The following is a 72,089-nucleotide window of genomic DNA, read 5'->3' on the forward strand; positions in this document are numbered from 1 at the left end:
AACTCACCAATATTAAATTTTATGACAATAGCTCAGAAAATAACGAAGTTATTAAGAAAAGTCACTGTTCGTGACTTTGTCATTTGTATGGGAGATATATGATATAGTGATCCGATCCGGCTGAATCCGAGATATACAACGCCTGCAGTATATACAAGCCTACATGCAAAATTTCAGCTCTGTAGCTCTTACGGTCTAGGAGGAGTTTGCGTTGATCCAGACGGACGGACAGACGGACGGACGGACGGACGGACGGACGGACAGGGCTATTTGAACTCGTCTCGTCGTGCTGATCAAGAATATATATACTTTATATGGTCAGAAATGCTTCCTTCTATGCGTTGCACACTTCTGACCAAAATTAATATACCCTTTTTGCAAGGGTATAAAAATAAAAAATTAAATAAATATCCAAGCAGTTAAGCGGGATTGAATTCAAATCACTTATTATGGCACAATTTAAATTGAAAACTTTACCAAAATAGGCAAAAATAGGAAAACATTTTAAAAATGCCGCAAAAAAAATTTAAATTTATTCCTGTATACAGGTCCTGTATATAATGCGTTAACTCTATATACATATGCTACATAAATAAAAAATTCGGAGTTCACAAGAATAATATATTCAAGAATGGTGCGAATCGTATCAAAATTAGTTTGTTGCATAATGGTTTTGGCATAAGAAAGGTTTCTAAAAGAATAAGAGCGATAAAAAAGAGCGGTTACTAAAAGTACAAGATATTCAACGTATGAATCAAAGGAAAAGTTAATAGCACTAACCATAGAACACATAGATGGGACAAACTCATGATTTTTTGATTGCAAACGCTAGCCTAGTCATGGAACCCCAGAGAACTTCGGGAAAACCCGAACGCTCGTACTCTCAATGAGAGCGTAAAGTGGGGAGAGGGCCAAGCAGCTACGAAAATAATTCAGTCTAGCACAGACTACCGAACGACGAAGGCAGGCCTATGTCGCTTGTGATTTCGTTCTGTCTATGTATGTGTACACTCGTCGGTACATGCTCAGGCTTCGTAGTGTGTGTGTGATGTGAAGTTGTACAACATCGCATTTCAATAGCTCGCTCGACCAAAATTTTTAATTTTCGACAAAACAGCGACAATGCGAATAGGATATGCCCCTGTGGAAAGAATATCAAGAAATATTGGCATCATCTTCGTATGTATCTCGGTGGCTGTACCGATAGAGTGCTCGTTTGGTGATGCGTTTTGGGGAATATCCCCTGGTTCGATTCCCAATTCGAAATCGTCGGCTTAAATAAGGTTTTTTTCTATTTTATAATTTTGTTTTTTTTTGTGGATTTTTTGTTTCTTTAGTTTTTGTTTATTTTTCTTTTTTATTCATTTATTATTTATTTATTTTTTATTTATTTATTAAAAAATAGAAGAAAAAAAAACCTTATTCGTCGGGTTTCGAAGTGGGGGAATCGAACCAGGGATATTCCGATCGCCAAGCGAACACTCTATCGGCACAGCCACCGAGATACATACGAAGATGATGCCAATATTTCTTGATATTCTTTCCACAGGGGCATATCCTATTCGCATTGTCGCTGTTTTGTCGAAAATTAAAAATTTTGGTCGAGCGAGCTATTGAAATGCGATGTTGTACAACTTCACATCACACACACACTACGAAGCCTGAGCATGTACCGACGAGTGTACACATACATAGACAGAACGAAATCACAAGCGACATAGGCCTGCCTTCGTCGTTCGGTAGTCTGTGCTAGACTGAATTATTTTCGTAGCTGCTTGGCCCTCTCCCCACTTTACGCTCTCATTGAGAGTACGAGCGTTCGGGTTTTCCCGAAGTTCTCTGGGGTTCCATGACTAGGCTAGCGTTTGCAATCAAAAAATCATGAGTTTGTCCCATCTATGTGTTCTATGGTTAGTGTTAATAGCCTTTAAATCTGTATTTAATGCAATAGATTACAGGAAAAGCAGCTATGTGGATTAAACCATACGAAAAGAATTTCTATAAGACAGTTTAAAAAGTTTTTGGCTTCTCAAAATTAAATCAAGCAGGGCCAAAGGCAAGGAAAACGAATTATAAAAAGAAGGAGCAAAAGAGAGGGAGGTAAAATAAATTAATAAAAGTAGAGCATTTTTTGTGTTGTTTTTTAAATGAATAAAAACTCTGCCTGCTGATCTGCCATGAAATTAATAAAAATGAAGCTGCTGCAATTGCTGTTGTTGTAGCTATCGCTGCAGGAGTCGCTGGCAGGATCTACATCAGGACAATAGAAGCTGTCAACCACAATGAGGAGTTCCTTGAATAGGCGTGTAGTCAGTCGAGTGGAGTGGCTGCCGGTGGAGACGTTTGTATGTATGTACGTATGGATGTATGTAGGTGGAGTCAGTCTGGCTCGCTTAGTGACATGTGCAGCCTGCATGGCATAACAGAGCCAAGGCAAACAATAAAGGATAACATTTACACAAGCCAACCATTCAAGCCACCCACCGCCCATACATGTACACTCACATATGCATACAGATACTCATGCAGCCAGAGAAGGGTCATAAAATCCCTTAGCCAAGTTTGCTTTTGTCCTCGTCATCGTTGCAGTCTGTACTTTGCATCCTCGTACCACTCTTGCATTGTCTTTATGCCGGTTTAATCTGTGTCAAAAGGCGTGAGTTATTACAAACCAGCCTCGCCCACCAAGCAGCACCAGTAGCAGCTCAGTTCAGTTCAGTTCAGCTTAGCTCAGTCAGTCCCTCCTCCCAATCCACCAACATACATGAGCAAGATAGAAGGTCTGGCCAAGTCAAAGGTTTATCTTTAGTCAACGGCTTTTGTGTTTCTGGCATAATCAGCTCTCGTTGATCGGTTGTCCATTTCGAGGACCTAACTAAATGTCACGAGCTGCCCCTGATAATCTTTTCATCAGCAGCTTTCATCTCTGTTTTCCACTCCATTCAGACTGCAGGCCAACTTAATTAATGCGAGGGTTATTCAAAGATTATTGTAATAAAAAAAAAAGAAGTCATAAAAAATAATGGAATAATAAAATAACAAACACAAAATTAAAGAAACCATTAAACAAAAAACTTATAAAATAATAATTCAAAACTATTGCCAATTACAATGAATTAATCAACTTTTCCTTTTTTACTACTTCTTTTCTCAAAATTTACTTTGATACCAAGCCAAGCCAGCTATTTGTATGATAAAATAAACTTGATTATAGTAAAGTGGAGTTTGAATTTAAATGAAGAAAACAAATATTTTTAGGTCCTTTGGAGCCGTTTTGTTTATATGAACAAGCTCTATTAGCTTATTTCACAGAGTGTATTCTAAAATAGATGAATCTTTCCAACTGGAATTCGGTTCTAAATTTGTGCAATTGAAAAATTCAGAAAATATCAGAGAATATCTAATAATTATTTATAATTAATTATCAATGCCTAAGTGAAAACTAACATTTGGGTTTGAGAACTTTATTTGGACTTGATTCATATCATAAAAATTGTTTGTTTATTTCTTTCTTTGGGGTTATATGAAAAGTGATTATATTTCCGATATAATTACTTGTCTTCGTCTCAAGAGTATAAAATTGAACCATATAACAAACTTTAGTTAAAAGGAACTCCCTGAGTTATAGGCTACTCTGAGATTTTTATAAACTACCGTTTTGTTGACTTGAGTAAAAATGATATGTAGTTATTGCATATTTACCATTACTTTGAGCTTACCTTTAAAAAAAAATGAACATATACGAAATGATTTTGTCCCTTCATTTCGCTTTCCACTCACTGTCTCTCTTACTTTATTCCATTTTCTCTCAGACAAGCATCATGCATAACATAAATTTTCTTGTAAACGAGTCGACTGAAAGGAATATTCTATGCATTTTATATTATGCTCACAGCTAAAGGCTATATACCACATACAGATACACACATACATACATATACATATAGTCCCGTATATGGAGATCTGGGCACCAATTTGATGCATCTTTCTCCATGTAATATATTCATATGGAATTCTACTCTGACATTTTCTCTGCGTGGCAAAGCATTCCCCATGTAAATAAGCTAAAACCAAAAAAGGAAGAACATAAAAATCAAAAATAAACAAAAAGAGTAAGTTTTATAGTTGATATGCTAATTTGAAAACAGTCTAGACTTATTAGCTATGTGATGTGTGGAGTATGAAAGAGATGCAAAAACATTCGATTAAAATATCTAATTTGTAGACCAATTCAAAACATTTGAAACAAAATCAATCAAATAAAGCTAAAACCAAATTGGGATAGTTATTTTAAATAAATACTTAAAAGACATTTTGTCACAGTTATCTGCCATGCAAATTTATTCTCATATGTTGGCAAAATTCTTTTTATATAGATACCAACTTTTCCCGTTGGTTTCCCGTTAGTGTCGTTGGACAAAAGAAAAAAACTGCCTAACCGCACTATGTTTCAACTTTTTTGTCAATCTCTTATTCTTTCCCCCCCCTCTATTTTATATATTGTTTCGTTTGGAGGAAGGGAGAAGACATTGTTGCTGCAATTCCTGCTTCGAAATTGGCCTATTTGGTATTTTTTATGTAGCCCCCTCGAACCGTCGCTATCCTTGGGCTCTCATGGCCTTTGTTGTGTAATTGTTTTTGAAAGGGGACACAGTAGGCGGCAAAAGTTAACGTCACATTGTACGTAGTTGTGTTTGCTGCTGGCTGGCCACCAACTCTCAACTTTCAACTTTCGACTGATAGAACGAACGAAGGACAACGCCAGCGACTACGACTACGATGAGGACGAGGACATTAGCGGCAGCAACTGTTTTGAGTGCTCCATCCTGTGTCTGTCCTTTCAAGTGGCATTCGAGTGGCAGCCATTGTGCACCATTATGATGGAACTTTGTGTTGCAAAATGCAAATATTTGAAAGGTAATTGAATTTGAACTTTCCCGTCTCAATATGACTGGCATCGGTTTGCTTAAAGTGCCACGATATACACATTAAAGTTAACACCGCCCATTTTCCGAACCAAAAACCAAAAATATCAAATATTTACCAAACGGCTTACATGTTTTGTATTTACACGAGCCCAATTGGTCAACACAGACACACACACACACATATGTTTCTAAATTCACCACCCACAAGCCAAAAACAAAACTGAATTTCTCTACTGAATTGTTTGCCCTACAAATTACAATATAGTATGAATATACAAAATTTGCACTCACATAAAACTAAAAACTTGCAGTGTTAGTATTAGGATGGATTGTTTTTTAAACTAATAAGTTTGTTTGATTTGGTTTTCTTTCTAATATGAAACGCTTTAAATAAAATAAAAGTCATCAAAAAACCTTTTAAGGAATTCATAAATATAACATAAATATATTTATATATTAATTATTTATATTTAATAATTAAATCAGGAAAACTGTTAAAATAATTTGTGTACTACAGTAAAACTACTTACGGGGAAAGTTTTAGGCGATTCTTTAAACAAATCCTTTTTGAACTACTGCTTAGTATATCAATTAATAAATACAACATTTTGAGAAAAAAATATTTTAATATATTTTATTTGGCTATAAAAACACCTTGACCCATAAAATGAAACCTACAATAAATTAAAGTGTATATTCTGATTATAAAATAATAAATGCAATATTGTTTTAATTAATTTTTGAAGAGGGATATGGAAAAGTGATGTTTATTAATACTAAAGAGTTGATTTACGAAAACTTTTAAATATGATATATTTAGTAATTGATTTTATCAAATTCAGTTAGTTACCAGAATTTATATTCGAAAAAACTTTTGGAAAACACATTATAAATATTTCACGATTACCATATATAGAATTTAATATATTTCAAAATTATAATTAAAAATGGCAAAATGAATAGTCGCAACTGATGTTGTGTTATAAGTTGATAACATTTTCGTTAGTTCCAAGTTTTATTTTTATCTTTCCAGATTGAGAAAGAAACCAGTCTAAATTACTTATATATTTATATGTGTTTTACATATATTTACCAACTAGTCTCTGTATGTTCTGATATCCCTTTCACTCTTTCACTCCAACAGTCACTCAGAGATGCCGCAGGTGCAGTGAACAATAAATTTTGTTGAAAATAAACAATTATTTAGACATGATTGGATTTGTGCCAATCTTAATGGAAAGATTACTTTTATTTTCATTAAATTCTGATGTTTTGTGTTTTTATTAAAAAGGTCAAGGTTTTGTTTATTTTTTCATGGCCAATGGAAATTTAAATAATAGTTTTGATTTTGTGATGTCTTCATCTAACACTTTTGCCATCTTCCAAAGATCGATGGCAAATAATTTTGTAAATTTGCTATTAGATTATTCATTTGATAGTTGAAATGTGTAGGAAGAATCAACTCGTAATAGGATCCCCGACTAACTGCAATAAGTAAACCAAAAAAATCAGTTCTTTTGCGGCAATTGAAAAGTGTAGACGTATATCACAAATGTTTTTTGAAATGTAAATGTTTTCCCATTCAAAATACTAAAATTTTAAATACCGAAATTTTATTATATCATAATAATTTAGTATATATTATTATTAAACGCCCCTTTAGGGCAAATTATATTTTCCCTCAGAACAAAGTAAATTTAACATTAATATATTTCCCAAACATTGTTAAAAGTTAAGTTAACTTGTTCTCCAAACTGTTGATAAAGTTCAAGTTAACTATAGATACTTAGAGCCTAGAAGGAATGACTTGGACGTTTCCGTTTTTTTTTTTTTTCATTTAGTGAGACAAATGGAAATTATAATTGCAAAAAATTAAAAAGGTCAAAGTCTTTTAAAGCACAATAGAAAATGTGGTCCAACCACTAGTAGTTGACTCTTCTGTTATGCCAATTCATGGTTATATCTGAAGAGTGAAAAGTCAAAGCATAAACTTGACTATGAACTAGAAATGCAAAAGAAAGATGCAACAAGAAGCCATCTAAACAGAAACCAGAATAAACTGCCATTAAGCACAAAAACCAAACTTAATTAGCTCAACAACAATAAATTACTTCATCTTTCTTTATCCATTTCTTCCACTTGTTTTCCCTCTTTTTTCTCTCTATCTATCTCTATTTTCAACTTCCCTTTGAAGGTGCCACATTGCGTGTGGCTCTTTGTCGCTTTCGTTGCTAACCAACGACTTTTATCTTCGACCACGTCAAAAGGCAGCTCATTTCAAGGTGCAAAAAGCATTTGCTTCTGGTTGTTTCCTGCGGCAAAAAAAGAAGAGCAAAAACAACGGCAAAAAAATGCTTGAAAGAAATAGAAATTCAATTGAATTGACACATTAATAAATGTTACCGCTGCTCAATTACGCACAAAATAAGACAACAATATAAAAATAAAAAAAATGACCGTGCATATCAAATATAATTTTTAAAAGGTCTTTTCATTAAAAGGACTTGAACCCAATTGACATATGTAGAACTCGAGGGCTGTTTGATGAAGCATGTGGAAATAGTGCATATAGCGAAACGTCTATCAAAACTATTTAAATTTTGTTGATATAAAACAATTGAAATCTTTATGAATTTATCTATTATTATATCTGAATGGAAATTTTAAACAAAGTTTATTTAATACTTTCAATTGGAATACATAATTCAGCCATAGATCAACGTGTACATATTTACATATGAAGTCATAAATAAGTGTCTTTTAGTGAACAAAATACACTAAAAAAATCTAGTTGTCTAATGAAAAATAAAATTATCACTTTGTTAAGATAATAAAAAAATAAAAACAAAATTATAACTATTTAAATCACCAACACTATATTTCCTATTAACTATTAATGTATTATTAATTTAAGTCTATCTATTAATTATGATATTAACAACCCTTGACTTTTTTACTGACTAGAAGTCGGATAAATTTCTCTATATGTGAATTTTAATGTATCCCAAAGCACGTGCCTGCACACTTTGGAAACCGAATGCTCAATGGATTTTCTTCTTATTTTTCTCTTTTTACATAGGTATAGAAATTGTTTATTTTTAGTTGGTCCCTCAATGCTCCAAAGCATAAACAAAAACATGCTTTATTTTGTTTTCTAATATTTCTTTATAAATATTTAATAGGCTTATTTACGTGGCCAGAGTAAAAACATCAAAAATTATTTGAAAGTGTGTTAGGGAGATACGTTTTTTTTTTTTGGTTTTTGAAGAAATATAAGATTTAGTATAAGCAATTTACTCATCTTGAAATAAAGGAAATTAAACTCGAATTTTTACAAAAATGAAACTTATGATTGATTATAATAAAGAAATATTATAAAACTGTATTTTCTAGTTATATTCAAATCCAACCTACCGGAAGTTAGGCCATTGCACAATCGATGAGGTTATCTCTGTAGAAGATTTTAAATTTACCCTCGTTGATTTCTAGACCCAAAGTCGAGCTTTCCAGCTAATACAGGTAAGAAAATGATGCCAGTCGTCTATTAAAAAGCTGTATCATCATTAAGTGTCCTTTTGCGGGTATTTTTATACCCTTGCAAAAAGGGTATATTAATTTTGGTCAGAAGTGTGCAACGCATAGAAGGAAGCATCTCCGACCATATAAAGTATATATATTCTTGATCAGCTCGACGAGACGAGTTCAAATAGCCATGTCCGTCCGTCCGTCCGTCCGTCCGTCCGTCCGTCTGGATCAACGCAAACTCCTCCTAGACCGTAAGACGTAAGAGCTACAGAGCTGAAATTTTGCATGTAGGCTTGTATATACTGCAGGCGTTGTATATCTCGGATTCAGCCGGATCGGATCACTAGATCATATAGCTCCCATACAAATGGCAAAGTCACGAATAGTGACTTTTCTTAATAACTTCGTTATTTTTTGAGCTATTGTGAAATTTAATATTGGTAAGTTAATTTCACATATAAACGACTACGCCAAATTTGATCAAGATCGAATGACTATATCATATAGCTCCCATAGGAACGATCTTTCGAAAACAGTGACTTTTGTCAATAACTTCGTTAATTTTGCCGCGATTGCTTACAAATTAAACATTTGTTAGTTTAATATATCTGTTAATGACTGTGCCAAATTTAATAAGGATCGGGTAACTATATCATATAGCTCCCATAGGAACAATCGGTGGAAAACAGTGACTTTGGTCAATATCTTCGTTATTTCCTATGTAGGCCGTTCTTTCGGAAACATTAGCCTTTTTAGCTTAAACGTTTTTCCACTTTGATGGCTATAGGTAAGGAAAGAGTTACCAAAATAATTGCAAGGGTATACAAACTTTGACGCGGTCGAAGTTAGCCCCGGCCCTCTGGTTTTATCTTAAAATAAATCTGTTGAATACCTGCCTTCTTGATCAATGAATGACATTGTTCTCTTTATTTCATTTATTATACTAGAGTCTGAAGCTTTTTCCCGAATCTGTAAGCTACCTGGAGAAACGCAGTGAAATATCCTATTTCATTTCCTCCCTCGTGGGCGTTATTATTGTGTCTGTGTGTGTGTGTCATCTTTTTGTCGGCGCAATTTCAATGCGCATTTTGTGCCTTATCTTTAAGCTCGTTAGTGCCGTAGTATATGGAACAGGAGAACTGGTAGTAACTGCAGCACCAGCTACATAGAGCTACTTTTCAAGAGTTCATAAAAATCACTTCAACTGTGCAATATTTCATGATTTTCCTTCAATCTTTTGAGCGGAGCGCATCTCATGGAATGTTGCGAACAAGACGACAGGAGCAAGGAAGAGCAGAAGGTTTATTGAATAGAAGGCAAGTCCCTGCTTTTCGTCTGTCCTCCTTTTGTGAGCATCCAAGTTCGTTCGTTCGTTCTACTGAGCACACGAAAATTTAATTATGTTGTTTGCTGCTGTTGTTGTTGTTGTTGTTGTTGTGACGTTGTGCAACTGAAGCCGCTTTCACTTGCCAACTTTTGTCACAGTTAGGAAATAATAATAAAGCGAACGCCACTGAAAATCAAGTAAAAGAACTTTTTTTTGATACCCTATATAGTGGGTTGTTTCCGAGGTCTCTTTTCTAAGTTTTTTTATATGTTTGAAATCTGAAACAAGTTATACACAACGTCTTCAAATGAACTCTAAAAATTGGCTCTAATTTTAAGAGAGATCAACACAGATCTGAAGAATTTATTGGTTTTTTTTTTAAACAGTTAAATCTAATTTTTACATAATGTGTCCTTTATTCTTTATACCCTCGAGTTACTCTTATTAAAGTAAGAGTAGCTCAACTTCAAAATCACATGGTTTTTTCATAAAAATATTTTCGTGACCTGCACATCAAAGGGCAAAGTCTTTTCTTAAGCTCTTTAACCACTTTTTCATAGTTATTATCTAGCCTACTTTTACGTTTTTTTTTAACAAACAGATAAAGAGTCAAAGTCAAACGAAAACTTTGATACAAAGATAAATTTATTATTCTATTTTGACCAAAATTAGATGCATTTTGTTGCCAACATTTCGTACTCCTATTTGCTCAAAGCTTAAACTAGATTTTTGTAAGTTTCAAGGATCGCCTCTCCTTGATTCTGACTGAGATCATGGAGTAAAGTGTATCGACATGTGGAGCCAGATAAACATCCAGTCTGACATAATTCTCGATTTCATGGAGAAGCATCAAACAATAATCAAAGTTTCCCTCATAGAATTTAGCCAAAATGGACCACATTTTGGGTGCCAAGTCAAAGAAGGGCTTAAAAGGCTCCGCATTGATGGCACCCAATTGCAGCATATCCAGTTCCAAAGTGGCCAAGGCACATAGACCAGCATAGTAGGCCAAATCCTCGGGAGCTACTATTTTGTCATAATCATAACGACCGAAGGGTGTCAATAGAAAACAATGAGCTGCAGTTTTATAGATTTTCAAGCCCATGTTTGCCAATCCGGCGGCACAATTCAAGCGATTTGGCACTTCTTGTGAGAGATTCTCATATCCAAAGGCATATTGTTTGGCCTCATCTATGTAGGTAAGGACATGCCACCAATTTGCCATATAAATGGAGACTCTGATCAGATTCCGAAACATATTGATGACATTGTCAGAACTAGTGCAATATGGACGGGCGCGAGCATAAAACTTTACGGCCATTTGCAGGTTGCCACTTTTCACATGATAGTCACCAATTTCCTCAAGAATGCGGCGCACATAAGTACTACCTGAATTCGATTTCTTGAAATTTAACTCAGCATCGAGTTCCTGTAGTAATAAAGTAGCCTCCATTGTATTATCCTCCACCCAATAGGCATCATATGTGAGGCTAATATTGCTGGAGTTCGCAGAAGTAGCCAAACGGTGTTTTGTATGCGAACAGCCCGCAGCTTCTTCAAATTCCTCTTCTCTGGCCAGTTCTTCATCATGTTGTTTATCTTCTGCCTGATTTGGCTGAACGCTTCTACCCACCTCAAGACTCAGCGTGTTGTAGAGTTCTTCATAGAGTTTAACATTATATGTGGTCTTCACATGGTCTATGGCCAATTCCAGGGCTGACACTCGTAATTTGGGGCACACTTGTGCTATAAACTTCAATCGTATTAGCCGTGGAATATCCGTATATCGTTGCGCATAGCTGTGTAAATGTATGCCAGGCTCTCGTACTAATCGACAATGAGTACAGACATTGGGCCTCACATCATCATCGTCTTCAGTTTGCACTCTGGTTATGGAACTCGATAACATTTCAGCGAGACGAGAAGATGATTGAGTGAAGATTTAAATGTAAATTGATTTCCATGAATTTGGTTTGTTTCATGTAAGTAGATATGTATTTAAATTAACGAAATAGAGTACTAAGTGAAGGCTCACCGAGTTCTTAACGAATTCTTCAACTCATGTAGCAGTCGGGCAGTCGGAGTTTGAGTTCGCTTTACAAGATATGGCACAGTTCATAATAGTTAAATTTTCCATTCTAAATGAAATGGTTTGTTTTAGTCAGAAAGAATGCTTAACTTCTTTACGAAAGTATAGAACATCGAACGGATTTGTTTGTTTTCAAAGTTTTCGAGTGAAGTTTCCTAAAGTAATAACAAATTTTTGGGTAGTTTTACCATTTCAGAAAAGCACTTAGTTGTATACCAACTTTAGGAGTTTATATGTCGGGAAAAAGATTACAAGACCACTTTGTAAATGTTGTGAATTTCTTTTGGCTTTGCTCAAACTTTTTAGCCATGAAGGTGTTTAATTATCGATCTCTTTTTAAAAGAATAACATACAAACACTTCATTTTTTGATTAAAAAAACAGAGCTGAGCTCTTTCCTTCATTTCATGACTATGAACTTTTCAGTTGTTGATTCGTTATGTTATTATTTACAAAAACACCGATAAGAATGTATAATTGAAAGTAGTCTAGAATCAAACTTAATTGAGTCGGAAAGTAAACAAAGCATGTATCATATATTTATTCAGAAACTTAGACCACTATTATAATTTACTATTGTTAACTCTTGAGAACCATATCACAGATAAAGTTTGACGTTCAAAGTTTTTGAGATATAAATATGAAACTTAAAATTTTTCTTCTTTCACATATTGCAGTGTATATAACAATCAATAGTATGCCAAATGTCGATTCAACCATAAACTAAAAAATATACTTATACATACCTGGGTCCTTTTTTTGTCCATTTCTATCTATTCATTGGATGAAAACTGAATGATTCTCGTGGTATTTCTCTCCTTTCAATGGGTATTATATTATCAGCTTTTTGGTTTGATGCCTCCTTGATGTTGTTGTCCTTCGTTTTGTCCCTGTTCTATTCAGTTTCGTAGCCTGAGTAATGTCTGGCCGGGTAAAGGTAAAAGTTGGAGGTAGTTTCGCTAACGAAAATGGCAAATCAATTTTCAGCTTTTATACATTTTCCACTTTTTGCCATTTTGCTTTTTTATTTTTTGGCCAACGACCAGGTACGACCAGCAAAGAGCATCAATAAATTTGGCTAAAGCAACGCATCAATAAACCGTTAAATAGCGGTAACAATTTCCTTGGCTTGCGCCCCTTTGGTTTCCATCCCCTTTTTTAGCCATCTCCGCCTGATTTATGTGTCTCTGATGTCTGCGATTTTTCAAGTTCTGGTAATTTGATTTTTGCATATTTCGTATTCCGTTTCTAACGCTTTTCTTTTTTCTGTTCACTTTGATTTGTATATATGTAATCGAATGTACGACAAGCTGCAGTTGTAACAAGGACACCTTCGATATGCAGGAATTGGCAAGTTGTTACGCCACCTGGCGTTCAAATGGTGTAATACATATACAGATGTTTGATGCAATTCTATATTAAATATTAAACTATTAACCGAAAATTCATTGTTTATTTTTTTCTTTTTTTGACCTAGTTGACCATTATTAGAACGATGAGTAAAGTGTCCCGTTGCCCAATAGCGAACAATCAAAGTCAAAAATATTCTGCTATTGACATGAAATCGGCGTTAACTGTTCGAAGAGGAAAGCGGAAATTCTAATTTCATTCAAAAATTTGCTCAAAGAGATTGGCGAGCTGTTTGAGAGGTGACATGGAAAATTGGGACAGGGGGGCAAGTCCTTAGACGTTGACAGACACAAATCGACAATAGACGTCAACACATACGAGAATGACTATGTGTGTGTGCGTGTGTGTGTGTGATGATGATGATAGGCGTTTGGCGGGGGCGTGGTCATGGGGCTAGACAGCTTTTGGGCAATCAAAAAGTTCGCCGATCAAAGTCAAAAATCGATTTTAATTGCAATCGAGGCTCTTTCAATGGGGCGGTCGAGTGGTTGCGGCATTTAGTGGGCGTGTCATCGTGTCTGCCATCGTCTATAGTGCGTATAATTGCCATCACGTTTTCCTTTCCTTTTTTTTTTGGCCAAGAGAAAAAGCGTAAAGCGAGATACGGGCATGATGAAAATAGTTTGCTGCTTTTGTCTAGATATTTTGACTAATGTGTCAAGTACGGAGATTTTATCGAATTTATCACCCTCGCAACTACCACAAAGTCATGTGACACTGCTCAAAGGCATATCAAAAACAGATACGGAATGGACAAATCAAAAAACTGACATTAATTGTTGTCCAAAAAAAAAAGAAATACACATTGAATACAAAAAGAAGATTTGCAATAGGTTAAGTTTTTTTTGCAGAGGATTAAAGTATAAATTTTGCCGTCTAGATTTTGATCTCGTTAGAAATGTGTTAATCAAAGGTTTCAAGAGTGAAGGCGGGACCAATCGTCAAAAATATTAATTCATTCATGAAAAAGGCAAAATTAAAAGGGAGAAGTTTGTCACAAATAAATTTAAGTATCGGCACACTTTGGCTATGATTGGAATGGAAATGGAATTCGCTTAAAGCATATGAGAATTACTCAAAGTTGCAGCGAATAAACATTGCGTTTTCTATGTATTTTGTTTTTATTTTACAAATTTTAAAAACTCGTTATTATAAATATCCAGTTCAAGGGAAAACAAGTTTTACAATTAGCGGTCTGAACTCTTAAAATAAGTACGTTAAACCCCTCTCATCTAGATCATTAAATTGAACTGAAGATTGCCTTCAAGTCTAGCGTTTTGACAATATTTACAATAAACAAGGATATACGATTTTTTTTTTGTCCAAATAAATAAAAAAGAGTCGTTTAAAAAGAAAACTGTGCAAATGCATTAAGTAAATGTAAAAAAAACATGTTCGGGCAGACTCCTTATCTGACAAATATTATTTGGCTTTGGCTTGGCTTTATGTAATTGAACTTAAGTAATACAGAGAACAATAAAAACAACGAATAACAAATATCACCCACTGTTTGCATTGTTCTCTCTGTATTACTTTAATTCAATAGAAAGAAAATTTAAAGTAGAAAATGTTTGAAAAAATATTACTGAAAAGATTTCAATGGCAATGAAAAACAAATAAAAATTCTTTAAATTGTAAAAGCTTTTCATAATCACAACAAAGAAACCATTCAAACTTAATCCAAGAGTGTATCAACTTATTAAAAATAAATAAAATATATAAATTGATTAATCAATTAATTTTAATGTTTAAGTGAACTAAGCACAATTTCGATTTTTAATCCTTCTGGCCAGCTTTGTCTATAGACGGCCAATAATGAAAACAAAAGTCTGCAGAAAATCTTTTACTCTCCTGACAGTTAAATCTTAGCCAATTAAGTAGTAAATCTGTTAATTCATTCCTGGAAATATTTTTAATAAAGGAAAACTAAACTAAATGCGTTTGCTATTGTTTTGTCTTTCCAGTACTTTGTATTGTTTGTTTTAAGGGGGTTTCATTTTGGGTGGGTTAGTTAGTGTCTGCCACCTGACCAAAGCAAGAAAAATCGAAAAAGAAGGCCAAAAATAAAACAAAGCAAAAAGGGGACTGATCTACTTCTTCTGCTGTTGGCTTTGGCAAACTTTTTTCGGCCAGACCCAATCCAATCCAATTCAGACCAGGCCAGGCCAGACATTGTGTTGAGTAATTCTTTTGTAATGCGGAAGGAAGCACGATACAACGGAGCACAGCGACTTCCGACAGTCATGAAGATTGAAGAAACTCGGAGGAGGGAACCTAGCACAATAAAAAAAAATGAAAGAAAAAAAAACACCAATATAAGTAAAACGGAAAACAAAAAACAAACTTTAAGACAAAGCGCATAACTGACCTACGTTCGCTTCGTTGAATTGGTGGGAGGTAAAGATAAATTGCTGCAGTGTTTAGTTAATACTTCTGAGCGACCATCACCACCTCCTTCCCCTTTATGCACCCTTTGCCTTGGCTTTTGCGTTTCTGGTCTTTGCTGCGTTCAATATTACGAAGCTAGAACAAGGAATAGCAGCAGCAGCTGGCTGGACAAGTTTATCTTTTGTTACATTGACTTCCGCTAAAAAGATGCTAAACTAGAAAACACTTTTTTGCTTGCATTTGCTATCCAGGTTCAGGTCCATGTCCATGTTCACGATGCCAAGTCAAGTCCTCCAAAGTCTTCTTCTGTCCAGAAGGCAAAGGCAAACAGGAAAAGTTAAACAGAAATTAAGCGCAGCTGGGTACGACTTTCTCTAGGAACACTGAAAGAAACTGAAAGAGCTAAACCAGGATAATTATATCCTTGACCCTGAGTTCAGTGGTTTCAAAAAGAAATTCTCCTAACAAAACCTATCATAGCAATTCAGTTTCCTGGATCGATCCAAAAAGATTTTTGAGTCGATATATGTGAATCATATTTTCATTTCTTCGTGATTCTAAATTAGAAAAAACTGTAAATTATAATATTTACCTAATTATTATTATCCAGTTTAAAAGGTCCACAATATCTCCATCAAAGTTAATTTTACAGCTAGAATACATTAAATGAAGAAAAAAAGCACAAAATAATAATAAATGCACTTAATTCGAAAAGCTTTTACATGTATTGGCATAATAATTCAATTGCGCCATCTGTCAAATGGGTTATTTGTGACATCGTTAGTGGAGAGTGGCAAGAGACATTTTATCTGTTAATAAAATTAATTGATTCACTTAATTAAATGATTAATTCTCACTTGAAATTATATATGGACTTACCACATTTTTCCACACAGCGCGTTTGATTTCTTTTTTTTTAGTGATGAACAATTGTCGATAGATATTTGGCTTTGCATTTTTATCAGAAACATTCTCCGACTCGACCTGTCAAGCAAACATTCATCGACTTTAATGTCAGTGTTCTCATCAATCTCAAGGAACATTGTCAATCAGCTTTTGAAAAATAAGAATTAATAAAATTTTTCTTCCTTTTTTTGGTTTTGATTTTTGCTTGCTATCGTTTTGAGTTTCGTTTTGTAGAAATTAAAACATTGTAAAAGGATTATGGACTCGCCGGAAATAACTCGTGGACAGGTGATGGGCCTGGTGGTAAGAGTCTGCATTGTGACAGCGATTACGTATTACAGTGCCAAGTGGATGATTGGCTCCATGGATCCAAATAGTAAGGCACGCAAGAAGGCCAAACAGCAGGCAGAACAGCAGTTAAAAAAATTGAATTCATTGAAGCCTGCGGCGGGAACAAAAATCAAATTTCGAGCACGTGACTTCAACGAACACGAGGTGATGATTGCCTCACATTTGGTGACACCCGATGAAATCGATGTGAATTGGTCGGATGTAGCCGGATTGGATGCCATCATACAGGAACTAAGGGAATCTGTGGTAATGCCTGTGCGACATCGTGAGCTCTTCAAGCGATCCAAGCTGTTTCGTGCCCCCAAGGGAGTGCTCCTTCATGGTCCGCCGGGTTGTGGTAAAACTCTGATTGCCAAGGCCATAGCCAAGGAGGCGGATATGCGATTCATTAATCTGGATGTCGGCGTTCTAACTGACAAATGGTATGGCGAGAGTCAAAAACTGGCCACAGCTGTCTTCACCTGTGCTAAAAAACTTCAGCCCTGCATCATCTTCATCGATGAAATTGAGAGTTTTCTGCGTGCTCGCGGCGTGGCCGACCACGAGGCAACGGCAATGATGAAAACACAGTTCATGTTGCAATGGGATGGCCTCATCAGCGATGGCAATAGCATTGTCATAGTGTTGGGTGCCACCAATCGTCCGCAGGACTTGGACAAAGCCATATTGAGACGCATGCCAGCTCAATTCCATATCGGACCACCAGGTGAAGTTCAACGAAAAGCCATACTACAACTGATTCTGCAAAAGGAGCAGCTTGACTCCGCGGTGAATCTTCGTCAATTGGCCAGAGGAACTGTTGGTTTTTCTGGTTCGGATCTAAAGGAATTGTGTCGTCATGCCTCCATGTACCGAATGCGTGAGTTTATGCGCGAAAGAGTATCAAAGGACAATCAACCGGACAATGAGGAAAACCTTGATGATGCCTCAGATCAGTTGGTTATCAGCATGGATGATTTGGTCAAATCATTAAGCTCAATGAAAGCCTCTAAGATACGTATATGCAATGTGTTTGAAAAAGATCCAGAATTGGATTAAGATCCTTGTTCATCTTCAATAACAAGGTTTATCAACAAACTTAACAAATTGGTTTTCAATAACAACAATAAATATAATGAAAGAAAACTAGTTAATCATAGTTGAATTTTTGGTTAAATATCCATCGAAAACTATGTATTTAAATAGTATTTTTTATGTAGTCTACAAGAAAGAAAAAATATGTTAACATTTTATTGCAATAGAAACGAATGAAGACTAAATTCAAAAATAACGACCATCAGTTAGTCTTAAAAAATTCTCTCAGTGCATTTCTGCCCATCATAGATGTTACTGGTCTTTATTCTTGCTTCACCTCATTCTGCCAGTCTTGGATTCTTAAATTTTTTTTTTTTTGTATAGTTTTTTATTTTTTGTTGTCCATCTACCAGCATCCAATATTTTGCACATTTCATAGCATGCATGAAGTGTTTTTACGTTCATGAAGAGCCAACGTAAAAGCAAAAGAAATAAAGAAAAATGTAAGAGATAAAGAGAGCGTGAGAAAGACAGAGAAAGAGAGAGAAACTGAGCAAAGTGAGATAGAGGGTAGAAAGAAAACAAAAAAGAACAAGAAATCAAAATAACAACAGCTACAATAACAACAACAACAACAACGAAATCTTTTATGTAAAATTGAATATTCATAAGTTGTGCCACAGTAGCTGGAGCCTAACTGCAGGCCTCTGCCTGTATGTGTGTGTGTTTGAGTGTGTATGTGTGTGCCTCTGTTTGTTGTCGCTGCTGGTGGCGGTGGGGGGGCAGAAGCAAACGTTCGCATAGCCAGTTGATTGTTTTTGTGTGTAGTTTGGTTTGGCTGAGTGAACCTGCAGACGCAGAGACACACACACACGCTGATAACGCACACACTCGCACATACACCGCACCCACACATGCATCCACTCGGGTAAAAGTTGCCGTTGTTTGCTATTTTGTCATGCAAATTGTATTTATTGCGGCGAAAAAAGCAACAACAACAACTGCTGGTAGAGCACGTGGGAAAAGGGCTAGAAGGGTGGCAAGTGTAGGGGGGCTTACAGAAAGAAGTAGACAACGCCACGCCATAGTAATTGTTTGCTATTTGTCATTGTGTGTGTGTGTGCGCTGCATAGTAAACAAGAAAATTGACTGCCAGTGGCGGCATTTCTCGCATTTCTATGCAGCAGCAACCAAAGAAGCAACAACAACAACAACAGTAGTTACATAGAAGTAACAATCCCAACCACAGCCATACAAAAGTCAAGATGGCCAACACACACGGGCCAAAAATATGCGAAAAACCAAATTATCATTGTGCCTGCTGGCGGCTTTGGCGTATGGCTGACGCCTAGCTCCATGCGCTGAAAAGTATGCTACAATTTGCACGCAAATTACAAATATTCAAATGTCCGCAAAAAGAAAATCACGAAATGCCTACACAAATTTCATCGATACAAAACGTATTGTATTGAGGAATTAACTGAACTAATTTGATATTATATTAGCCATCGACGAAGTGGCAAATAGGAGAATTTAGCAAACCGCTGCACACATAATCTTACATCAGTGAACCTTTTCATTATTTGGATAGACAGATACAATTTTGCTTTCACCAACAAGTTCCAAGAAAAAATTTCTGAAAAAAACTTAAATCTCAAAGTTAAATCTTAAGAAACTGATTTTGTACTAGAGCCCAATGTGAAAATTGGCATTTTGGACTTGATGACTGAGTTGGTTTTGTTATATTCGAATAGTTGAAAACTCATTTGCAATTTAAACTCAATAAAATGCTAAACTAAGCATCCCAACCAACCCAATCGTTCCGCAAAATGAGGATATAAATTTTATAGCAGACTTTAAGTTTCTACACAAGATTCGTGGCTTGTTTTACGATTGTGATTTTTATTTGCCACACGTTGCCATTCCACTTTGCCTAATCATCATTAACATCATCATCATCGTCATTGTCATCGTTCTCACAATCATCATTCCGGGTGGTTCATCAAAAAACTTTGATGGATTTGTCTTTGGTCTCGAGAGTGGAGATTATGTTAATAGTCAAGTTTGGAATTAGCCTAGCAAAAGGATTTCATTTGGCGTGCATTGCATTAAAATTTATTGACTGAAATGGCTTTTTATATGACATGACTATGAGTTTGCTTAAGGAATAGACATACCAGACAGAGCCACTAACTGCATATATGTAGATATGAGTACTCACACACACACACACACACATGCTGAGTATGTAAATTGATTGTGGGCAAGCAGTGGAAATCATTTTCTTGCCGACGGCAGAGTGAACTTTATGACATCGACATAAACCTTAAATGCAATCCTAAGTTTATATGTCTACGCAAATCAAATTAGAACAGTAAATTAGACTACCCAAAATGAAAAGGCAAAAACTTGGTTTACTGTGGAAAAAGGAACAAGCCACTGAAAGACTTGTCACTTGTGCTGTATGCGGTTTCAATCAGCATCGTCATTCGTTCAAGGAGTTCAATTTATGCTTTTAAGAGAAATTTAAAATTTAAATTTTAAATTGAATTATTTTTGAACATTCGCTGCCGGCAGAGGTTGAACCGATTTATATTGATTGTAACTTGTGTTCTGAGGTTTTATATTAAATACTAACATAGTAGTAAATTTCATGGGGATACTCCAGTTTTTATGAAAGTGTTTCTTCTAGAGCTATATGATATAGTGCTCCGATCCCGACAATTTTCATTCTTCATCTTACCCGGGTCAAATTTCAAGTGTCATCCATTGGGATGAGCTTTTATGATGGCTGAGTAAAACGCATACGCACCGACGGACGGACGGACAGACGGACATGGCTATATCGACTCAGCTTCTCATGCTGATCAAGAATATATATACTTTATGGGGTCGGAAACGTCTCCTTCTGTGCGTTACAAACATCTGACCAAATTTATAATACTCTCTACAAGGGTATAATAAGCCTTACTACTAGATTAGTATCATGATTACCTTTGATAATACTTGCTTATTGTCATTTCAGAATAGATTGCAAATAAGAATAAATATAATAAAAAGGAAAAACTTTGGATTTTAAGGCCTCTCTACTCCAATTTAATTGCTATTATCTCTTGAATGATGAAGAAAGTAAAATTTAGGGATTTATTTTATAACTTTTTTTACTGTGAAGTGTAGGGTATTTTAATTAGGTTTAGTTAGGCGATTAGAGTAACAATAAACACAATTATTCAAGGGCAAATTACAAAGTTTTTGATCGTCTTCCTTACATCATTATGTTATTATGTCATTATGTCATTATTACATTACGAAAGGTCTTTTATTCAACCCAATTCGCTTCTCTCTTGACTGCGTCTTCTTACTGAATTCGATCTGTCCTTTCTTGTCAATCATTCTGTAGGACCTCCTGGACCCAATTCAACATTAGTTATGTTCATGTTTGTATCTTATTTATCTTTAACAGATCTTATAAATATTTAAAAGCTGAAATATTTACAGATAATTTTTACTCTTATATTTACAATCGAAAATTGTCTGTCGGCAGTCAATAAAATTTCAAACGATGTTTGTAGAATGTCACATACCTTTTATACTCTCCTTTGGACCATGTAAGGCGCTCTTGCAATCTTTCTTGACACATGTAATTGTATTTATTTAATGATACTAAATGTTCTTTGCCACTTGAAACATCAACTTTTTCCTGTCACATGTTTGTATCATTTTAATTAATATTTTTCTCGATACTTGATAAACTTGGTTAATTTATGAATGGGCGCTTAATGCGTGGCATGTATATTTAGAATTGTTGACAATTATTTTGAAATACTTTGAAGTGGAGACTTGTGCAGAAAATTTATTGAATTATTAATTAACTGCAATTGCGTAATGAAAAATTGAATACTATTTCTGTCATCGAGTGGTGAGAATAAAGGGAGGTAGAGAGAGCGACAGAGACAGAGACAGAGAGTTGTGCATCATTAAATTATTTTAATTGCATTCATAATTTAATTGATTTCCACCGCACACACATACAAACATACATACAGTTTTACCGCCAACAAGTGCGTTGGCTTAGAATAATTGATGACATTTGACATTAATTACACTTTACAATTCAACTTTAAATATTTAATTGTAAAAATTGCAATTGGCAGTGCTGTTGTGCTGGCTTTAACTAATTTCATTATTTGGCATTAATCATGCGCCGCCTGTTAATAAATATTAATGGTAGCCAGCCAATGGCTGATTTTAGCCATAAAACTGCAACAACATTTGCATTAAAATGTCCTGATTTATGGTTTACAACGATGAAAATGCAAAATACAGAGAACCAAAGACAAAAAAAAAAAAAACCGTGAGACAAAACCAACAAGTTCATTTAACGAATAATGGCAAAAAACAAAAAAAAAATGCCTATGTGTATGTATTTGTTTGTGTGTATGTACATAAACTGGTTGGTGGAAAAAAACGCGAATAGCAATTAATTATATTGTGATAAAATTTGTTGCTAAAGGGCTAAACATAACTTTTGAATACTCTGAAAACGAAAATGTTCTCAAATGAAATGAAATTTTAAGAAATAATTTAACAAGTACCAATAAAATTTAACCAAAGAAGTTTTAATGCACAATTTTATAAAAACTAGAAGTGCGGTAATGTATAATTATAGACTTGCTTTAATGTTTTGTTAAAAAATAAAAATGTTTTAGTTCAAATTGCTATAAATTTTTTAAAATAAATTAACTTTACGTTTATTTGATTAAGTTTATTTAATAAGTTTAGCAATTCTCTCTTTTTATCTTCAAATAATTATCATGATGATGGAAACCTTGCTAATATAAATCCACATAAAGTTAATTTATTTCCGTGCCAAAGTTCTAAATCAAAACTCATGTAAATCCATTTAAATAAATATTTATTTGCTTAATCTGCTTAGCCAGTTGATTTCAATTCATTGGTGCCTCGTTTACTATTTGCATCCCCTGTAAATTCAATTTCTATTTCATATTTGATTAAATAAATGTGTTTTACATAAATAGTTTTTGTTTCTTACTCTTATTTCTTTCTTTGGTTGCCTGTTTTGTTTTATTTTGTTTACTTCAATTGAGCTTATTTGTTTAAGTCTATCTTATAAATAATTTATAATCGTTTAAGCCCATAAAATTTGTGCCTTTATTGCATTTAATTTAATTTTTTATTTATGTTTTCTTTGCCTTAGTTACAATATTAATTTGTTTTCTTCAATTTGTTTTTGCATTTTCAGTTTTTTAATATTTGTTTATTTTGTTAAAAAATTTGTTAAAACAATTTGGTTTATGAGTTATGATAATCATGAAATTTTCTTAAATTTTTTACCCAGAAGTTGCCTTTTATTATTTTATCACTAATTAAACATTCTCAATTAGGTTTTCTCAACATTTTTCAGTTTCTCCATGTTCATTCTTAACTGTTTTCTTTTGATAGGGTATTTGCAATCGTTTTAGACTTACTGTTTCAATTTTGGTGGCCATTTGTTGCATTCGGTGCCAAATAGTTACAGTCTCTTTGCGCCAGTTTCTGTTGCTGGTCATTAAATGCATCTGCGAACGAGCCAAAAAAAAAATATTAAAACCTCAACGAGTTGAAGAGACACCAAAGAGAGTTGAAAAAAATTGTACATCCATATACCCCAAACACCCACACTCACACACACACACATATATACATTTGCAATGTGGTTGGAGAATAGGCAGAAGGGAGAATTCTTTGCTTTTGCCCTGACCATTTCTATTTCCTTTGGGCATTTCTAGAGAAATTTGCATATTTCATGGGAAAATGTATAAAATTCATATTTATAAATCTTTTAACTGAACACAAACAAAAAAAAAACGGGACACATCAAAAAGCCAACGCACTAAAGAGAAGAGAACACAGAAAAGCGAGATGAAGAGAGAGAAGTAAAAAATGTGCAAATAGGAAATGAAAATGGTAACAAAACAAAACAAAAAAAATAAAAAAATATAAAAAAATGGCAAAGCGGCAACACAGCCAAAAATGATGCAACATTCACACTTGCCACATGAAAAGTACAGAACGGGAGAGAAAAAGAGACGTAAAAAATGTGTTGCAAGTCACAGACTGAATGAATGCGAATGAATATGAGTTTGCCACACAATAAAAATTGCGCTAGAAGAACTAGCGCAAAAATGAAAAGAAACGAAACGAATCGGAACGCTCCGGCATGGCGCTGAGATTTTTCATTTTTGGCCAACGTCCCAAAAACCCGTCTCTAACTTCAACTTTAACATCAACTCCAGCTATAACAACATCTCCAGCCAGGGGCAACAGTTGCGACAGTCAAAGTAAAAAGGCAACGCGTGTTGCATGCAACTGCAAAGTGGCCCAACCGGACAACGGACCTAGGCTGCTCTATGGACCACCACCAGGCTGCATTTATTAGCAAACAAAAAAACCCGTAAAGAAACTCCAAAAAAAAAGATTTTTCTTTACTTTTTAGTCACATACACATACACACACACACATACAGGTCTTTATATTTTTAGCTGTTGTTGTGGCTGGCGTTTTTATTTATTTATTTTCCTATTTCTTCGTTTTTTTTTTTTTTGGGCATATGAATAATAAATAAGTTTTGGTCACTTGGTTTTTGTTGGTTTTTATTCATAATAAAGAAGTTAAAGTGAGAATTACTAGCCAAAATAAAGCCGACAATGCAATACTCTATGTTTCTAGAAATCAGAATCATGGGCTTTGATAATACAATATCATTATTCTCACTAATTCCTAAATCCGGACTTTTTTTTTGATGCATCAAAATCTTTCGCATTCTTACCAAAATAAAAAGAATTTGCATAAAATATCAAACTAATTGTTCTATACTATTATGCTCACTTTGAAAATGGACAACAAAATTCACCCAAAAATATCTTTAACACGAATTCAGTTAAAATTGTTTAGTTTAAGGTAACGCAACATTAAATATCCATTCAATCTTATTGACAACAAATATTTAATGTTGCGTTATCTAAAACTCAAAGAATTTAACTTAACTCAAGTAAGGGAGATTTTTAAGAGTTATTTTCATCCAGTTAGGCTGAATGCTAATATGATTGTAAGATTTACAATTAATTATAACAAAATGTTATGAGCATTGAGCTACATAGTAAGAAAACTTGTTCGAAAACTAAATTGAAGAATAAAATATAGATAAAAGAACTTCCAAAAAATAAAATACAGACACAACTTTAAGATTCTTCCTAATTTAAAAAAAAAACATGAATTTGTGTTTAGTATCTGCGTTTAATACCGGTAGGAGAAACTTTTTGACCCCTTCTTCTAATTGAAATAAAATAAAGTAACGTCAATTGTTTTTCACTATTTTTTTTATCATGCTCATTTTCTTATTTTCGCTCTTATACCAAATTTCATTTAATAATATTAAAAAGTTCAAATGTATTTCACACATTACTCTTCTAATTGAACTAACCCTTTGTAAAAACTTCATCTAATTAGCATAAAATTTCCACATGGATTCTTGTTTGCTTATGTTGGACATAGAATTCCACGATGCAAAGCATTTGCAAAGCTAATATGCCCTTTTGTTTCTTACATTGGCATTTCTAAAAGTTATGCTCACCATTTTATATGCATTTGAAATTCATAACATTTTTATTACTAGGCATTGGCGACTGCAAGTCAAGTTAGATGGTAGCAAGCGATGAAACAGTGTACGGAGTGAGATGCATAAAATTTGTAGCATACTTTGCAGCGCACGCCACTTTTTATTTGCCTTTGTCGAAAGAGAGAGAGAGAGAGACAGAGTAAGTAAATGAAGAAGGGGAGATAGACAGAGAAATACGAGCAAGAGCGAAAGAGAGAGAGAGAGCAGAAAGGAGAAATTCAGAGCTTTTGGTATTTTAATTTTTGCCAGGCACGCGTTGCCTGCGTGTGACTTTTCGTCCAAGCTAAAATTAGCGTAACACACACACACACACCCGCACACACACACACACATATCCTTTCAACCAACTACACCCGCACACAACACACACACATTTGCACATAGATGTTTAAGGCGTTGACGTTGCACTTTTCACTGCTAGATGGTAAGAAGTTTTTAGCTCCAAAGTTTCAAAGATGCTTAAAAAATAAAGTGAGCAAAGATATGGTGGAGTATGAGCACAACGAGAGAGTGAGAGAGGGGGAAGGGCAAACGTGAAAAGCAGCCTTGTCATCAAGTCTTCTAGCCATGGCTACAAATTTGCCTAGGACCTGCCCTCAAATTCCTCTCCCCCACTATGCATCTATGCTCTATATCTATATGATGACTATCTTTTCCCCAAGAAGATGGAAAGACGCCGCGGCGTCTGCTACCTAATTAGCGTTGACTTGATGCAACTCGCTGCTGCTGATGCTGCTGCCGACGCTTCGTTAAATGCGCATGTGACATTGTGTACATGAAACAATTATGCAACATTTACGCGCGTAACTCATAAAAATTTCTGTCTCTATATTTGACGAGTTTTAGTTTGCAGCCCAACAAAATTTTAAAGAGGAACACAATTTATGAGCAAAGCAAATCAATAAAATTCTAAATATATCCACCAAAAATTGAGTCATTATGTGAATAATTCAGATTTGACCATTAAAAACTTTATTCTACCATTTGGTAGAAAGCAATGAACTGCAATGTGTACAATGAAAATCAGGTGTTTGTTCCTCAATTCAGTTTGTTCAGGTTAAACAGATTTATTATAGAATAACAAATTTGTATGTTCCAATACAAAATTTAATTCTAATCAAATAATCTCTAGAACCATATGGGATCAAGATTTTCGCTGCCTACTATTGGAACAATTTCAGTTACTGTCTACAATTATCATTATCATCGAAAGGAAAAAAGAAAGAAAAAAAGTTTGATTCCTTTTACTTAACATCTTTTAATGATTTTAACGAACTGAAATAATTACTAATGAAAATGCTTAGCACTCTGGAACAGATGATGCATAATCAAGATTTAAGCAAACAATTAATCACCTATTTTTATTAAATGAGCCACGTTTATATGCTATATAGTTGTTAAATCTCTGACCAACAAAAATCGTATGCTCATTTACTGCAATTTAAACACTGAGCGAGCATTACAAACGAATTGCATAAGAGCGGAAACGGAAAAAAAAATCAACGGAACACTGCCCACACAGCAAAAAACGAAATTTTGCGCTGACTTCATTAAAAATAAAAAGCGAACAAAAGAGAATAAAATTTTCTAGAGGCAGAAGGGGGAAAGAGAAATAGAAAAGTGCAAGCAAATTCACAGACTTGGCAAAATGAATGAGTCTGGTCTTGTTCTACATCCCAACAGCCTTCGATTGAGTTCGATTCGTTTGGCTATTGTAAAATGGCCAGACCAAGAGCTAAGCCAATAATCAAGTCAATTGGAAGGGCCAAGAAGAAGCCAGGCAGTAGAGGTTTTTGACCAGGGGGCGGTAGCTAATTTATTACGAGCATTTAACAAGCATACTCTAGGGGGCTCTCTCAGGAGTCCGCTTTGATTTATTAGGTGTTTGGTTTAAAAGAAAAAAAAACGGAAGCAAACGAAGCCAACAGAAAGAAAAGAACAAAAGAACGGAATGAACAAAAAAAAGAATTCAGAAACAGGCAGGCGGACAGCTGGACACCCGGAAAATGCCGAAACACTAATGTGAATGTAATTTGTAGTTAATGTGTTGTTGGTGGGCATGTGGGCGGTCTAGTTGAGGCATTTTAATTGCTCAAACAAAATCGACGGCCCACCAAGCAGAAGCAGCAGCAAGGGATAGCAAGCACAGGGCAAGCGAAATAAAAAGGAAGTCTCCCCTTGGCCTTCGTCTCGCTTAACGTTCTACATTCCAAGAAAACCCAAAAAACAACGCCCGTCACAAGTGTCTCAGTCAATTTATGCGGTATAAAGCATAAATTTCACGGTTGCCGCATTATGTTCTAGTTCCGGTTTTTTATCTTTTCTTGTTCCCTGCTTTTCAGTCCTTTGTTTACTGATGGGGCGAGAATTGGTGCAGCGTGTGAATATAAATCGGCAAATTTTCGCGCGAATATTCTTGAAAGAACAATGAAACTTGATTTAGTGATAGAATCAAAGTGGAAAGATAAAATATATTATATATCCCCCCTGCTTTTTTACTCCTTGGCAAACTAAATTATATACAAAAAACTTTAAAGTTATGATTCTAGGGCATCTAAAAGACCTAAAGGGTATTAACAGCATGTGTAAGTTTGATCTTTAGCTCCAATTCGAGTTAAGTCAATTTCTTTCTTTTGCACTTTGTTGTATCTACTTTATATTGAATGTAAAATCACAATGTTGAAATTCATCCGATTCGATTCGATGCTATTCGATTTCTTTTTTGTTCGGTTTGACTTCGTTTTTTGGCCGCTGTGTGGTGTCATCAGGCGGCTGGCCATTAAAGGTCATAAATCACAACATAGCATAGAAATAAATCAACCCTTTTATTATCAACACATCGCAATGTTTGTTATCGAAAGGGTTATTTATAGTGCTCCAGGGAGTGAGAAACGGAATCAGGAACTGTGCGTCGTCCTTTGGTGGTTGAACCAAAAAAGCAAGAGAGGAGGGAGCAGGAGTTAAGTGTCAGTTGCCCTAGACCTGTTAATATAAACGGAATTAAGTGCTCTTTTTCTCCCTCTCTCTCTCTCTGAACACAAAGCCATTCGTTGTAGTTCAAGGTTGTCTACCTCAACTCAGTCTTCTAAGCCTTCAAGCGTGCAAAATTTAAATGCCAAGTGCGTTGTAGTCATCGTGGTCGTCATTCATCGTTGTCGTCTATCCACTGTTAGAGAGCTCATTAGGTAAATCGCATTATTTGCTCATAAGAATATAAGTAAGTATATTTTGTAGTCATGCTCTGACAGTCGCATAAGAAGCAACTTCATTTGCTACCAATTGAAAGGCTAAAAAAAGGGAAGAGGCGCAACAGACAGAGGGATGTAGACATAGTCACTGGAGAGGTTGGCTTGTTGGTAAATGAATACATCATTAGCTGCATGAAATGTCCTTGTCAAATACACATACATACACCCACACACACACACACACATACACAACAAGAACAACAAACAACTACAAGTGGTTAAAGCCGACTGAGTGGCCTCAGTGCACAAGTACGAAAATGAGAACAGAAGGACCAGAGAATACCATGGCTGGCTTATGAGTCTTTACTTCGGTGGATCTGGTTCTATGGCTACTTAAATGGCTCAAGTTTGAAGTGCTTATGCAACTTGTTAACTAATTACGTGTACACACTCCCATAAACTTTTTCAATCACAATCAACGTAATAAAAATGTATATAAATAAAAGTTTATTCACAAACATTCGAAAAACAAAACCATTTTGCAAAACCATTTTCCAATGCTGAGTAAAGAAAAGAGAAATTGAAATGTAAAATCCATTTCGAAAAGCTAAAGAAAACACTTTTAGATACCTTGTGTCAATTGGTTATGCAACTGAGAGTTCTCCCATATGAATGAAGGGTTTCGCTTTTTAGATTTTTATACCCTTGCAAAAAGGGTATATTAATTTTGGTCAAAAGTGTGCAACGCATAGAAGGAAGCATCTCCGACCATATAAAGTATATATATTCTTGATCAGCACGACGAGACGAGTTCAAATAGCCATGTCCGTCCGTCCGTCCGTCCGTCCGTCCGTCCGTCCGTCCGTCCGTCCGTCCGTCCGTCCGTCCGTCCGTCCGTCCGTCCGTCTGGATCAACGCAAACTCCTCCTAGACCGTTGAAGCTACAGAGCTGAAATTTTGCATGCAGGCTTGTATATACTGCAGGCGTTGTATATCTCGGATTCAGCCGGATCGGATCACTATATCATATAGCTCCCATACAAATGGCAAAGTCACGAACAGTGACTTTTCTTAATAACTTCATTATTTTTTGAGCTATTGTCGTGAAATTTAATATTGGTAAGTTAATTTCACATATAAACGACTACGCCAAATTTGATCAAGATCGGGTGACTATATCATATAGCTCCCATAGGAACGATCTTTCGAAAACAGTGACTTTTATCAATAACTTCGTTACTTTTAATGCGATTGCTTTCAAATTAATTGTTTGTCAGTTTAATATATCTGGTAATGACTGTGCCAAATTTGATAAGGATCGGGTAACTATATCATATAGCTCCCATAGGAACAATCGGTGGAAAACAGTGACTTTGATCAATATCTTCGTTATTTCCTATGTAGGCCGTTCTTTCGCAAACATTAGCCTTTTTAGCTTAAACGTTTTTCCACTTTGATGGCTATAGGTAAGGAAAGAGTTACCAAAAAAATTGCAAGGGTATACAAACTTTGACGCGGTCGAAGTTAGCCCCGGCCCTCTGGTTTTCCTTATCGCTGGAACCATAAAGTACTTCAAGTTTTTCGCTCGTCATTAAGAAAAATTCCAATGCCATATCATGAAAATAAATATATTTCTTTAATTTGAAAACTTTGTACTTTTGACCACATTGCTTAAAATTTTAAGCATTTAATGACAATAAATTATTAAAGTAACTTAATTAAATATAATCAAAATTTAAAAAGTTAAACTCAAGATCGAAACCTAATCCGGGGCTATATATCCTCTCCCTGGTGTAGGTAAATAATACAAAAATGATCTTCAAAAGAGAAATATTTATATTTATTTATTATTAATTATAAAAGTTTAATCAAAAATCTGTGTGTAAGCTTTTAAATTATGTAAAATATCTGACGGCATATATACAACTGTTCTTTTAATCCATGTTTATCCTTTACTTGTTTATTTGAATACTTAAAAACTACCCTGCCTTCAACTTTAGACAATTTTTTTGAAAATTAATTGTTTTTAGACTGCTTAAAATGACTACTAAAGCTTTTTCTGCGGACTTTTATATAGAAAAGAGAAGTGTTATGTTAACATATTTCTAGTACAACAAATTTACATTTTAAATATATTTTGGTTGCAAATAGTTAAATAAATCATATAATCATAAATCATTAAACGTTTAACAATCAACAATTTTTTTTTTTAATTTTTCATTTTAATTTTATTGTCATTCTATTTGAGTTGCTTTGACAGATGTTGAATGATAGAGAAAAGCAATTCTTTATGAACAAATTTACAATATTTATTGGTTGAGTCAAATGCAATTAAGCTTTTTGCCCAAGCTTCTGTTTGGGTTTGAGTGTGTTTATGCTATAATTAATGGGCGTGGCCCATATCTTTGTATATGCATACCAATGTATGTAAAATATGCAAAACTGTCTCCTAAGCAGCTTGTTGACAAGCAAATTGCGGCATAAATTTTGCTTGAAAATAATCGCATTTGAAATTTATGGAAAATTAATTTTTCACTTTACTTTCTTAATAGACGGTGGCAAAGTGAAACTGAGTTGATGTGATTTTATCGAAAACTATAAATTGTTTACTTATAATGGAATGGCAAACCTCAAAAGTGCGATTTCATTTGCATCTGTCATTTCTCACTCGGCTAAAGTTAATTGTTTTGATGACGAAAGTTTATGCAACACTTCAGTTCACCTTAATAAGAAAAAGTTTAAATGGAAGACAAGCGATGAGTAATTTTCTCATTAATACACAACTTTGTATACCGATCAGTTAGCCATTTTCCAATTTCCCTTTTGCCTAGCCAGTTTTAATCATTATGCATCTAAAATTAATTAATGCTTTTCCTGTGCGCGTAAATTGCATAAATCTTGCTAAATGTAATTAACACAACAAAAAAGTATAACACTCAAAAAGAGGAAAGAGAAGACAGAGAGGGAGAGAGAGCGGGAAAAATGTTGAAAATTAAAACGGAAAAAAGTGAAACGGAAATGCTGTGCTTTTTTTTTCATTCTGCAAAAGTGGAAATCAACATTGAATCGAACACTTTGATGAATTTTGCAGCAAGCCAAAAGCATTTCCGCTCGACTTCCGGACTTGTCGTAGACTGAATTTTTAATTAAATTGTATCCTACAGCCATATTCAAATTTTCTTAAAAGCCAAAGCAAGAGAAACTTTGCCAACCTCTCTCCTACATCTAGCTGGCGAAGTAAGCCAATGGACCAATTGTTTAACAAATTCATTTCCCATCTCGTCTCTGTCGGGAAGTTTCTTTCAATGTTTACCTTTTTCTAGGCCACTTCTTCTCCTCGACATGAAAAATATAATTAACTTTTTACTTGAAAGATACATAACTAAATTTTGTCGGTTGATAAGATTGAAATCTAAGTTAGAAAAATTTGAATGAACTTTCCAAATAGTAAAATTGCTTAGTCTTCTTAAGATTTCGTAGAACTAGCAAGGGCATATAATAGATACCTTACAACAAATAAATAAAAATATTTTTAAATACCCAAAATTTTGGCTATTAATATTCTTAGATTGAGGTAACTTTCTGTTTCTGACGTGGCCTTAATTTTCTCACTTTACGTGACTGAATTTTATTTAATTACGTATTCCGATAAACTTTAAGTAAACCCAACAGATATATAAAATTATTCCCCAATGTCTACTGCTGTTGAATTCTATTTAGCCCAAAAAATTCTCACTCAACCGGGATGAAAAGAATCAACAAAATTTGCATAAGTTAACTTGGCGTTTTGGGGGCAGAGCTCAAAATTGAATCCTTTTTATTTCTATTTTGTTTTTTTTTCGTTTCTTGTTTTTGTTGGCCAGATTGAAGCCACTTGAAAAGGCGTGAGAGAAGGAGCAGAGATAAAAATTCAATTAAGACCCAGCAGTAACACCTTTGTCAACTAATTACATGTCGCAGTCGATGGCCGACGAAAGGCCAAAGCCCAACCAATTTCCAAAGGATTTAATTGGAAAAAAAAAAATGATAAGGTTGAATTGAATGTGCGTTTGTGGTAAAGTTTATATACCCTTGCCAAGTCTCTGTATAAAAAGCTGTTACGATCAGTCTATGTGAAAAACTAACTAAAAAACAAACTAAAGCATTTGGATAGCTTATGTGATCTGAAGATCCTGAAGTATGTAAGTCTAGAGATGAATTTAGTCAGGCGTTACTCAACAAGTGAATATACTTTTTTTGAGGGGAAAGGGAATAAAATGAAAACACGAACACGAAAAGCATTGAGTGACAAAGGTGTGATTTATTATTTTGGATTGCTTTTTCGGGTTTTTTTTTCCTCTACTTCTTCACGTTTTCTCTCTAGCGTCTGCTTCGCTTTTGTCGTCGTTTTCAATTGTCTGCAAAGTTTCTTTCTTTCTTTCTTTACTTTGATTCGTTCATTGTAATTTTTTGCCATGTTGTTTGTTGGCCCAGCAATTGGCATTTAAATTAAGCAGAAATTTGTTTTTTCAATGCTTAGCGCAAAGAATTTTCTCTGTCTGCATCGTTAGACAAATTAAAAAGGGTTCCAAAATGGCACCAAAATGGGTGCTTAGGGTCGTATACATACAATAAACTACAGACTGAAGATGCCAGAGGCGAGTAAATAGAAGAAAATTAATTGTCTTTGAGTTGGATGTCAAAGAGCTTTAGCTGCGGATTCAATTTGAATCAATTGAATTGGATTCAATTTAAATTTAACTTAAGCATAGTCAATAATATTTAATTCTGTTTAACTGCATTGCATTTTGGATTACGTTTTGTGTGGCCTAACTCTTTAAAATTTCATCAATTTCAATTGCCAAATGCAACAAAAAGCCATTCGCTCTTTGCTTTTAGACAATGTGCATTATGAATTAATTTATATACTATATATTGTATTACTTTTCGACTACTAATATAAGCAAAATGGTTTAATTAAATGGAAAATATTATTCTATCGCATTAAGCTCTTCAAATATTCTACAACCAACCAACCAACCAACCAACCCCATCCTTTATGAATGAGTGGATTTTTATAACCATCAGTTGCAAAAATGATACAAAATGCATAAAAAAATATAATAATAAGAGGAGAAATACTTGCATGCAATATTTTATGGTAATTTTATGCAATAAACGTTGAAATGTTTGTCATCAATTTTCTCAACTCATATTTCATGTGCAACCTCCTACAACTTACGGCTGGCTTGCTTCTCCTTCACCGTTCAAACGGCCTTTGTCCCCCTCTGTCTAGCTCTACTCAAATGTCAGTGCAATGAAAGAAACAGACAGAGAGAGAGAGAGAGAGAGAGAAAGAGAGAGATGAAGAAAGAAAGAACGAAAGAGGGTAATATGAAAAGAGATAGAAAGATTTTTTGCTGTATCTTAGTATGTTGTTTGAGCCATAATTCCTTGTATTAGCTGCTTTAAACAGGGTGCTATAATTTCACAGATCGAAGTGAGAGACTCACATTTTTATACCAAAATAAGTTTTTTAAAAAAAAAGGTTTTCAAAATTGTGATCAACAGAGATAACACACTTCGTATGCTATATTACTGCTTAAGGAAAAATAGAGTAATAATACTTGCTGAACAATTTTTTGAAATTTGTAAGACAGATAAAAGACTTCAATCTTTTGATGGTTTTCTTCACCCTCTTCTTTTTTTTTTTGAATCTATCTTGAATTAAATCTATCTATGTGGTATAAGGCTACTGATAATCAAAATAGAGAGGCTAAAAAAAACATTTCAAAGTGCATAAGTCTGCTTATTATAAATACAGAATTTCAATATTTCAGTAACTAAAAATTGGTACAATTGAAACAGACGCCTATTCTGGACTACCTTTTTATATAAATTTAAGCGAAATCGAATAATTTTCCAAGTCATTGCCAACCCATTGACCTGAACAGAACACCCCTTATGAGAGTAAACAGTCTCAAGTGCTTTTGTGTTGTTGTTCATGCATTTTTATCACGAAGAACAAAAGTAAAATGGGAAAAAGAAAATCGAACATGAGAAGGAAATTTTTATGCGCTTCTTTGGTTTATCGCAGGGGGCGGAAGCTAATGTGATTTTCAACGCATAAAAACGATAAATCTATGCATTTCAAAAAGTTTTTTTTGGGTCACGGGAGACCACGGAAACGTTTTCATTTTCACTTTAAATGCGCTAACGAGCCAGTTCAAAATCAAAGTGCTGCATCAATTTCTGCTTTCCATTAAACGCATTTATATACATACATATATACATATATTTACTCGTTTGTTTTTGTTATTGCGGTTCATATATTTTGCTTTTTGTTTTTATTATTATTTTAGCAATTGGAATTTTGAAACCGACAAAAATGCATAAACCAAAAAGTTGTTTTTGCTAACAAACGTTTGCATTTGTTTATGCTAACAGATTTTCAATTGAAATTGGTTCGAAAAAAAAAAATAATAGTGTCTCGATGCCGCCAGCGAGAAGTGTAGACCAAACAGTTTGGCCAAAAAGCATTCTCCCACACACGCAAACAGACACACATACGCATCAGGGACTTGATTGATTTGAAATGGCGGACAAATAATATAAAAAGATACTAGTTTTAGTGGTCGAAAAAAATCTGTTAAAATTGCATTCATTTTATTTTTATAGATTTGTTTTTTTTTTCTTTGTTTTTATCTTGAATTTCAAACAGTTTTGCAATCGTTTTTAATGGACATCAAATGTTCTTTCAAAATACATATGTTTAATGTACAACAATCGAAACAAATTAACGCTTTTTCATATTTTCGATTGGGGTTTTCGGCTAGTAGAAATAGTTCAACTTTACTAATTTCCTCTATATAACTTTTGAAAAGTAATAATCTATGGAATAGAGAAACTGAAAAATCGAAAAGTTTTTTTATAATCTCAAAGTTTTTAAAAACATTTTTAAAAATTCACAAAATTACAAAATGCAGGGAATGACTGATTATGCAACAAACACATATACTTTACTAAACCTACGAATATAACTAACAATACGATATAGAAAAACCCAAAAGCTTTTAAAACTCAGAAATCCCGCATATAATTTTGACGTGGCTTTACAAGTCAAAGTTATGTATACAGATCTAAAATGTTTACGTAAATAGCTTTGTTCTCTTGAACACCTAAAACCATTTTTCGAAAACATATTCCAGGAATAGGCATCTTTCCGGGTATCATTCGAGCTAAAGGTTATAAGAAACTTTCTAAGAGCTAATATTAAAGGCAAACCTTGCATTTGAGCCGTCTCGAGGTCAATGTTCAAAAACAAGATTATTTCAAAGGCACCACAAAAAGGTTAATGCAAAGTTTGACTTAAATTTAAAAAAGGTCGTAATTTAAATATTCGTTATACATTCGTTTTTCCTAATAACAAATTGGAAGCATCATTAAATTTGCTATATAGATTAAGAAACAAGAATTGAAACTAGTTTGAACGTTTGAATTGAACATTTGAACGCTTTCTCCAACATTTATTCAACAATTCATGTTTTGTACTACTAGAAGAGGTTCGTAAATGGAGTGCAGAAAGCCATTTAAGATGTAAAAAAATAATGTGCGAGTGAACCCTTTTTTTCCCCACTTGTAATTGGTTCAAAAAATAAAATTAATACAGTTTCATTTTTACATTTGTACTTGTAATTACTTAAAATTTACACACTATTACATTCGTTACAAGTTTAAATTATTACATTACATGGTAAGCAGCAGTTACTTTTTTTTGGGGGGGAAACATGAACGCACACACGACTACGATTTGGAGGATGGATACAGCGCGACACAACTTTGGACATCTTACTTCCCGGTGCAAACACGGCGATGTTTATGCCGACAGCTCTTCGATACCTTGCAGGCCTGCAAAAAAAAAGAAGTTAATTAAATGCTTTCAAATTGGTTATTAGGTTTGTTTCTTGCCATACGACGATAACGATCCTTTTTATCTTCCGGCAAACTGCACCAGGCACGCGCGGCCATTTTGATCAATTCCTGTGGCTTTAGATCACAATGCTTCTTACGGAACGATCGAACGAAATTCAGATACCCATTATTCATAACGGGACCAGGCTTGCTGCACTTGACACGCTTTTTGGCGCATGGGTTTCGACGCTTGGGGCGACAGGTCTTGCGCTTCTTGCGACAAGCTGGTTTGCGCTTCTTGGGGCAAGCTGGTTTACGCTTCTTGGCGCATGCACGCTTCTTCTTCTTTCTCATGGGGCAAGCAGGCTTACGTGGGCAGCCACGTGGCTTACGTTTCTTGGGACAAGATGGTCTCTTCATGGCACAAGCGGATTTTCTCTTCATTTTCTTGTTACAGCACATGTCGGCATTATCCTGGGGAGCAGTGGCTTCTCGGCATTTGCTTGGCATTGTATAGTCAAACTTGCTTCTTTCGGTATCATTCATCGTTTGCCATACGTTTGTACCCCGACGAATGGATGTATTCAGATCGAGCTGAGTATTTTTCGAACGGAATTCCCGAAGAAAGTTGAGAAATGCTCTACTGCCCACACGAGCAGGCTCGTGCAAGCGCAAAATTCGTATGGTTTCAGATGATTTCGGCATTTTATCTGAAATGAAAAATGCAATCATATTAGAAGTATGAAAGTCAAGGTGCTTCAAATGGGTTAGTGTATTGGGGAAAAAGCAATTAGCAGAGTGGCTTTCTGTACAATTTATAAGTGGGAGTGGCACAATTTTTCAATTTTATAAACAGCAAAAACTATTTTCAATTGTTTTGTGCAACAAAAACGAAACACAGGTTGCAACTGCATATCGAACAGGCAATTCGAAATTGTTATTGAAAAAAAATGAAACCAAAAGGAATGTCAAATGTGTGGGCTAAAATGTGGCAGTAAAATATTCGGATAAAAGTGAAGTTTGTAAAATGCATTTTGCCCAAATTTTTTATTATAGATTCCTGCAAAACTTTAATGCCAAACCTCGCAGAAGTTTGTCTCATCAGGTTGAATATACCAACAAAATACAAACATTTATTATATTCTTTGGAGGGGGCCCACCAAAAGGAAAAAGGGAAATGCTAAAAGTAAAAGCATGGCCAACTAATTAAACTGATGAGAGACAATGCCTCATGTAAAACAGTAACAACCCGACAACAGAATGTCCCTTCCAGCCCTTGGTCCTTTTGCCTGTCTGATGTACATATGCAAACAGCAACTGAACAGAATCAACAAATACTACAAACACACAATGAATCTGTCTTGTTTTAGTCTCTTTTTTTCTCTCTGTTCGTGTTGGTTCTGTTTAGTGTCCCTGTGTATGTTGTCTGGTTGTTGTTGCTGTTTTTTGTTGTTGTAACAGCACATTTAAACAATTGAACACACGCATGATTCAAAGAGGCAGCACAAAAAAGAGTGAGCGAGAGAAAGCTGGGACAACGAAATGTTGTCATGGCATTTGCACAATTTCCCACAATGAAAAATAAATAGGTGCAGGATTCATTAGGATTACAAAAGTGTATAGACATCTATATAGCCATGTCTGTCCAACTCTGTGCATGTGTGTGTTTGTATGAATAGTAGCCAAATGTCATTTTGAGTGATGCTCTTCGTTGGCATTGTCTACAATTTCGAGTTGATTGCCGGTAGCAGAGGCAAATTCGAGTGAGTGTTTGAATATGTAGTCCTAGGGGCAAAGAGCAGTGGGCGCCAACCACATTTGGAGTACATGGTTTCCGAATTTCTCGTATCCACAATAAATACGTTGCATGTTAGTTAAACAAATCTTCTCAATAAAGCTTAGAAGGCTTGAAGGCTTTCCTTATTGAAAGGGTATTCAAAAATCTTTATAAAAGCTTTAATTGTTGTAGTAATAAGCCGTGTTACTGGCAAATTGAAAATTTTATTATAGTTTCTATTTGTGATTGCCAAATGTTTTCCTGTCTCTTAAATAGTAACATATTTGCTAGCAATTTGACACTTATGAGCAGTCAGTTTACACTTTGTGCATTCATTACTGAATTTCCCCACCCCCAGTTTATTTAAGGCTGCAAAATAAGAAGACATTTGTTATGTCTGAGCGAATAAACACATATTTATCAAAAGCAACATGACTAATTATATTTCTGTTTGTAGTTTTGTTTTCTCTTTCCTAACATGTTTCCAGGGATGCTTTTGTTTACAGCCAAAATTTACAAATACATATTTCACGCAGCGTCGCCTTCTAATTACGGATGTGTGTTCCCTTACCACTTGCCCTACTCTTTCTCCTGGTAGAAGCAAATTATTTACTTAATTCCGACGAATGTGAAACTGGCAAACAGAATTTTCGAATGCATACATTTCGTTTGGTCAAGAAGGAGTTGCTGTTGCCCAATTTATAAAATGCATGACACTCCCTTACAACTATTTTCCATTCGCTGCCTTTGAAGGTAAGTGCAGAGCAAACATCATGAACATGAAAAGTGGCAATGACAATAACGCACTTCGTAGTCAACGTCAACCAGACTTTTGAACATAAAGATGCATAATATATAATGTAGTCATAAGTATTAAACGACTATCTTAATACCCTAATAACACTCCTTTTATTCCTTTATCATTCATTATTCTTGGGTGCTTATTTTTCAGCTTAAGCTACCAATTTTCTGAATTCATTTAATCTAACGAAGGCGATGGACCCTTGTGAATCGATAGAGCATTATCATTTGATATCGTGTATATTGCATAACTGCAAACATAATTCATTTTAAAAATCGATTTACCCGCTGGACACCGAACTGGTTTCGTGGTCCTTCTGTTTTCTCTTTGCATCTGAGTATGTCCTGTGACGCTGTCGACGTGGCCCTGCAGTTTATGAGTTTATTGTTTACGCTGCTTTTCTGCCATAAATATTTGCAAAGTGCTTGTAAAAAACAAAAGGTGGCAACAAAAAGATGGCATCCAAAGAGAGAGGGAGAGAAAGAGAAATAGCAAACCGTTGTCGATGATGACCAAGATGGCGGTGGATAAGGGAAATAAAGAGCGTGAACGTGGTCTACGTTGATGGCCAATAACTTTGTTAAATGCTAGAGTCTGGGTATTGTTTTTTGTTTTTTCGTTTGGTGGCAGCATAAAAACTTTAACCATAAATGGAGCTGAAGAATTTCGAGTGCTTAACCCCATTGAAAGCGAATCAACGAAAGAAGCGAAAGAAAAAAATTGCAAAGCATGTCGGTGGTGAGGTGCGGTGTGCTTCACTCAATAAAGCTCAGTCAAAATCTATAATTGCCCAAACAATCACCAATCAAAATTCTCTTGCTTGACTCATAAAATATTGGCTCAGCATAAGCACCAATCGCCAGACCCTCTCTTCCTGCTCCTCAACCTACAATGGATTGCCATCGTGTTTCTTGTAGTCTTACATTTCGTGTTAGCGCGAGGCTATAAAATTTAATTTATTTGTCTCTAATAATTTCCCATGGCAACTGTTTGTTCTGGCTTGTTGATTCAGAATATTGTAATACCTATAAATAGAAGTCGGGAGTCTAAGGCAGCACGTAAAGGGAAAAAATCCGAGTCAAATGACCAAGAACTGTAACCATTAAGGATTACTTTTATAAAATGACGATAGAATTTAGGTGAGATATCTCTCCTTTATAGGGTATCGATTTGGTCTATGTGGCTATATTCTAATTCAAATATAACTCACTTGTTATTGATGCCTTGAGCTTTCCCTTGAGCTCTTTGGTGTATGTGAAGCAACAAGATGATGGCAAACACACACAAACACCCTCTCCTAACACACCAACGACTACATCTTACCCCACCCTCTGTCTTCCATAACTTGATTTGCCTTGCGTGCTATTTTGAATTGAGTTCGAGTTGGTGGAACGCTCGTAAAGTTGGGTCAACTTAAGCGCAATTGTTGGCCATAAACCTCATCGAGGTTGCCTCGTTGCTTGTGGAGGAGTGCCTTATATTTGCTTTGCTTGACGATGCAAACAGGGGCAAGGCATCATATCGTAAACAATTAGATCGTTTTGGCCACAAATTGAAACTAAATACGCCGAAGCATTGCAGTGCTGGTTGCATATATATTTTTTATGGTCCGCCTCTCCTCATCGAATTTCAAAGACAAACAATTGACTTGTCATTCGACATTGTGTTGTGTTGAACTCAAAATCCCCAAAGCTGAATTCGAAGGGGACGAAATTCTGTGGGGCTGGGAAAGTCCACGCAATCGGCTTATAGCCCACTCCTCACTGCTTTTCACTCGTGACATTTCTGCGGTTTTTATAACAATGGTTTTCTATTTTTTCCCCCTCCACTAATCGCCGTGCAACAAAGAGCAGCACTATCAACAAATGCGAAACATTGTGAAACGCGTCATTTGAAAAAATCAACAATTCTGTCAGAATAGACAGGACAGGCAATTGGTTTTGGGATGAGGTGGTGTTTGGGAATCTTAAGAGCCGTTGTTAATGGCAATTAAACCTGCTGGTCTCATTTGGAAAAGACCACAAAAATAAACGGACAAAAGGAAATCTTCAATAAAATACTTTGTACCAATTATGTCCCAAGGCATTTAAAGGAATTAAGCTGGAACTACGTTAATTTTGGGACGTAACACAAAGAGAATCGCACTTTAAAACCTACAGAATCTAGCTTTTCTTTTCACTTCACTATTAGTTATTTAATTTCGAAAGGAACTTAAAAATTTAAGTCTAGAATGCTGGTAGTTTCTTGTCACTTACCCAGTAACTATCGAAAAATTCAATCTCAGATTCAGAGGATTGGCACTAAGTGATTTCGTTTAACCTTTAAAAGAAAGAAAAATAAATAAAATTACTAACTTTTTCGTCTTTAACTTGTTAGTCCTGTTTATCTACAGGATGAGGCGGTTAGCCACATAACCCGAATGATTCATTAAGTACTACCGGAATCGGCAATCCTTAAGGACCAAGTCTTTTAAGTACTTAACCATTTCGCTTAACAATTATTTCATACTTACCGAACTTGGATAAAACTTTTATATTTCACTTGTACTGCTGCTTGACGTTTTGCTTTTTTGCAGGAAAACCACTTTTAATTTTATAAAACTTGTAAAGGACTAAAAGTTACAAGTTAGAAAAATAAATATATAATCTAAAATAAGAGAACTGATTGACTGTGATGCTTGTTTTGGAATGATTTTCTGTAGGTTGAAGCCGAGTACCTTGATTTTTTTGAGAAAAAAACGAAGTCATGGATTGCTTTGATCTTGAACAAAGGCCTACTTGGATGAATGATTTGAAATATTACTTTTTGAATTTTGACGTAAGCTATAATCGATGACAACTCTTAGTAATCGATTAATTTACCGCTTGCTTTGTTAACCAAGTTACTAAAAACGTGTTGTACACCGATTAATTCGGTTTTTCAGTTTTTTTTATTCATGAATATCTGGAAATTGCTTATTTATTTTACGCTTAAATTTTCTTGTGCTTATGTTATTAGAGTGTCCGTGTCTTACCTATTATCAACATTATTTTCAATATGGACAAGTACTGTTATCCTAGAAAAAAAAATGCTGAGGTGTTGAACTTGAGGCTTTCTCTAAGTACTTTGTAGTCCAGCAAACCAATTTATAAGCCAAAAGCGTAAAATCAAACTAGCCAACTAATTGTAAGAAGATTTGAAATACATAAGTCGTGACTGATCCTCTTGAATGATGTTGAAGATTTTACAATGTTTCAAGCTCGAACAGCCAACTAACTACCTTTAAGCAAAGCTCTGCTGCCTTGCCTAGAAAATGTGTTGCCGCCTCGGGCATAATTAAAAAACCACCAAAGTATCCTTTCTTTACAGCTATCTTTTGGCTCGTTTTCTGTTTTGATTTTCATGTTGTTGTTGTTTTTTTTTTTTTAATGCTTGCCCATGTCATATTTATCACTACCTGCACTTTATTCCGGCAGCCACTATAAATTGTTTGGGGGCTCCTGGAAGATGTTGGCGGCATTGGCTTTGGCAGACCTTTTTTTTTTTGTTTTTTGCTAGCATCCATTTTGCAGCCTTCACCCAACGGCAACATTATTTGACGTAACCAAAGTAATTTTAATTTTCACTGCAGCACTTTGGACGGAGGAACGAAGGAACAACCAAGTGGCACTACAATGCACTCAACCAGGAGCAGCAGAAGACTATGGAGTAGAGTTGTGTCCCGGGGATGGAAAGGAAAAGTCTGGTTGCTTAAGCATATTGTAAATAGACTGCATAATGAGCTGCGTTTGCTTTTCGCCCAGACTGCCAGGTGAAAAAAAGGAAACTAGGAAAAATGAGAAAACACAAAAAAATAAAAATGGGTAGAGAAACTTGAGTGAGAAAATTGTGAGATGAAATGCATTGAACTACAAAATGGCGATACTTGGAGCATACTTTGTATTTCTAAAGGGTTCAACTATGGGGATAAGTGATGGCAAGTTGTTGGACGAACGGATCAAAAGCTGCTTTAAATGAAGTCTTTATCAAGAGTTGAGTTTAATTAGTTCTCGAGTTTGAATTGAGCAAAAAAACAAAAGGAGTGAAGATTTTATTTCTTTAAAAAATGAAACAACATTACCTGTCAGTGGTATACAAATTTTAGGATTGCATTCGTTAACCACTGGAAATATTCGTATCGAAAAGTTTATTAGAAGCTCAACAAGGTCTTTTAAGCTGCTTCATAATGAATAATCTCCACAACATTTGCCAAGTTCAGCCAAACAATTTACATTACAATTCTCGTATTTGTCTCTTACATATACAGAAATTCCATAATTCCATTTAGTACCGCAATCAAGCGGATGAAACTAAAAATTTCTTTTTTTTTTTTGTTGGAATTTAGTTGAACAAATTGAAGGGATGATGGGTGAAGTAGTAAAGGAGGCAAATGCAGACCTCTAACAATTTGGATGATATACTCGTCGTAAACACTAAAACTCCAACTCGAACTAGTTTTTTATTTTGTCTATAAAGCCAACGTATGCAAATTTCGTATTCACTTTGTCACAAATGAAAAGATAGAAAGAGACAGAGAGAGAGAGAAAGAAAAAGAGAGATGTCCCATCACATATCCACATATATATACATACAAACACACAGAGTTGTGCATTCATCATCAGCCACATCATCATTTATACATTGTAGTCATATCTCTCTCTCTCACTCTTTCACTCTTCTTTGCCCTGATGCTTTCTCTTTCTCGTATATTTGTTGTTGATGATATACTGCTATATACAGCATAAAACTGCTGACATTTGTTGTTCTCAATTTAAAGGTTTACCCCACGTCCAGTTTCTTCTCGCTCCATTTGCTAGCCATCCACAGAATGTTGGAAATTTTGACTGAGCTTTACATTAATTGATTTAGAATTTGTGGAAATGAAATTATATTGAATTAACAGTTTAAGGGACGAAACTTAAGCTCAGTCATATATGTATTTTATAAGAGTAAACAAAGTCGGTTGATATAAAAGGAAAAAGCAGATAGAAAAACATTTCCAGTTAAAGCGGAATAATCCCCATTAACTTAACATCAGGTAATTCAATCCGAAAGGAGCACATTATTGAAAAATTTATTTGGTATGAATTAATTAGTCGTTAACTCAAAATACAATTTAACACTTCGCATTGGATTAATTAATCTTTTCTTTTTGTCAGGATAATTTTAGTTTGACCCAGAAACATATTATAGTAAAATCAATCCAAAATTTGTTTAATAATAAGCACGTTTTTGAATATTATAGTCCTATTGCCATTTTCTTCGTTTTTATGGTAGTAGAATTTGTGAAACATTACTTGATATGTTTTGCCTAGAAGTAGGCAACATTATTTACTCCAAGTTCTGAGTCCAGCTTAGAGCGGTTAAGCTCTTCTTTTTGAATAGCGAGCGCCACCGAAGAAATTTTTTGCTTCCAATAAAGTAGACGGTAATCACGAAGGTCATCATTTAACACATTTATATATATACCTCACTTCTTTCCAAAAACGACTTCTTTTATGTTTAAAAAATTATATTTCTGGACTCTGAAACTACAAGATGTCTATAAGGGCTTTGTTTGTAATCAAATGCATCTTTTATGCATAACAACAAAACCAAAACAAAAACAATGTTGCCTTGGACATACATACAAACTCTCAAAGAAATGTTTGTGTAGTGAAATAAATTTAATTTTCCTGGCTTTGGGTTTTTGAATTTATCTTAGTTTCTTAGTACTATAATGAGGCACAAGGACACTCTTTACCACTTTTGGGATCTGCATGCTTCCCTATAGACATATATTTAAAGCTTGTTCATGGTTTTTTTCATGTATAACAACTTAAAACTCCGAAAACTCAAAAAAATCTTATAAAGAAATTTGTTCAAAAATAATCAATATGCGTTTTAATAGACATTTGCTCACTAAATAGATATTTTAATTGTGGAATAATGACTTTGACTACCCAGTGGTCTATTTTTTCTATTGTAAAATAAAATTCGACCTCTAGTCTTACATTTTCTGCTATTAGCAGTGATTATTCACGTTTTGTCTTATCTGCTTCCCACGAAATTTTTGAAAAATATATATTGCAAATTTCTAGGAAATGTTATTTGGGGGAAGAGCTCATATATTAACCTTGATAAGCATGATGTTGCGTCTGTAGCAATGACTTTGGTAACTTTATAATGAATCATACAAACAAAATAAGATAAGTCTTTTCATGGGAATGCTAATGAGATGAGATAATGAGATTCTTGTTTGCTATAAAAAGACGCTTCTATTTCATGATTGCAATCAAAGCTAAGCGTTCCTTAAGAAGTGTCACACTTAGAAGAAACTTGAAATGAAAGTTCTGGTCAGTATTAAAACGAATTTAATCTATTATAATGGAAAAGTATTTCATTCAAATTAATCTACATTTATAGATCCTCTTTATCGCTTCGATTTTCATAGTCGGGGCCAGTGTAGGCCCCGGCAATAGTCAATACGCTAGCCATGACCGCCGCTTAAGTGACCCTTACGGTCTCTATATTAATAGAACTCCGAATTATTCAAAAACTCTCCATAATAGTCCTGGGCCTTTCAGCAATGGTTTTCGAGGCAGACGTTTCCCCAGAAGCAAGACCTTGAAACCTGCAGCAAACGATGGAAAACTTTTGGATATCAAAAACCAATTTTCGCGCGAGGGCTTCTTTGGTGATTATTTTTATTCGGGCACTGTCCAAGCTGGAGAGCTGGAAAAGTGAAAATTCTTTGAGGCGAGAAAAGGGTTTGCATACGATGGACCGCTGGGTAACACACAAATGGGTTTAAGCCTGTCACTAGGCAAAAAAAAATAAATATTAATAAATATAATGATGATTAAAAATTTTCAGACTGCGTAGTGCCTTTTTTTAGAGTCGTTAAATTAATCATAAGATAATCGCAGATGTCATTGTTTCACTTATCTATGCTAATTTTAAAATAAATTCGCTGCCGCTTTGTAACTTTAAAAAATAGTTTATGAAAATTTGATCATCGTTAAAACAGTGGAATGCAAAATTGGATGCGGTACCACAGTTCAAGTTAAATTTAAACTTAATTTAAATTTTTGGTGTATTGAATATTCAAATTTTAATAGCCATTTTTTCCATTGGTTTTTACAAAAAATTATGTCCTTGTTGTCCCAAATAAAATTAGACAAACTGAATTAGTCAAATTGATTCGAGTGCATATTTCCAAAACTTTGACACTCAAATCGTTGCCTTTCGTTAAACCGAGTTAGGTAATTTATTTGATTTGACAAGTACTCAAACTCAAATACTCAAATGTCACTCATTCATGTGAGCTCAACTCAAATAGATTTATTTAAATTTATTCATTTCTGTCCTTCATGAGGCTATTCAATAAGTATTGCTAGCTTTTAGGTGAATATTATTTGGCAAGCAGTGCACCTACAAATATCATGTAGTTGACAAAAAGTATTGCCATCTTTTAGGCTGGATTCGTTTTGCTTATTTCTTGTATCTATCTAATTTATTCCATTTAATTTCCTAATACACTTTCAATATAATGGCTTTTTTAGAAATTGCATAGAATACAAACTCTCGTAAGTATTTTCGGTTTAATTTTTTTTTTTCGTTTTTGAGATAATGTCATACATTTATCACTTATTATACCCTTGCAAAAAGGGTATATTAATTTTGGTCAGAAGTGTGCAACGCATAGAAGGAAGCATCTCCGACCATATAAAGTATATATATTCTTGATCAGCACGAAGAGACGAGCCATGTCCGTCCGTCCGTCCGTCCGTCCGTCCGTCCGTCCGTCCGTCCGTCCGTCTGGATCAACGCAAACTCCTCCTAGACCGTAAGAGCTACAGAGCTGAAATTTTGGTTGTATTTTGGTAGGCTTGTATATACTGCAGGCGTTGTATATCTCGGATTCAGCCTGATCGGATCACTATATCATATAGCTCCCATACAAATGGCAAAGTCACGAACAGTGACTTTTCTTAATAACTTCGTTATTTTCTAAGCTATGATCATGAAATTTAATATTGTTGAGTTAATTACACATATAAACGACTATGCCAAATTTGATCAAGATCGGGTAACTATATCATATAGCTCCCATAGGAACGATCTCTCGAAAGCAGTGACTTTTGTCAATAATATATCTGTTAATGACTGTGCCAAATTTGATAAGGATCGGGTAACTATATCATATAGCTCCCATAAGAACGATCGGTGGAAAACAGTGACTTTGATCAATATCTTCGTTATTTCCTATGCTAAAATTGTAGGCCGTTCTTTCGGAAACATTAGCCCTTTTAGCTTAAACGTTTTTCCACTTTGATGACTATAAGTAAGGAAAAAGTTACCAAAAAAGTTGCAAGGGTATACAAACTTTGACGCGGTCGAAGTTAGCCCCGGCCCTCTGGTTTTTTATTAACCATATTCTAACCTGCTAGGCACTCCTACAAATATGCGGAAGTGCTCATGCTAGTGTATGGCGAATTGGCATAAGAACTTATAACAATACACTCTATTATTCAAAGGGCCAGTTTTCTAAGATATTTACTTGTTATGTCAGTGGCAAACACTTCGGCGACTTTTATTTAATTATTCAATCAAGAGCAAACACAATAAAAAACGTTCCGCATGACTATCTGTATGCCTATAAAAGACGGATCGAGAAGACGACTGGAATCAGTACTAAATGCTTACTCTGAAGGTTTACACTTGGATATACAGCAGAACATAAAAGTTCAAATGAAATTCCTAGTGAGTATTGGAAAAATAAACTTAACTTAGCAAACATTTCATGTACATTTTGTAGATCCTCATAATTCTTTCGATTTTCCTGTTGACGGTCAGTTCTATTGCGCAGTACCCTGGCCAAGGTACAGTTCATTATCCTGGCCAAGGACCAATCAATTATCCTGGCCAAGTACCAAGTCAATATCCCAACTATGGCCCTAACTACTTATGGTCCAAACTATGGACCCAACTCTCCGCCAATGTATGGCCCAAACTATGCGCCAAGTGGAAGTCACTCTCCAGGTCTAGCATACCTCGGAAGTCTTGGAATCGGAGCTCCTTCGACATTAGGCATGGCTTTAAATTCTAAAGGTGCATCAACTAAGTCTAAAGAGAAGAAACGAAAGGACGGAAGATAACGTTGAAGTTTAAAATTTTTAAATTTAGCATGGTTAAAAAAAAATTGAATACAAAAGATAACACAAAATTTGGACAGGAAAATATGTAGGTCCTATGTCCTACAGCCGATTAAAGGAAACCTTTTCGAGCATATTTATTACATATTATCCTGCTCAGCGTATTGCCCTTATATCAACATATACTTCCCTTAGCTAATCTAAAAGGGAACCGCTAGATTTGCTTGAAAAAGTACCTTTAATTATGTTGAAAGTTTCCTTTCTATATCCTTCTCTTTATTCATTGCCGTTGCTTCTCTTAACTCTCTATCTTTGTCTGTCTGTCTGTCTGCTTGCCTGACTCACTCTGTCTGCAGCAATAAAATTGTGTAAGGGAAACTCCAAAATGACACCACAAAAGTCCGTGCTGCATAGCCGCGAGCTGCATTAACACAATCTTTGTAAATAAGCTTTTATCCGCTGCTTGCACAGTGATCCTACTTCTGCCCCTCCCCACCTCACTGCTTCTTGCCCTTCTCCCACCTCTCAGACGTATTGTCCAAAATGAGTATGTGCTTCGTTTTTTTTTTGCTTCTTTCATTTTTTATCATTGTATGCAGTGGCTTTTGTTTAAGCAACAACATGAGTTGCAAAAGGCTCAGACATACACCATGGCGTATGCGTAATGTTTCCTCTTTGTGCTTAAAGCGTATGTGTGTGTGTGTGTGTGTGTGTGTCGAAGCCTTTTGTGTGTCAACGGTTGTAATTATTGCTGCTGCTGTTTTCTCATATGTCTGGTTGAGTTTTCTTTTACTTCTTTCTTGTCCTGCTTTAGTATGGTTTGTTTCATTTTTTTTCTTTTGCTGAGCCTTTTGTCTACGCTAATTAGCACAGTTTGTGGCCTCTGACTGTAGCAGACCAAGAAACATCTATGTGGTCACAATGCTGAGCATGTCACAAAAAATACAAATTGTTACAAAAAACAAAAGGAATTTGTAAGTCTGTTTTCTTTAAACTATAAAAAATCCAATCTCTAAAATTTTATATAAACCGCTGAATAACTCTTTAATTCACTAGTAAACATCTGAAAAGCCGTTAAACTTCCTACACTATTTTCAACTGTTGGTTTTGGTTACACTGCGCTCGCTTATAAATTATGTACAATGAATCCATAGACGAAATCAGATTGCTTAAATTTGCATTTGCACCTGCAAAAATGCGAAACGAAAGAACGAACGCCCAGGCCCAGGCCCAGGCGTCGACTATGAAGATGACGCCGACGACGATGACGACGACGGCGATGTCGACGACAAGGACCAGAATCACGTTCATGTTCCCAACAGCAATGAAATATATGTAGTCAAAAGTACGTCGAATGCTGAGAAGTGCCCAAAGGCAGAGAGAATGGTATGAAATACCCATGGAGAGATGCCTAAGCTTAAGTGCCATTAGGCACTGCAAACTAGCTAGCAGACGAGTAGAAGGCGAATGCGAAAGGGGAGTTTGGTATGTTACAAATGTACATAATGCATATTTAAAGAGTTACCCAGGCAAGTGCCAAAAATCGAATATTTTAGTCAGTGTTGGAAGTTTTAGTCTATATATCTTTCTGTCTCTCTTAAGTGTGTAGTTGTGTGTGTGTGTGTGTGTGTGTGTGTGTGTCATACTAGGCATTTGCCTGTTACTTGAAGTTGCCTGCACTGCAACTAATTGTAAATGAATATTCAAAATACTGTAAATATGCAAGAGCTTGTTATTTTAATTATTTTTCTAGTTAAGCATTGACTTCAGGAATGATCTCTTAAATGAATCTCTCTCAGGATTAAATTTCATAGATCCACATAAAGCAAAGAACTCATAATATTAAAATTATATTATATCCTTTTTTGTCTTTTTCTCTCTTAACTCTTGATCTCTCATTCGCTCAGCTGGGCTCTCGAAGTTCAACCATTGTCCATCGTCTGAGCGTCTGTCCGTCTGTGCGTGTTCGACAAGCAAACCAAATAGCCAACAGTCAGTAATGGTAAAGTGAAAAAGCACAAAAAAAATATTGTCCACAGGCCATAAGTTGGCTATAAATTTATAGGTATATATGTATATAGGACTATAGTTCAGCATGTTGTTCGGCCACTTCACTTCACTTTTTTCTCCTGTTTTTATTTTCGGTTTTTTTTTGCCCATTTCGAACGCCACTTGAGTAATTAAATTCAGCATTCAGCATTGGAAGCATGGAAGATGGGCGTGGCATTAACGCTTTGTGGTTTAACATTTTTGTGGTTAAATGAATTTAAAAAGCGCATCGTACGTTTGCCAGGTGCAAAGTGACAACAACAAATTGCCAATTGCTGTTGGTGTTGCTGTTGCTGCTGCTGCTGCTGCTGCTGTTGTTGATGTTGCTCATGTTATTGTTGGTGTCATTGTTGTTGTTGCTGCTGTCTTGCCAAATGTTGACGTTGGCGACATATGGAAATGCCGATGGATGTGGAAAATGAATGGCTGAGAGGTGTCTGCTGCGGGTGAAGATGAAGCATACATACCCATTGATATGCAAATTGTACAAGGTAACGTCAACAGCAACAACCAAAAACGAAAAAAAAGAAAACACCACAAAATAAAGGGAAATATTTCTATATGCCAGTTAGTTTTTTACTCTTATTTTTAAACAATATTCAAAGTCCTTTCAATAGTTTTATAGTTCATTTGATGTTTTTTTTCCGCACAATGCATTCTTGTATTGCATTTGAAAATTTACACTCAATTTTCCTTCCCTTTCGACCATTCTTATTTTTTATATATCGTTAATGGAATATAGAAAAAGGTCTTTTCAAAGGTTTAACTTTACTAATTCCTTCAAAATTTTTTTCAATCTTTAACTATAGAGTATAAAGATAACTAAAATATATATAGGAAAATGTTTAAAAACTTTCCATTTATTACATTTCCATTTAGTTTTATAACTGCATCTTTGTTTCGTTATTGACAAATATATATATAAATCTTATAAATACATATATTAAGCAACTTAACCTCTGTAATTAAGTTAAAATTTGAGGTCCATTCCATATTGTGAAACTGGAGTATAAATTTTAAAATAAAGACAGTCGCGATTTAGGGTATTTTATTTTATTTCAAGATAAAAATGAATTTTTTTTTTTGGATTCACAAATGAACAAAGCTTTTAACAATGTAATGCGCCAAACAGTTACTATTAACAGTGAATTTTTAATCTTATTATACATAAATCTATATGTTTAATGATTATATGTTTTATATTTATTTAGTTATACAAATCAGTCAGCAACTTAGCGTATCTTTAATCGTAAATATTGCCTTCTCTTTAGTCTGTGGATGGTCCATTGCAAAGAGTCTAGCCAGCCGCTTTAGCTTATAATGCATTTTATTTAATATGAGTTAAGTGGTATTGTGTTTTTAGGTTAGTTCTTTTGTCGTCTTAAATTCGTCTTTTCTTTTCTTGTGTGGCTTCTCATATGTCGTCTTATTTCTTGTCTCCTTGTCTTCATTTTTTCGTCATTGTTTCTGGCCGGCTTACCAGATCGTTAGAGGATTTAAATAGGGTTTTCTATAGAGGATTGTTAGACCATTTCCAAACTACTAAGAGTTAAGCAAATACTCTTCTTTTGAAGAATATTACACACAAACACACGCAAAGAATACCTACATATGCTTATTATTATTGACCTACATTTTCTTTTCATTATTCCAGTTGTATCCCAAATTTGGGGTTTTTTTCTGAGTGTATGTGAAAAATAATTTCGATTTGTATTGGCCACCACCGAACGTCCATCGACTGATGAACTTAAATTGACACTCGTTGGCCTTTTATTTTTTATTTTTATTGGATGCAACGCGTTTTTCTACCTATTTTAACGTAATTTATTTGCAGTTGTAATTGTTGTCACACGCACACACACATAAAAAAAAAGAAAAATATCAAAAAATTGTCGTATGTAAATTGTTTCTTTAATTGAATCATTTGGGTAACGAAAGCAAAATCGCATTTAACATTTATTTTCAATAATTTACGCTTATCAGAAGAATGTTTATAATTAAAAATAAGCCATAATTATGCGAATACTCGTATTTTTATATTCCACTCGTAAACTTTATTGGCATCATTTATTGAGAAATTGACTATAAAGTAAATAGATAGGCCTGGCCGGAATTAAAACTTTAAATATTAATGAATTATGTGTATAAAAAAACGCAATATTTAATTAAAGAAAAACCAACTGTAGAAGTTTTATTTAAAAATTTAGCTATTAGTTGCATCAATTATGCATTATGGAAAATTTAGTTAATCAAATGATTAGATTTTGTATAGATTGCATTCGAAGTTCACTTAGTTCAGTTTATACATATTAGCTTGTTTATAAACTTAAACTTTGTGTAACTAATTTTAAACATTTGCTAAAAGCTAAACAAGAGAAAACGCCTGCTGGGCTGCTGAATACTTCGGTTACCTTGCTGCTTCCTCTTAATGTTAAACAAACTCGACATAAAACAACAACAAACAAATAAACATATACACAACAGACAAAGAAACAAACAAACGCACTTTTCCACTAACTGGGAACTAGAAAACAGAAAACTAAAAAGCTTTTCATCGTCAACGTCGACATCTAGGCAAGTTTTTAGCTCTGCATGATAAATGCGGTTTACTTTTTTTACCCTCTCTCCATCTTTCTCATTTTATAGGATGTCTGCCCCATGTAATGTGAGTGGTGTGTGTGTGTGTGTGAATGAGGCTTTTAGAGTTTCTGCATGCCACTACTGTCAAAACATAACGCCACATGCTTCATTTTCTGCATAAACCAAATACAGGAAGAACCTACAACTGAAAATTCCAAGTTTATTCAACTTTCAACCCATTCCCATGTCGGCATTAACCATGGAGTTTAACTCAAATTACCCTTTCATTCTGACATTAATTTATAAATACTTATTAAATATGTATGGGTAACGAGAGTTGACTTTTTGCACACAATGCAAAATCGCTTGAGTATTTGTTTAAATTTTTGACAGTGCGGTTTTTCATTCACTTACTACTTAAATGCAATGCCATTCCGGTAAGTCAGTCAGTTGAGGGGGAGAGACGCAAAACGCAGCGTAACCAGAAGCAACATTTTCAATTAGATTATAATGCAAGTCTGGCGCAATGGTTCGGGCTTATGGAGAATAAGCGTAGCAGCTACTCTACGTTTTGTGTTATTTATGTAATTGTTATTATATAACAGCTGTTTTAATGCGGCAGTCAACTCGAGCCCCAGAGTTGACTGCCGCATTAAAACTTACTTACAATTTAAGCTCCTCAGCATTGTTGGGCTTGACTGGATCTGAGTGTAGACGAGTACTTCAATTGTTTGTTCTCTGCCCTTAAAACCTTTTCGTTTCCATATAAATAAGTTGAATGTTTTCACCGATGACGATAAATAATTTTGAATGATAGTAAGAAATGTTTGAATTGTTTTCGTATCATACTATTTAGTAGGTTAAAAGGTGAAAAAAGTTGTATATAGTATTACTCATACGGCGAGTGTATTAATAATTGATTTAGTTATTAGTGTAGTGAAGGCAGCTTACTTAATAATAATTTAATCATGTGCATTTGAAAACTTTTATTAAAGTTCTAAATAAGAACTATTGTGAAAAGAAAAACTAAATTTAAACTGTGATTTAATTTAAAGTGATTGAAATTTGTTTCTTTTCCAGTATATGCTTTCCTCTTTTTAAGAAATTAGTTCAATAGAAAAAGCCAAGGAGTTAAAATGAAATTAAATTAAGCCTGAAGCAAACCAAATTTTATCTTACAAAAGGAGGAAAGAAAAGTAAGAGGTGTAAAAAATGTCAATAATTGGAGGTCATTCAACTCAAATAAACACCAATCGTTTGCCCTTTCCGTTAAGCTACTCACGCATCCCTGAAAAGTAGGCAACACTTTTTGGTGTCCCTTCTCGTAAATCACTTCTGCACATGTCCTCTGCCTGTCTAAGCAGTATTCCAGTTCACAAATTGACTTTTCTGTCATCACAAGATTTGGGCTTCACTCAACCCTATCGCAGGCACTTGACAGCAGCTAGACGAATGCACAGCCGACAAAATGAGACAAAGAAAATGTAAATCTTTAATTCATGAATATTCCATCTCTTTTTCTCTCGCCGCTTCTCTTTTTCTATGCTGTAACCTAATTCCCAGGCAAGCCATAAAAAGAATCTCACGACATAAAAACGAAATCAAATTATTACTTAATTATTCTTAAATGCCTATTACCGTAAAGGACACAGCTGTTGCGTTCAGTGTCCTTGACTGTCCTTTTTTTCCGGCTACTGCCATCGGCAGTTACCCCTCACCCTGCCACCCCCTCTTCCTTAGCCATAGAGAAAGTTGATTTCATTACAAAATAAATAACAAAATATTTGTAGCTTGGCTAAATTGGTCACGTCGCTGGTCTCAGGTATAAAGCGGATATTGTAAAATTAAATTGATTCTCTGCTTTGTCTGCGTCTCTCTCTCTCTCTCTCTCTCTGTCTCTCCCGGTGGGTTTCTCTTTTACTCTCTATTGTTCAAAACATAATGGAAACCGCATATACAATGTGGAATAAATAAATACTTATATATTTTGCTTGTTCATCATTTTCATCAAGAAAACGTTATGAAATCTACGTGACAGATTAGTGAGGCATGAGGCATGAGGCGGATTCGTACGGATAGACGGAGGGTGGCCAATGTCAAGAGGGCCATTTTATTTTGTTCTTTTTTTTTTTAATAAATTTCAAATGAATTTCAAAATCTCTCAATTGATGCGAAAACTGAGGCAATTGCTGCTGCTTGGTTTTTTCTGGCAAAATATAAAAATAGATTGAAGATAGATTCGATTTAATTTAAATTGAAATGTAAATAATTTAAAATATCTAATTGTAAAATAATTTTTTTTAGAAATGTTTTGATATTCTTCAATAGAAATTTTGTTATCTATTCTTTGTTTTTTAATATTTAAAAATACTTTTGTTTTAAATTGGTTTGTTTCAACTCTGAAATTCATGCTGCATTAGATGTTTTTTCACTTTAGACTCATTTGAAGAACAGAAAAATTGTGTCTTGCTTCTTTCAAAATTTGTATCTTATGTTTCTGTATAAAATTTTTTTTAAATATTGATATTTGTTGTCCCTAATTTTTCTGTATACAATAAGAAGTAGCGTATTTTTGGGGATAAGTTTTTACAAATTAAACACCGCCAAACAAAGTAACTAATTATTCTAGAAACTTTAACTTTAACCATTGTTTCAGTTACCCCAGCCAATATACTGAAGTTCCTTCTCCCGTCTCTACAATCAAAATCTATTCGACCGCTGTCAACAAGCGCATAGTATCAAAAACAAAAGCAACAAAAAACTAGCAAGAGAAAGGAAAATAAAGTAGCAGAAAAAGAAGCGCAACAATATGTTGCAATTGTACTGGCAGCGTGTATAACAAAAGTGAAATTCTAACATCACGTACTACGTACCATCCAGAATAAAAGTGTAACTGGAGGCAGGGAAAGAGGGGATAAACAAAAACAAAAAAAAAAATGAACGAGAAGAAAACAAATGCACACAGACACGCATATAGTGTCTCCGGTCGTCCAGCTTGTGATTTCGCCAAGGGGATATGAGTGTATGACCATCGCTGTTGCCGTGACAATCGCAATCACAACAAGAAGCAGCAACAATAACAACAACAACAACAGCAGCAACAATGCAAGAATGAAATGGCAGACAGAGCACGAGTTTCCCGATAATTGGTACAACGACGATGAGCTATACTCACAGGCAATATGAGACAACGAAACAGTCAGCAGGAACAAAGAATAAATGGAAAAACAACAGCGGAAAACATAAGGCTAAGGCAAAAAACAAAAATATATGAAAAATGTGAATAGACGACGTTGAGTTGCTCTTCAAAACAATTTCGACATTCATAAGAGGTCAAAGTGCTACATACGTGCTTATATATCATAGTTCAAGTAAAGAGAGTCACAGTATGTAAGAAAAGAAAAACCTAAGTAAACCAATTTTACAATAAAAATTCTGCTGAGAATTGCATACAATCATAAAGATTGACGGTAAGATCACAGATTTGTCTTATCAATAAATGTGACTTTAATAAAATGTATTAACATTCACTAACTAAAATGTGAAACGTATGAAAAAAAAATACTCTACACATAATGACAAGGTCAAAGCAAAAAAAGTTTGGAAAAGCATTCCAGTTCGTTGCAGAAATAGATACTTTCATTTTGATACTCTTTGCAGATGAAATAAAGAGTATATTGATTTTTAAGAAGCAGAAAGCAAATTCATGGCCAGTTCCAAAAGTTAATGCAAGTAAATTAAGATCGAAATATTCTAATTGGTCCTATATGCCAACTCTAAAGAATTAACATGGAAAATTTACTTATACAGGTTTAAAGTAATAGGTATATCGTGTTCGAGTCTATTGATTGGTAACATTTTGTTGGCGTTTTTTTACTGTTTTTTACTTTGCCCATGGCACATATGTTGAACAGAAGCAACGAAGTGAAAATATTTGAAGACATCAACATTTAATTTTTCTTCTTTTTTCCAAAGATTTGACCCTGAAAAATTCCTATAATTGATTTAAGCGAGTTTCTTGTTTAAAGTTAAATAAAATCAGATATGAATAAAAAGAAAAAGATTTAAAAATGACCATAACTTAGACACTTTTGTGTTAATCGTGTTTACACTTCAGCACACATACTTGGCACAAAACATTCCCGTTAATCTGTAAGTCATCAAGTGTTAATTTGTGCCAAACAACTTGGGCCAAGTGCCAGAGACAATGCTTGAAGATTGAGGGCACATTGAGAGGGAGAAAGCTGTGGAAACTGTTGCCAAGTCGGGAAAATGTTGTAAATTGAAATCTTTGGTCAATATTTTTTTTCCCCCTTCCTTAATTACTTTTACTCATTTCAAAAGGTTCATTCTTTTATTAGTCATTTATTTATTCGAAACATTTAAATTGATTTGCATACCTCATCGTTTGAATCAACAGAAAAAAAAGTTGTTGCTTTTTGCGTGGGTTTTGTCTAGACGAATTCAAATTTTATGGGTCAAAAGGCAAATTCTCGAAATGTTTTGCTGCTAATTTGGCCATGTCAGCATCATTTCACATTTGCCATACCTTTTGTTATGGGTTCATGTCTGGCTGGCAAAAAGCTTAAAGCCGTTGTCTGCCATTTCATTGTTTCCCATTCTCAGTTTTTCTCCCATGGTATTGATGGAAGTCAAAAGCCGGAAGTTATTTTCCAGACAAATTCTTTTCACCCTCCCTCCCTCATTGTTATGGATTTTTGTCAATTAGACAGGGCATTCAGCTTAATCAGGCCTTTTGTTTGGACTTTCACTTGCATTTGATGCAATGACACTTCAAGACAAAATACACATAAACTCAGTCAAAAAGGGGTTGAGGGCCATTTGCTCTTAAGGGTTGTTGTTATACATTTAACCCTCTTAGCCACACCTCTCCGCATTTGCTTTTGTCTGAATTTTTGCCTATTTTGCACCTTTTGCGACTTTTGCCAGACATTGTCAAAATTCATAATTGAACAGTTTCCATAACCCCAAGAACCAGCAAAAAAGGAAAAGGGCCCATTTGCATATGAGTCGGTGTGAGTGTATATGCGTGTGTGTCTGTGCGCGTGTGTGTGTGTTGGCCAAGTGCTTTTCCAGTGCCGCATTTGCCTAACTGAATATCTTTGTTAATAATTCAAGAGCTTTTAATGTCATGAATATTCATCAAATTTTGAGCATGATTTGATTTTATTGCGTATATTTTGCTCTGATGTCGCAAAAACTGCAAAACTCAAAGACAAAAAGGATTGAATGACATCAATATTGACTACTTGATGCCCATTACAATAATTCATTTGTTATTTGCCATATTCCTTTCAGATATTATTTTTTAAAGCTTAGTAATAAATTTTCCCCCCTAAGCACAGCAACCAATATGCTTACCCAATACAGGGTATTTTAGCAAAAAAGTTGCTTACCAACAACAAACTTGACAGTCATTCAATGAAGGGTCGTTTCAATGATATGCTAGACAAGTGGGTGATGTATGAAACCGAAAGATATAAAAAATTTAAAAATTTGATATGGAAAAACTTTCAACGTTTAATGTGTAGGTGACTCGCATACAAATGACATGAAATTTAAGCATTATTTAAATGAGAAGCAATTAGGTTAGTTACAATTTTGTGAACAAATACTTAACTCATTGCAATAATCAATAGACATAATTAAGTAATATTCAATTATATAAATTGTGGACATTGAAGTCTTTGTGCATCTTTTGTTACGTGTGTTTGAGATTTTAATCGAATGACAGATATTTTGACAACATACTAAATCAACAGCTTTAATTGTAATGCTTTAACGTGGATTGCTTATGTGTTTATAAAAAAAAATTCAATTCAATTAATATTTTCAAAATAAAATATATTGAGTTTATAAGGTTTATGTTACTTATTTTAAGAGCTGAGGCATCTTTTTCTACTTTGAAACTTAATTAAAGTGTTTCTATTGAGGAAGAAATCAAGCTCTTCCCATAATTATTCTATACTTTCAATACAATTCTATAATACTAAACATTCATATATAATTTAAAGCAGAAGGCAACACAAAAACTTCATTAGAAAGTCCAAAAGACTTTACTTAAAGTCAAACACTTCTTTTACAAAGTAGAAGAGAAAGTTTTCAAAAAACATTTATCGTAGATACTCCCCTTGCATTATATTTATAATTGACTTATGTGAAACTATGTACGTATATAGTTGGAAAAAAAACATGCACAATATCATTTAAACAAAAAGGTCCTTAAGTTGGTGTCGTTTTCCCACCACCTTGGAACCCCTTTCCCGTTTTGTCCACCACAAACCATTTGACAACCCTTTACTTTATTTTACGACCACACGTGCAACGACCTCAGAGCAACAATGTTCCCTCTTGCCCCCAATCTACAATCTACTTCGTTTGCCACCATCCATCCCCCTTCTCCCCCTCAAAAATAAAAGAAATCCCCAACTGAAAAGTCGTCGCGTATTTCTTTTAAAGTTTTTGCCGCTTGGCATGTCGTAAATTTAGTTGAAAATATGTCGTAAAATCTATCGATATGTATTTATATAGATGCGTTTATCAAAGTGCGTGAGTGTTGGTGCGTGTGGAGTAAATAAGGGGAAGTCCCCAATGTTTGCTTATCGATTTTCAAAATGTCAAAATCATTAAATGAGTGTTTCATTCTTTGGTTTGGTTGCGTTGCGTTGTCCTCTGGGGAGACTTGAATTGAGAATACAATTTCTTTCTTTTTTTATTTTGTCTTTCACGTTGTTTTTTTTCCCCCTCGCATTTAACCTCATTCGTGGCTAATCATTTCGATTACTTTGATATATTCAGTTCAAGCCCATTATATGGCTATTTGCTTATCAATTGTGTTAGTAAGTCTCCATCTCCTCCTCCTCCTGATTATTTTTATTCTGCTGCTCTTCTTCCCTACACTTATACTTTGTATGCTTCCCCTTTTTTCTATCACACAATTGTTGCTGGTAATTTTCGGTTAGCATTTAAGTTAACTCAGCCAAAGAATACGTGAGAGACTCGTTCGTACTTTTTTGGTACGTAATTGTTGTTTGACATAGTGTAGAGACAAAGTGGACGGGGTGCAAATAATGGTGGGTGGAGATGTGGCAAAGGATTTCGTCAAATGAAATCAAATGATTTGGTATGCTACTGATTTATGTTTAATTTATAGAGCATTCGTCCACCCTGACCGGCATGCAAATAAATTTCGATGAAGACATAAACTCAACTAAATTTACTAAAATCTTACGACAAGACTCTCTCTCAGCAGGATTTTGAGAGAGAAAAACGCAGAGAGACTGCGCTGAATATAGAGAATACATAAGTGAAAACAGACGAAATGTTGACCAAGTTTTCAATTGTGGTAGGCCCAGGGCAATCCCACCGAGAGCCGAAGCCGAGTTAACTAGAGCAACAGCCAGAAATCGTTGCCAAAATGCCGGCTACGAAACGACAGTATAAGAGTCTCTCTTTTCGGAGAGAGAACCAAACCGATTGCCAAAAAAAGGCATAAAAGCGAACGTTACAATTCAAATTGCTAAAATTATATAAATCTTTTCCTTCGCATTATTAAAACATTAAGTTGGTTTTGAAATTTAAGCTGGCAATTTTAGGGCTTTAGTTTAGCAAATTGAAGTAAATGTCAAATGCGAATTCACTTGTTTTTATTACTAAGGGCACTTGTACGCCACCTAGCGGACAGATTTCGCTGGTCGAACGTTAATACCAAGTAGTAGCTACCATACTTCAGTTAAAGCAGTCATTATAAGTATGTAGTAACTAACTGTAGTAACGCTAACTTCGACCGCGCCGAAGTTTCCCTTGCAAGATTTTTTATGTTAATCTTTCCTTACTTGCAGGCAGAAAGAGGTTTTATTAAAAAAGTCTAATGTTTTCGAAGGAGAAGCCTACAATTTTAGGCTGGAGCAATCTGGGGAAGTAGCATGCGATTTATAGTATGTTTATATGACAGCTATTAAATTTGGTAATCCGATTTTGAACAACAGCACTGTCACTAATATGTATGTATATTAAACTGACAAATAACTTTTTATGTCAATCGCCGCAAAAGAAACGAAGTTATTGATAAAAATCCGTAATAAAAGTTTTCGGAAGTGTTAAGCAATTTTAAGCAGTCTTCGATCGTTCCTATCTGACCATGTAGCTTTTTTTGTGTATATTAATGAAAAGAAAATAACATCGAGTGAAATCTCAAATTGAACACGTGTTTAAGACAATCTAATATCGAGGCACACATGAATAGTTTTTTACATAACGAGAGGGTTTTAGAAGACAAAGATTTTTATTATAAATTAGTATAAACTAGTATATATAAAATTTAAATTATTTATGGACTACGAAACTTCTGCTTGATTAACTTTATGGAGTATAATAATTAAACAATATTCAATTCTCAAAGTATTCCAAAAATGAGTATCCTTAAAACTTTAAACAGTATTTACTTATTTCGTTAATTTAATTTTAATCCTATAATTTTTTATGATTTCTGTTTTTTATGCAAAGCCCACAAAATTCTTCATTCTGAAAAAGTAAGTTAAATTTTTGAAAGCACTTTTCAAGGATTTTATTTTTATTATTTCAGTTAACCATTTTGCAATATTCCTTGGACTCGAAAAGCCAAGGCAATTCGAAATAACAGTTTCATTCTCTTTCTCAGTTTCAGTCTCAGTGGCAGGGTTTGTTTATTCCTCTCGTTTGGTTTATTACAAACGATTCGGCGCTGACATTCGTGTGTTGGCCGTAAACCATATTGTTGCAGTTCTTCGTTGACAGTGCAAAAGGCAGAAGCAGCAGGAGTAGCAGCAGCTGTGACCGATAACCGGAGAAGGACTGCGGCAAGGACAACAAGAGAACACCGGCCAACGCGGCACTTAAGAAGATTAAAGACTATTCGTTAGTTGGAAGTGCTGCTCTATGGTCTAGCTTACTTTCCATTTGGCGACTTCTCGCGGTCTGCCTATATCCTACAATATACCTACATATATGTACATATGTATAAGTCTCTGGCCAGACTTTGGCTTTTTCGGACATCGTTTACAATCAGCCTCTAAAAGCTGCCGCACTCGAATAGCTTTTAATTTGGACATTTTTCCTTTCTTTTTTTTTTTTTGTCTTGGTCACTAGATTTAAAGAAGTGTTCAATTTTAGTTTTAACACAAATGGTCCTAAAATCAATCGCTGGCAATCAATTCAAATATAGAATAGAATTTTGTTACAATTTTTGCCCAATGTCAGGGGAATTGGTGGAAACTGGAAATACTTAAGGACAGTATACCTATAAGTATATTTTTGTGCAGTCCTCGGTATATGAGATGTCTAAGTGGCCTAGTCATTTAGTCAACTGAACAACGAGGATCCGGGTTCGAATCCCAGGCTAGTGTATGGATGTAGTTTTCGTCTAAGCGGAAGGCCTTAGTTGCCAGTGCTTGTAAAATATAGTTAGGTTGATAGTTTACAACTATATCCTATACTTTAATACAATATTTTTGTATTTGAGTATCGGCTATATATCTGCGTTTTTTTGTTTAATATTTTATATATTTTTAGTAGCTTATAATTTACTATTTACACCCATTCAACATAAAGTGGGCATTTTGTGTAGTTGATTTATAGAATCAACTGACCTCTTGATGTGTTTAATTTAGAATTTTAAGAAAATTTTGCATTCTAACTGAATCTATGTTTCGCTTTTTTTCAGTGTTAAACTTCTCATTTTAGACACACTTTCGATTAAAAGACATTTACAAATTGCCATTGACAATTTTTAAGTTTGAGGCCTATCAAAGCATTTATTATTAAAAAAGTTTTAAAAAATTATATATCACAAATTTTCAATGCTTTGTTAATTATATATTGTATAACATATTGGCATTCCGTGCCAAAGGTAATTTCTTAGTCTAATTTTTTATCCTTATCCCGAGCTACGTATATTTGGAATAATTTAAAAAATATATAGAGCATTCTGTATTCATCTATTTGAGCATTATCAAACTCCCATTGATTGTCGAAATAAACATCTAGCTCAAGGTTTTCTTTCAATTTCCCCACAGCTTTTTCCCAACTCACTATTTCGCCTGCTTGTTGTAACATATTTCTGTTGCATTTGTCGCCATTTCGTTCGTCAGCCAAAATGCAAATATCGCACTAAACATAAATCGAAGCATTTTCAATAAATCCCTATGGTGGCAGTAGACTCCCCTGCGCTCTGTCGCCCCTCATCCACAATCTTTTTCATACTGACAGTGTGTCTTTCTCTCACCAATGGGAAATACGTAACAATAAAACAACAAGAAAAAAGAAAAGAAAGGAGAGGGAAAGAAACTAAAAAATTGTCAACGAAATAGTGAGACATGAGAACAATGTGTTTCAGTATTTGCAATTGAATTTGGCGCTGTTGATTTGCCATGGCACACCCCAAATGCCCCACTGACATTCCCCTCACAATCGTCCCCCACTACACACACACACACACAGATTTCACACAATTTTTGTCTTTTATTTGAAATTGATGCCACTTTTGATATAAGGGTAAAAGTATATACCATTTATATGTCAGTTGATCTCAGACTAAATTCAAAATAGAATTTAAAGTATATTTTGTTAAGTGTAATTATTAAGTTTAGCATTTATATAAACAATTCTCTTTTATTGACAGGTTTCACTTCCGCTTAATTGAAAAGGGTTAAGCTATTTTTAGCTTTGTCTAAAGAAAGTTATTAATATGATTGGTTTTAAGCCGAAATTTGAAATGTAGCTTTAGCACCTCGAGGCTTTCAATCTGAGTGATGGGCAACATGAAGGTATTTGATTGATAACCGCAATTTCCACAAATTTCAAAACAATTCTTGAATATTCCCTTCGGTATACCCCAAAATGAGATGAGATGAAACAAAACCCAAAAGATATTTGGCTCTTTATGTCCATTTACCGCCTCCACTGGCATTCTCATTGTATGGTCTAAAAGGAAGCAAATTAGCGTAAGGGCAAGTGGCTGCTGCGGTGAGTTGCTAAGACGATGAGGAGACTTTTCCATTTTGGTTCCATCTTGGGATAACTAACAGGGCGAATGGAATGAGCAGTGAATGTAATTACTTTAATGTGACCATTTGCCGCTTTAGTTGCTGCTGCTGCTGCTGCTGTTTCTGCTGCTGGCCCAGATAAAGATAAACTTTTGCAATTACAACGCGCCAAAGCAAACGAAGCAGAAATACAAAAGGGAAAACGCAACTCGATAGCATCGAATCGAGTTTATTTCTTCTCGGATTTTTCTTTTTTTTGTAATTTTTAGTGCGTCTCCCAATGGCATCGAGCTAATTAGCCAATGAACTCTGCCACATCGCACATTTCATTCCTTTCCCCTCCAACCCCGCTTAAATGGATAACAGACAAGAAAAAAATGAAAAAGCTTTAAAAAAAAATTTTTTTTTGAAACACAAAAGTTTTCCATAAGCATATGCAGGAGAAAACCTCTGGAAATGGACAAGGTCTGTCTGTCGTTGTTGTTTTCGACCGACTTAGGTGAGTCTTGGCTACATAAACTTTTGATGACTTTTTGAAAGTTTTACGCTTTCTGTGAAGTGGCAGGCAAATTACTACCAACTACCGCAACAACAGTAGCGACAATAAAACCTTTGGCAGATTGTTGTATAATTTTTGGAAAACAACAATTTTTGTTCAGTCCCACCAGCCCCCTGCATTCACCACAGTTTCATAATTTGATGACCAAGTCTTAAAGTATTTGCGAACCCCCGCTTAAAAATGTCCATCATCAGGAAAATTGAGTGCAACAAATGAGTGGAAATTGTGGCTAATTGAGCGACACTTTGAAGGTCTGCAACTAATGGAAGAAGGGACGACTCAGAACGGCCAAGAATTTCATTTGGGGCGAATTAATGTTAAAGGTCCAGAGCAAGGGATGTCGAAATGTGGTCGAATTGGTCGAACTCTCCACAACACATCAATGTGAATGCAGTGAGGGGGAAAATAGTTGCTGCCTAAGCTGCAGTCAGCCACCCGCCCTATGTCAATCCGATTGAAGGGGGGGGAAAAGAATAAAAACTCCGACCAAAGGAAGATAAATGCTAACCACAGCATCACATGCAAAAATTCGTGGGCTTTTCCTATTTCTACTTTTTTTGGTTTCAATTTTTTTGTTCTTTTTTTGTGTTTTTTCGGTGGGGGGGATTTGGACCAAACAAACATTTTGTTTGTGCAAAAATTTTGTGTGATTTCCCCACGGAAATTGATGATGGTGTTTGCTGAGTCGCAAACGTGTTGGAGGAGTTAACCATAGAGCAGCAGCAGCAGCAGCAGCAATAGGGCCAGCAACGACGACAGCAATGGCCCACCTACAGTGAATTTGTCATTTCCAGTCCTAAACGTGCACACAAACAGTGAAAACAAGGACGAAAGACCATCATCAGAGGCTGGGGGTGGGGTTGAAGTCAGCCTTAGCCTGGTCAGCCTTACCAGCGGAAGTGTGTGCGTTACATTTAGGGATGGGAGAGTGTTACAAATGAATATTGTACGAAGTCAAACTTAACTTTTCTGCTCAATTAATACCAAAAATGGTAGAGTGTCCATTTATTTATTTTATTAAGGCAAATTATAGACTTTTGTATAGAAATTTATAAATTGTCTGGCTGGATCAATGAAGAAACATTAGAAAATATAATTCTTCAAATTGAGCATTGTGACATCTCTAGCCAACTGGTTGTTTGGTACATTTTTGTTTGCACGGATGTCAGCAGCAGCCATAACAACGAAGAGGAGCCTGGTCTATATAGTAGGACAGTGCGTGTCGCTTTAACAAACCGGAAGTTACATGCGATGTAATGAAAAACGACAGAGCGGAAGTAAAAACGGAGCAAAGAGTGGAGGAAGAGCAGTCCATTCATTCCATTCCCATAGTCCAGTCACAGCCAGATTGTGCGTTTGTTTGATAGAAAGAGAGAGAGAAAAAGAGACGTAGAGATTGCAAGGACCCCATGTATTGGGATTGGGATTGTGCGCGGGCTGAGTGAGTTTGCCTTAACGCTACTGGTATTTATAGACAATTGGTTCGTGATTGTTGACAGCGCATAGCGTTGCGTGGCTCCCATGGACATGGTCATCGATTCGACTCGACTCGACTCGACTCAACTGCGTAGGCATTTTTGTTTTTTCCTGCATGCCTCATAAAAATGGCACAAAATATGCTTGGCAGTGGTGGGGCAATAGTGGGAGTTGATGCATTGGACTGGAGCTTAACGGGGCGGACAATGTTCATGCTCATGGCATACAGGAAATAGTTCGCAATTCTCTGTTTTGGCAATTGATTTAGCTCTGCGGCCCATGGGAGGAACAAATGGACAAATTTTTGTGCACAAATCCGTTGAGATTGGGGTGAAAATTAACTCATGGAACTTTATTGATCATATTGCTACTGCCAAACCAATTAAAGACAGACAGGGAGAGACGGAGACATGAATTTTGGAGAATACCTTGATAGAGAGAAACATATTTGCATAAAAAAGTGTAGTCTTATGTTTTCCTTTGAAAAAATATGTAACAAAAATTTGAGAAAACACAACTATTAAAAGAAATTAGAAGAAAACTTTTTTGTGGACTTTTTAAACGGCTGTTGAAAAGCATTCATCATATACTCCCATGTGGTCATTGGTCTATGTGTTCCATTGGCCAGCACACAAATGCTGAAAATGCATATGATAAATATCGAGATTAAAACTGCTGGGGGCATAGCCATTAGCCATTTGGTAAGTGAGTCCGATTCGTTAATCCATTTGGGTCTGGGCATTATGGCCCTGCAGTGTGTCAGTGGCACACCGCAAGGACATTTGTCTATCTCCTGAAGCTGATTATTAGGAAATTCGCATATTGTCTTAGCAAACTCGGCTTCAATATCATTAAGACGATTTGGTAAAGCGTCCAAGTACTTTTCAATTAGTAAACGTTTCTCATACTCGCGACGCAAACCTCGAGCCCTCTCGACAAGGGCGGAAGTACGCATCGACAATTCGGGGTCAATGTTCATGTCAATTGCTGTTTCCAAATGGTAGGGAACTAAACTTGACAGATATTCGGGTTCGGGAAAAACTAAATCATCAATATTTATCTCTAATTTTTCAGTTTTTTCGGGTTGATAGATGATTTTGGCACGCATGGGTTTCGGCAATCGTTGCTTTTCATACCAGACGTTATAACTGCGGGAATGTTTCTTTCTCATTTGATAGCTTCGATTAGATTTTGGTAAAACAGCTGACAATGGTTTCTCTTGCTTTTTGGATTTCTCCTGTAATTTTTGTTTAAGTTTATAGATCTCATTGAACGATTTCTCAATATGTTTTTTATACCATTCATCATATATATCTTGCTGATCTTTTGTGGGACTATTTTGTTCAATCAAATCTGGTGTCTCTTCTATTTCCTCCATAACTGGAAGATTACCACATTCCGTTTTCTGAAATGGCTCACTATGGGTCCGATTTTCTTTCAATATATCTGTGACAACTTTTGGCGTTTTATCTACCGAATTTGCATATTCATCTGATGATGGACCAAGGTCTTCAATTTTTACATTTTCATGCTTTGGTTCGTCACACTCAAATAATTGATTATCTAGCTCACTATCAAGTCTAACATTTGGCATCGTATCTGATTCGCTATACCGTAATTCGATTGGTTTGAGCAAGACTTCGGTCTTTTTAGACCGATTAGAATTTGATTGAGAAAGAAGTATTCTACGTGGAGAGTTTCTCTTTTTCTTTTGATCCTCTGTTGATTTTTTCTTGGTGATTCTATTTCTTATTACAGTTTGCGAGACTACGCGTGAGCACTTAATATTTTTCAATTCGTTATAGTCAATCATTTTGACATTGTCATTACAAAATAGCTTTGCACTTCCCGATTTGCCAATTCTACGTGATTTCATATCAGAGTACGATAGACGATCCATTACCTTATTTGCGGTGCTAATTCCACTTTGTTGTTCGATAACCTTAAAGACATCCTTGACACTGACTCGTTCCATGGGTTCTATTGTTTTCTTGACACACTGCAATTTAACATCTGCTTGGTTTTTATTTGACTTATTCTGCTTGATTTTCTTCAAATTGGGATTAAAAAAATTATTGATATCCATGCCCATTTCGTTGATGTATTTGTTTTCAATGCCAATAACTTCAGTGGCAGTATTTAGCCATGTGGTTTGGGATTCCTTTCGTATAGTATAAATGGGTAAGGAGGTACGGCGCTGCTCACTCTGCTGTATTAAAGAATTTTTACGTCTAAGGCCGTAGTTGATTTTGCATTTCGGAGGTTCTGGTATGCGACGTAGATGGACAACATCTTCCGTGACTCTAGGATGAACATTACACTTGCCCTGCGAATGCAAAAAGTGTAAAAAAAAATTTACTATATCAATATGTATTTTTTTTTTTTTATTACCTTGAACATTATTTTATATAAATTTTCTGCTGCGTACTTTAGTAAAATATATTTGATTGTGAAAACTTGATGACTAGCTCACTGAAACGTAAAGCAAAGACTTCTTTAAAGATCTTAAATTTAAAAAAAAAAGGTAAACGTATTTCATTTCATTTCATTTTGGTTACCAAATTTGTTTTTCTTTTCTTTCTTTGCCACTTTGTCGCTCGCTTTCTTCAATTGCTTTACAAACAAAACAAAGTGCAAATTTATGTGGCAAGGCACTCAAAGGGAAGAATGGAGAAAAATACTTTTGTTTCAATGCAATGCTTTGATTCTTACCTTAAAAGTAACAGCTCTGTATCGCTTTACCATCTATCTGGCAACTCTTATGTGAATACAAAATTTGCATACGAAATGTTTTGGCAAAGTGGCAAATGAAATGAGGGTCTTTCACTTACATTCCATTAGACCTCGATTTCAAGTAAAACTTTAAAGTGCCGAGAAATTTTCATTTCTGAGTTGACTATTTAAGAATGCTGACCGCATCAGCTAATCGCATATTCCAATCATGAAAATATTGTGCAGTCGTCTCCTCTAAACTGCTCTCTCAACAGTCTTTTCCCTGGACCTGTTTTGTTTTCATTCTATTTCTTTTCAGTTTTCGCCTGTTTTGCATTCTGACAATTGTTATGACAAAATTGCAAAAAGGAAAACAAGGAGTGGCATATCGACATGAAAATAAAAAGCTATTTACTTTCCCAAGTGAAATGGATCCAACGGCTCGACACAAAAGAGAAGCTCGAGAGTGGACTAGAAAGTTTCATGGATAAATTTTTAAGTGTGTCATAAATAAACTACAGGATTATTCAGTTAATTAGGTTATTAATTAAATAGTTCTGAAAGATTTCTAAGTAAAGTTTTAATCGAAATATTTAGTTTTTACATTTTTTCACAGCGACAAAACTTTGTAGCTGATTTTTTATATGAATAATTTTCAGGATGCTTTAGATAGAGGTTCATGAATATACTTACATTAGATAAAAGAATGTTTCCTCTCTTTATTTCAATTCTCTACCAATTTTGATATATTGGATATGGATTAAAATTGTTGTTACCTAATATTGCAGCACCCCTCGCTATGGATTGTAGTATGGACTTGGTGAATGAGTTTAATTCGTTTATCTATTTCAAAAGTTGGATACTTCCATCTAGATATTTTCACTTCTTAATTGATTCCAGCAAAACATTCACATCAAACAAGAAGATAAAGGGATATAAAACGAATGCAAGAGAAAAGTTTAGTTGGGGTTAGGCTTTAACCCAAGGTGAATCATTCTGACCAGTCAATTGATGGCACATCTAAAGTGTCCCAGACAATTGTATCTATTACTCTGGGTGGGTGGAGACAATTGTTGGAAGTCCTCGTATTCCTCTGTACTCTGTTGTCCACTCTCTTTCATTCATTCATTTATTCGTTTTTTTTACTACTATTGCTCTGTGTGTGTGTGTGTGTGTGCACTCAAAATAATAGCAAAGCAAAGTGGAGAGTACGTTCGGGTGCAGCCTGTGTAATGGCAGCGTTTACTCAATTTTAGTACATAGTAAACGTATTTCTTTTATGGCCTCGAGGTTATTTGTGCAATGCACAGACTATGGAACGAAGCTGCTTCTGCTGCGTTCCATATCTACACACACACATAAACAAATAATACATACATATACACATTCACTATACAACAAAAAGATATATCCCTGACACAATAAACGAACTTCGCTTCCTGAGTGGCCATTTTACTGCAAGGCTTTTCATATACATATGGAGTGCCTGCTCCCTTTCTTCCACCAACAGAACTAAGCAAATACTCTCACAAGCAAATATGATGGAGTATCCTGGAGTATATGGATAGAGGGGGGTGTAGGGTAGGGTAGGGCAGGGAGTGGGATGGTAGATGCTTTTGGTTTGCTTTTAATTGCTTTCAAGTAAACAGAATGCCCCTTTGGAAACTGGCACATAAATATAATTGCCAAGTCGTGTTTGTATGGCTTCAAAATTTAAAGCCACGTTAACCACCACCGACCCCCTTGAGGCCATAATGCCAGCACAGTTAGCTTCAAAGTCCAGTATTTTGTGTGCGGATTTGTAAGAGTGTGTGTGGGTGTGGGTGTGTTTGTGTTTGTATAAGTGGGTGGTTGCGGGCGTGTGTGCCAAAGGTGTTATTTAATTAAATGCCACGATTTGGCAGCTTACATATTTACTACACTGATTATTGTGGTCTCTATTGTTTTCTATTACACTAGCCGACATGTTTTCCAGGCACTCTAAATACAAACACAAAGAGATCAAAAATTCAATTCATTATACTTTAATTTAACTCTTTAATGTCAACATAATCGAAATGAATAAAATTCCTTCATCAATTTCTATTAAAGATCTTAGTTATTTTCCTTAAATTCGTTCGCTTCTACCTGGAAGTGCATTTTAGCCGGCTTGAGGTCAGAAAAATTAGATAAAATGAAAACTTTTAATTCTCTTAGCATTTTATATTGTTAACTAATCAATATATGTATATTTGTGTATTATATTTTTGTCGAAGCAGCAAATATTTTCCACTATTGTTAACATATTTTTTCTTGTCGTATTTTGTATCAAACAGCGTGTTGAGGGTCGAGCTGGAATGGAATTTTTTTCTTGCCAGTGCCAGCTGCATTAGGCCATAAATTTGCCAAAAAGTAAACAGTAAACATTTTTTGTCATTTGACACACCGTTGCCAAGCCCAGAACAGGAGTTTTTCCAACTGTTTTAAATAATTATTTAACATTTTACATTGTTTAGTTGGCGCGTTTTGTGCCATGCGGGTGTGTATTTTAACGGGAGGGATTTTTGTTTGTTGTAAGGATTTGCCCGATTTGCATTTGTGCCAAAACGTTTCATGAATGATTCATGTGCAGCCCCAACCAGCCACACCCACTCCTCCACTTTATTCAGCCCATCTAGGCCCAGATGGTGACAATGAATGCTTCGATTTATGGGACTGGTTTGAAGGATGAAAGCGAAGATTTGGAATGTTTGGTGAGGGGTTAAGGAGCTGTAAAGTATTCTTGGAAAAGTGAGTTTAACTTTAACGAGGATGGCATTTAAAAGGGATAGCCCATTATGAAATATTATTTAAAATGTTCTTTTCTGGTTGGTCCACTAATACAATTTTTAATAACTTTACAAATTTTGTTTAAAATATGAAATGTGTTAATTTTGTACAATTTTGAATGTCAAATATATATAAAGGTCATAGTAAACCAACTTCTCTTACTATATAATTGAATTTATTAATTCTCAGTACCATCTTGCTTTGATTTCCTTTCTTTTGTCCTTCTTTTCCAACTTTTCTGACTTCATATTTAATACCTTTTCAACTTCATGGAAATACTTGTTCCTTCGATTAAGCTGAATTGAGAACTCCGACTTCTTAACGGCTAACATATTGGTCGAAAAAGTGCTTTTCTCAGCATTCTCCACGACCTCCGGAGACGGATCACAACCTGACATACATATGCCGTTGGTTGGGGTTCGATTAAGGGAAATTC

The 72,089-nt window shown here is 35.0% G+C and overlaps 6 protein-coding genes and 1 long non-coding RNA gene across 9 annotated transcripts in view; 2 read left to right on the plus strand and 5 right to left on the minus strand.

The window, feature by feature from the left end:
• Positions 1-10,407: 10,407 nt before the first annotated feature.
• On the minus strand, positions 10,408-11,893 carry LOC6643559 (COP9 signalosome complex subunit 1). Its single transcript, XM_002066436.3, has one exon. It carries the CDS (start codon positions 11,687-11,689, stop codon positions 10,502-10,504), a length of 1,188 nt encoding a protein of 395 aa, XP_002066472.2. The 5' UTR covers positions 11,690-11,893; the 3' UTR covers positions 10,408-10,501.
• A 3,366-nt stretch (positions 11,894-15,259) lies between these two features.
• Positions 15,260-16,316, minus strand: LOC124460398. Of its 2 annotated transcripts, none has more exons than XR_006954307.1 (3): positions 16,259-16,316; positions 15,647-16,068; positions 15,260-15,552 (listed from the first exon to the last, which is right to left on the minus strand). It is a non-coding gene; the product is annotated as an uncharacterized LOC124460398 (long non-coding RNA). The 2 variants fall into 2 exon arrangements; XR_006954308.1 differs by having other exon boundaries at positions 15,647-15,972; positions 16,259-16,306.
• Positions 16,317-16,697: 381 nt separating this feature from the next.
• LOC6643560 (outer mitochondrial transmembrane helix translocase) lies at positions 16,698-18,051 on the plus strand. The gene has a single exon (XM_002066437.4). The coding sequence runs from the start codon at positions 16,831-16,833 to the stop codon at positions 17,959-17,961; it is 1,131 nt and encodes a 376-aa protein (XP_002066473.1). The 5' UTR covers positions 16,698-16,830; the 3' UTR covers positions 17,962-18,051.
• Positions 18,052-36,451: 18,400 nt separating this feature from the next.
• On the minus strand, positions 36,452-41,971 carry LOC6643561 (protamine-like protein 99C). Of its 2 annotated transcripts, none has more exons than XM_015178135.3 (4): positions 41,785-41,971; positions 41,528-41,591; positions 36,756-37,403; positions 36,452-36,690 (listed from the first exon to the last, which is right to left on the minus strand). In XM_015178135.3, the coding sequence occupies exons 3-4, from the start codon at positions 37,396-37,398 to the stop codon at positions 36,659-36,661; spliced, it is 675 nt and encodes a 224-aa protein (XP_015033621.1). In that variant the 5' UTR covers positions 37,399-37,403; positions 41,528-41,591; positions 41,785-41,971; the 3' UTR covers positions 36,452-36,658. The 2 variants fall into 2 exon arrangements, with proteins under 2 accessions (XP_015033621.1, XP_002066474.1); XM_002066438.4 differs by having other exon boundaries at positions 36,751-37,403.
• Positions 41,972-45,583: 3,612 nt separating this feature from the next.
• LOC124460417 lies at positions 45,584-46,072 on the plus strand. The gene is made up of 2 exons (XM_047011103.1): positions 45,584-45,625; positions 45,696-46,072. Exons 1-2 carry the CDS (start codon positions 45,614-45,616, stop codon positions 46,014-46,016), a joined length of 333 nt encoding a protein of 110 aa, XP_046867059.1. The 5' UTR covers positions 45,584-45,613; the 3' UTR covers positions 46,017-46,072.
• Positions 46,073-66,580: 20,508 nt separating this feature from the next.
• On the minus strand, positions 66,581-68,599 carry LOC111518773. The gene is made up of 2 exons (XM_023176458.2): positions 68,525-68,599; positions 66,581-68,459 (listed from the first exon to the last, which is right to left on the minus strand). Exons 1-2 carry the CDS (start codon positions 68,531-68,533, stop codon positions 66,654-66,656), a joined length of 1,815 nt encoding a protein of 604 aa, XP_023032226.1. The 5' UTR covers positions 68,534-68,599; the 3' UTR covers positions 66,581-66,653.
• A 3,068-nt stretch (positions 68,600-71,667) lies between these two features.
• LOC6643562 overlaps positions 71,668-72,089 on the minus strand; it is a 1,205-nt gene continuing 783 nt past the window's right edge. Inside the window, exon 2 of the mRNA XM_002066439.4 lies at positions 71,668-72,044. Within this exon, the coding sequence (XP_002066475.2) occupies positions 71,979-72,044 (66 nt within the window). The 3' untranslated portion in view covers positions 71,668-71,978. The remainder of the gene's footprint in view (positions 72,045-72,089) is intronic.

The sequence above is a fragment of the Drosophila willistoni genome (assembly GCF_018902025.1).
Source record: "Drosophila willistoni isolate 14030-0811.24 chromosome 2R unlocalized genomic scaffold, UCI_dwil_1.1 Seg200, whole genome shotgun sequence".
In the NCBI taxonomy this organism is placed as follows: Eukaryota; Metazoa; Arthropoda; class Insecta; order Diptera; family Drosophilidae; genus Drosophila; species Drosophila willistoni.

Bases quoted from the DNA above. Each gene is read 5' to 3' on its own strand.
- LOC6643559 (XM_002066436.3), bottom strand. From the start codon at position 11,689: ATGTTATCGAGTTCCATAACCAGAGTGCAAACTGAAGACGATGATGAT.
- LOC6643560 (XM_002066437.4), top strand. From the start codon at position 16,831: ATGGACTCGCCGGAAATAACTCGTGGACAGGTGATGGGCCTGGTGGTA.
- LOC6643561 (XM_002066438.4), bottom strand. From the start codon at position 37,398: ATGCCGAAATCATCTGAAACCATACGAATTTTGCGCTTGCACGAGCCT. The intron at 36,691-36,750 runs GCAAGAAACAAA...TTTTTTTTGCAG, and splicing joins AGGATCGTTATCGTCGTATG to GCCTGCAAGGTATCGAAGAG.